General features: G+C 44.0%; 1 protein-coding gene across 1 annotated transcript; it reads left to right on the top strand.

Annotated features, from left to right (window-relative positions):
* Positions 1–27,661: 27,661 nt before the first annotated feature.
* LOC120944428 lies at positions 27,662–60,136 on the top strand. The gene is made up of 5 exons (XM_040358487.1): positions 27,662–27,704; positions 29,133–29,675; positions 48,869–49,016; positions 51,887–52,009; positions 59,979–60,136. The coding sequence occupies exons 2-5, from the start codon at positions 29,214–29,216 to the stop codon at positions 60,134–60,136; spliced, it is 891 nt and encodes a 296-aa protein (XP_040214421.1). The 5' UTR covers positions 27,662–27,704; positions 29,133–29,213.
* The last annotated feature ends 11,953 nt before the right edge of the window (positions 60,137–72,089 follow it).

Genomic DNA, 72,089 nt, shown 5'->3' with positions numbered 1-72,089 from the left:
ATACCTTTTACACCACCATTTTATCAGATATCTGTTACAGCACACCTTAGAAGACCTATTAGTGCTGGAAGTGACTGTGTTTTTTGTATTTCTTAAAGCGGAGTTCCGGCCACAAATTGAAAAAAAAAACGTTTTAAATATAAATACCCCTGTAATACACAAGCTGAATGTATTCTACTACAGTTAGTCTGTAAACTAAGGTCCGTTTTGTTAGGTTGTTACAGCATTTAGACACTTTATAAAATTGACTGGGGCCATCTTAAGTGTGGGCATCATGAAGCCAGACTGTATGACTTCCTGGATTTCAGCCTCGCACATGCTCAGTGCTGTACAAGCAGTGTAATGGTTTCAGATCAGTTTTCAATAGCAACGGGAGTGTCAGAGGAAGTTACCGCCCCTTATCTATGCAAACCTCCCCTCCTCCTTCCAGGAACCAGTAAATATAATAAATAATTTGTTCCTGTGCAGATATATCTACATAACAAGATTATATACATCTCTTGTTATATATGTGGTGTGTATACATATACCAGACATGTGCACTGTCAATAAATTCATTTTGTCAGTGCGGTGATGTTAGTGCAGTGATGTTAGTGCTGCGATGTTAGTGCGGTGATGTTAGTGCGGTGATGTTAGTGCTGCGATGTTAGTGCTGCGATGTTAGTGCGGTGATGTTAGTGTGGTGATGTTAGTGCGGTGATGTTAGTGCTGTGATGTTAGTGCTGTGATGTTAGTGCGGTGACATTAGTGCGGTGATGTTAGTGCGGTGGTGATGTTAGTGCGGTGACATTAGTGCTGTGATGTTAGTGTGGTGATGTTAGTGCTGTGATGTTAGTGCGGTGATGTTAGTGCTGTGATGTTAGTGCGGTGATGTTAGTGCGGTGACAGTGCGGTGATGTTAGTGCGGTGAAAGTGCGGTGATGTTAGTGCGGTGATGTTAGTGCGGTGATGTTAGTGCGGTGATGTTAGTGCGGTGATGTTAGTGCGGTGGCAGTGCGGTGATGTTAGTGCGGTGACAGTGCGGTGATGTTAGTGCGGTGACAGTGCGGTGACAGTGCGGTGATGTTAGTGCGGTGATGTTAGTGCGGTGACAGTGCGGTGACAGTGCGGTGATGTTAGTGCGGTGACAGTGCGGTGACAGTGCGGTGATGTTAGTGCGGTGATGTTAGTGCGGTGACAGTGCGGTGACAGTGCGGTGATGTTAGTGCGGTGACAGTGCGGTGATGTTAGTGCGGTGACAGTGCGGTGATGTTAGTGCGGTGACAGTGCGGTGACAGTGCGGTGATGTTAGTGCGGTGACAGTGCGGTGATGTTAGTGCGGTGACAGTGCGGTGACAGTGCGGTGACAGTGCGGTGACAGTGCGGTGATGTTAGTGCGGTGACAGTGCGGTGATGTTAGTGCGGTGACAGTGTGGTGATGTTAGTGCGGTGACAGTGCGGTGATGTTAGTGCGGTGACAGTGCGGTGATGTTAGTGCGGTGATGTTAGTGCGGTGACAGTGCGGTGACAGTGCGGTGATGTTAGTGCGGTGACAGTGCGGTGACAGTGCGGTGATGTTAGTGCGGTGACAGTGCGGTGACAGTGCGGTGATGTTAGTGCGGTGACAGTGCGGTGACAGTGCGGTGATGTTAGTGCGGTGATGTTAGTGCGGTGACAGTGCGGTGACAGTGCGGTGATGTTAGTGCGGTGACAGTGCGGTGACAGTGCGGTGATGTTAGTGCGGTGATGTTAGTGCGGTGACAGTGCGGTGATGTTAGTGCGGTGACAGTGCGGTGATGTTAGTGCGGTGACAGTGCGGTGATGTTAGTGCGGTGACAGTGCGGTGACAGTGCGGTGATGTTAGTGCGGTGACAGTGCGGTGATGTTAGTGCGGTGACAGTGCGGTGACAGTGCGGTGACAGTGCGGTGATGTTAGTGCGGTGACAGTGCGGTGATGTTAGTGCGGTGACAGTGTGGTGATGTTAGTGCGGTGACAGTGCGGTGATGTTAGTGCGGTGACAGTGCGGTGACAGTGCGGTGATGTTAGTGCGGTGACAGTGCGGTGATGTTAGTGCGGTGACAGTGCGGTGATGTTAGTGCGGTGACAGTGCGGTGACAGTGCAGTGATGTTAGTGCGGTGACAGTGCGGTGACAGTGCGGTGATGTTAGTGCGGTGACAGTGCGGTGACAGTGCGGTGACAGTGCGGTGATGTTAGTGCGGTGACAGTGCGGTGACAGTGCGGTGACAGTGCGGTGACAGTGCGGTGATGTTAGTGCGGTGACAGTGCGGTGACAGTGCGGTGACAGTGCGGTGACAGTGCGATGATGTTAGTGCGGTGACAGTGCGGTGACAGTGCGGTGATGTTAGTGCGGTGACAGTGCGGTGATGTTAGTGCGGTGACAGTGCGGTGACAGTGCGGTGATGTTAGTGCGGTGACAGTGCGGTGACAGTGCGGTGATGTTAGTGCGGTGATGTTAGTGCGGTGACAGTGCGGTGACAGTGCGGTGACAGTGCGGTGACAGTGCGGTGACAGTGCGGTGATGTTAGTGCGGTGATGTTAGTGCGGTGACAGTGCGGTGACAGTGCGGTGATGTTAGTGCGGTGACAGTGCGGTGATGTTAGTGCGGTGACAGTGCGGTGATGTTAGTGCAGTGACAGTGTGGTGATGTTAGTGCGGTGACAGTGCGGTGACAGTGCGGTGATGTTAGTGCGGTGACAGTGCGGTGACAGTGCGGTGATGTTAGTGCGGTGACAGTGCGGTGATATTAGTGCGGTGACAGTGCGGTGATGTTAGTGCAGTGACAGTGTGGTGATGTTAGTGCGGTGACAGTGCGGTGATGTTAGTGCGGTGACAGTGCGGTGACAGTGCGGTGATGTTAGTGCGGTGACGGTGCGGTGACGGTGCGGTGACAGTGCGGTGACAGTGCGGTGATGTTAGTGCAGTGACAGTGCGGTGACAGAGCGGTGACAGTGCGGTGATGTTAGTGCGGTGACAGTGCGGTGACATTATGTGCAGAGTGGGGGGAGGTACAGATGATCAGGCATACAGAGTGGATCTCTGTCTGATAGATCTGTATGTGAGAACAGTGATCATAGTACAGCCCCGCCTCCCTGTACTAGAATTGTAACACACAGTGCAGAGCGATGTTTCTATGTACAGGGAGGCGGGGCTGTACAGGGAGGCGGGGCTGTACAGGGAGGCGGGGCTGTACTATGCTCGGTGCTCTCACATACAGATCTATCAGACAGAGACTCGCTCTCTCTGCCTGATGATCTGTATCTCCGTGCACCGGAGACAGACTGCAGGTGGGCGGGTGGTGGAGGGAGGAGGACGGGGGCGGCGGTGACGGACGGGTGGAGAAGCTAGGACGGGGGCGGAGCTAGGACGGGGGCGGAGCTAGGACGGGTGGAGGAGCTAGGACGGGGGAGGAGTTGGAGAGGGAGAAGAGGAAGGACACCACCTCTATGGGCGGCACTGCCCTCCCTCCCGCCCCCCGAGATGTTCATCCACGGCTGCGATGTTCAGCCCAGCCTCCTGGGATTGAAGAGACACATATCCCAGGAGGCATAGCAGCGCTGGATGCGGCGGGGGGGGGCCATTCCGCCGCGGCGGGGGAATGAGAGACTCACAGATAAAAACGTGAGTTTTTAAAAGACAAAAATAAAACATCCCAAATGTATTTAAGGGGGCAGTGTAAAAACGAATGCAAAGAAGTTGTAAAATAGGGTGGAACTCCGCTTTAAGTTCCAGCCTAAGTGGCAAGGTGACAGGGTGTGCAGGGTGACAACATAAAACATCAATTAGGAGGCAAGGACACAAAGCTGTTATTCTAGAACAGGATTCAAACTTTAAGGCCCTGTACACACGACCGGTTCATCCGATGAGAATGGTCCGACGGACCGTTTTCATCGGTCCACCGCTGAAGTGGCCTGATGGTCTGATGTGCGTACACACCATCAGTTCAAAAACCGATCGGGTCAGAACGCGATGACGTAAAACACACGACGTGCTGAAAAAAATAAGTTCAATGCTTCCAAGCATGCGTTGACTTGATTCTGAGCATGCACAGGTTTTGAACCGATGCTTTTGTGTACTAACCATCGGTTTGGCCCGATTGGTCAGCGGTCCATCGGTTCGATTTTAAAGCAAGTTTTAAAATTTTGGTCCGGAGGACAAAAGACTGATGGGCCGTACACACGGTCGGTTTGGACCGAAGAAACTGAACCTTGGTCCATTCTCATCGGTTTTAACCGGTCGTGTGTACGCGGCCTTAGAAGACACAGTTAGTGATGATATACATAAATTTTTTTCTTAAAATCAGTAAAAGCCACCAATGCATCAAAAATAATAACACACATTTAGAATTTATTCATTCTCAGTCACCTTTTTAAAATATTGAACAACGTGGGCGACATGTTTTTAGACCATTGCAGGATGTTAAGTATTTGGCTGTCCAAGTATGATATTGTTGACATAAAATACTTGTCCTCCTTGAGAGGTTAACAGTTCAAGCATTACTCTCAGAAGTATTTAGAAATAATAAAAAATGTTTGTTCAGTGCTTGAACCCTAAGAGACTGGGGATGTTTCAGTTCTGTTTCGTGCTAATCCTCTGCTATTAATTCTGGGTGTGTTCACACCGCCTACCACCATGACTGTTTCCTAAATTTGTATTAATTTTTTAAATATGAGCAATATTGTCCATTTTAAACATGATTATACAATGTCTATTTTATTACATTTTGAATGAAAAGTACTTTAACCACTTCAATACAGGGCACTTTTAACCCTTCCTGCCCAGGCCAATTCTCAGCAATGATGGGCACTGATAGGCACTGATAGGTAGCACTGATGGGCACTGATAGGTGGCACTGATGGGCACTGATAGGCAGCACTGGGGGGCACTGATATGTGGCGCTGATGGTCACTGATAGGTTGCACTGATGGCCACTGATAGGCGGCACTGATATGCAGCAATGATGGGCACTGATAGGTGGCACTGATGGGTACTGATAGGCAGCACTGAGGGGCACTGATATGTGGCACTGATGGGCACTGATATGTTGCACTGATGGCCACTGATAAGTGGCACTTATGGGCACTGATGGGTGGCACTGATGGGCAATGATGGACACCCCCTCGGAGACTCCAGATTGCCCCAAATGTGGTTAGACCCCCATTTTTTGGGGGGATTTTAAGGGCTACTACCAATGCAGAAAGTGCAAGGTTTGTCTAAATAATTGTCTTGGGGAGAGAAAGTACCTCTCTTTTAGCTCTAATGTTACTGGTCAAACATTTGATGTGGGATCTTTTATCACTTTTTCGACCAAAAATGTGGCTTATATGATCACGTGCCCTTGCGGCCTATATTATGTGGGTCTCACTATTCGCAAGCTAGAAACTAGACTCAAGGAGCACCTGGCGAATATCCGTAAAGGCTTTTTGAATCATAGTTTATCAAAACACTATGCTTTGTGTCATAATAAGCGCATAAAAGGTACTGTACCTCTTTTATGGCTATATATAGGTTTGATCCTCATTGGAGAAGCAGCCATATTAGGATGGAGATCTCAAAGATGGAGACCTGGGGGATTTTCTGTTTATAATCTTATAGATCATTTGGCTTAATCATAGAATGGGATGTGAATGCCTTTATCAATAACAGTTGAATCCCCAGTTGAATATTCAGTATTACCTGTTTTCAACCACTAGATGGAGGCATTACATAGTCCGTTTTTGATTAAGCTGTACATTTTATTAGTATCCTAATGTTACTTTTATTTCTATTTTTGGACTTCTTAAGTACTCTCATTTTTATACATTTACTGTTTTTTGTTTCCAATTTGGCCTGTTTTTCTCTCCTTCCCTCTCTCAGAGACCAGATGGGCATACTGTATAATGTTTTCCTATCTGGTCCCCCTAAACATGGCCGCTGTGGGTGTGTTTAGCAATGTACATCTAAGCCTTGATGTAAACATCCGGTTTGGACGTGGTTCCGCTTCCGGCGGATGGGAGAGAGGCTTGGAGTGCAGGGGGAATGGGTGTTTCTATTCTGTCCTCCCTCCTATATAAAGAAGATACAACGAGCTCTGACCACACTCCTGACAATGTTATATTGGATGAAATGCAGCATAGGGTTGAGCTCTGACGTCACAACACTGTAACGTGTCGTCCGCGACCATTTTTGTGGTTGGAAACAAATGCTATCCAAGTGAAGTGGTTTTGTGGCGCTGTGGATATATCATGCTTGTTTGACCACCTGTAATTCAGTGGTCCATTTTCTTTGGTAAGGCCCCTTTCACACTGGGGCAGGAGGTGCGCTGACGGTATAGTGGCGCTATACCGTCGGAATTGCCGCGGTTTTCGGCCGCTAGCGGTACGGTTTTTACCCCCGCTAACGGCCGAAAAAGGGTTAATACCGCCGGCAATGTGTCTCTGCAGAGGCGAATTGCCGGCAGTATTACCGCGGTTTCCCATTGCTTTCAATGGGAAGGAGTGGTGGAGGAGCGGTAAACACACCGCTCCAAAGATGCTGCTAGCAGGACTCTTGGAGCGGTCCTGCTAGCACACCGCAGGGCAGAAGTTTTGCAGGCGGTATTTAGGCGCTATTTTTAGCGCTAAAACGCCTGAAAAACTCCCCAGTGTGAAAGGGGCCCAAGAGGCCTGGTGTGTTGATGTTCGGTGGAGGATAAGTTCGTGCTCACCTAATTGTGTCTCTGTCTACATCGTGGGTGGTTCCAATTTTTCCCTGAACAAGGACTTTATCCTAAACACTAAAAATGTTTAATTTTAATGTTATGTTACTAGCATCTTGTTACACCCACCGGAGTTTTGCATTTCACAGTTATTTTTAACAGAAAACTGAGCTTATAAGGTGAAATACAGTATTTAAAAATCCAACGGATTGTTTAGATGTTGAAAATTTAAAAGCAGCGGCAAACCTGCTGATCTCCCAAGTTTTCTAATGTGACAGAACAGCACTGCTTTTATATTTCAACATGTAAACAGTCTTTTCGATGGATTTCCAAATACTGTATTTCACCATATATGCTCAGTTTCCTGTTAAAAATAACTGTGAAATGCAAAACTCAGGTGGGTTTAACAAGACGTCCGCTTGCCCCCTTCTTGTGTATCGTTACTTTGGAGGAGTGCAGGGTGTAACAAGATTGCGGCAATGGAACGTCACTTTCCAGAGCTGCAGAGCCAGAACTGAGAAAATAACAAGAGCTGCACAGCCATTGGAAGATCACAGGATATACTTACTAGTTAGCTAGTTGTTAGTTGTTCCACAGTGTTTGTATGACCCTGCTTCCAGGGAGGTTCATAGCTCCCAGTCCTCAAAATTTAAATCCAGTAAACATCAGTAAAGTTAGCTTGGGATGCCTCTTGGTAATATCTCAATTAACCTATTTGGTTGTATTAATATGCTAAAGATGATAATCCTTCAAAACCTCCAGCCACACCAGAGAGGCAGAAGGAGTTTAGCGAACTGAAGAAGTGGCCAAGGAACTGGTATAGGAAGGAGGGGTTCCGTTCCTGGAGAACTGGTCTGACTTCTCAGTCCACAAAGTTGGAGGGGCTTTTAAACTAGGTGTTGGGGAAGGGTTCAAAGAAAGCGATAGCCGGCAGTGAGCAAAGGACAAAGGGTAATAGTAAAGTCAGTAGTGATAAGATATCCGTAACATCTTATCCCAGGGTGAATGAGTAGACAACTCAAAAACGAAGCCTGAGAAAACATAAGGAGAAAATAATATGCACCCATACAATACTGAGAGACATAATGCAGGGAGCCTAGCTAACAAAATGAAGGAACTGGAGATGCTATTACACGAGGAGGACTTAGACTTTTTGGGAATAACAGAAACTTAGTTTGACAGCTCACACGACTTGTTGGCAAACATTTAGTGATATTCCTTGTATCTGAATTACAGGGAAGGTAGAAGAGGGGGAGGGGTGTGTCTATATATCAAAAATTATGTAAGGGTGGTAGAGTGGAATCCACGTGGGTAGAACTTCAAAGTGAAAGAGTAAGTGGGAAATGAATAGTGGGGGTATGTTACAGGCCCCCCAACCTGAAGGAGGAGGAGCTGGAAATGGCAGGGGGGCAGGGAAATGTCATCATAATCGGGGACTTCAACTATCCCGATATTGACTGGGCAGAGGGGACAGCTCACTCATTAAAGGCCCTTCATTTCTTAAATGTCTTACAGGACAACTTCATGTCTCAATTGGTGGATTCCCCAACTAGAAAGAATGCATTGCTAGATCTATTAATTACGAATGATCTAAGTCTGATCTCAGATGTAGAAATATGGGACCACTTGGGATCTAGCAATCATAGGATGATCACATTTAGCGTAAATCATAAGAAAAGGAGGCACGAGGGTAGCACAAAAACACTAAATTTCAAACGAGACAACTTTTCTGACATCAATTGAGACCAAATCCTAGAAACATTGAACACGAAAAAAAAATGGGAATGCTTTAGGAACATATTAACCACTTGCTGACTGAGCACTTAAACCCCCTTCCTTACCAAGCCAATTTTCAACTTTCAGTGCTCTCATATATTTATTTATTTTATAATAAAAGAAAGACCGAAAATGTTGTAAAAAAAATGAATTTTTCTTAATTTCTGTTATAAAATTTGGCAAATTAGTAATATCCCAAATAAGTATATATTATTTGGTCTGTGTGAAGGTTATAGAGTCTACAAGCTATGGTCCTAATCATTAAAAATTGATTACACCTGATGTACGGCCTATCTAATTTCATGAGACAATAACAAGCCAGGAAAGTACTGTACAAATACCCCTGAACACTTTTTAGAAAGTAGACATTCCAAGGTATCTAGTAAGAGGCATGGTGAGTTTTTTAAAGTTGTTATTTTTTTCCCACATTTCTTTGCAAAATAGAGATTTATTTTTTGCACAAAATTGTAATATTTACAGGATATTTCTCTCACATGGCATGTGTATACCACAAAGTACACCCAAAAATACATTCTGCTTCTGCTCCTAAGTATAGCGATACCACATGTGAGACATGTGAGACATGTCAGACTTTTACATAACCTGGCCACATAGAGTGGGCCAACATGCAAGTAGCACCTCCAGGTGTTCTAGGGGCAAAAATTACGCATATAATTTCCTGACAACCTTTCACACTTTTGAAGGCCCTGGAGCATCAGGACAATGGAAATGCCAACAAAATTACCTTATTTTGAAAAGTAAACACCCCAATGTATATCCTATGAGGCATATAGAGTCTTTTGAACATGGTCCCTTTTTTTCACAGGTTTTTGAAAATGTGGAAAGCACATTTTTTTTTTTTACACAAAGTTGTCCATTTATAAGATATTTCTAACACATAACATGTTCATACCACAAATTATAATTATGCTATTCCTCCTGAGTATGGCAATACCCAATATGTGAGACTTTTACACAGCCTGGCCACATAGGGATGCCCAACATGCAAGTAGCACCTCCAGGAATCTCCTCAGTTTTTACACAGGAAAAGGAGGGCTAAACCGACCACGACAGTTGTGTTAGTAACATGTCACAGGATGTACCCTTGTGGCTAACAGAGGCCAGAGTCAAGAAAAGACTAGATATGCTGAACACAAATAATTTTCCAGGACCAGATGGCTTACACCCGAGAGTCCTCAAAGAGCTCAGTCAGGTTATAGCTATACCATTATTCCTAATCTTTGTGGACAACATACTGACAGAAATTGAACCAGCTGATTGTAGAAAAACGATTGTGGTACTAATATTCAAAAAAGAGCAGAGACATATTCCTGGAAACTACAGGCCTAATATTAAAAGTAGGTAAATTATTTGAGGGGATGATAAGGGACTATATCCAAGAATCAGCTAAAGAAAACAGTATTATTAGTAGTAATCAACATGGGTTTACGAAGGGTCGTTACTGCCAGATCAATCTGTTAACTTCCTACGAGTAAGTGAGCTGCCATCTTGATAGCAAAAGGTCTGTGGATGTGGTATATCTGAATTTTTCAAAAGCATTTGTTACAGTTCCCCATAAATGCTTAATCTACAAGCTGAGGTCTGCAGGCATGGACCATAGGGTTTGTTCATGGATAGAAAACTGCTTACAGGGGTGTGTCCAAAGGGTGGTAATAAATAATGGTAATAAATGACTAAGTAAGATATGTACCACACTACAATGGTGGTTTTGCCTTAGCTGTTGAGCTCTATTCATTAATCCATTAATTTGAATTTCTATATGTATGCTTTTCATTGTGTTAGGGTAGGTTATCTATGGCCACTAATGCCATTTAGTCAAGATAGAGTTAATTGAATACCTATCCAATCATGTTTGACTTTATTCTAATTACATTCACCTATATGTATTGTTGTTTGATGGAAATGCGGCGACATTCATTATAGGTGATCTTTTCTTATATATATATGAATTAATAGTGCGTATATTTGTGTACTGTAGTAGCCCTAGTAATCTGTGCACCTTGAATGCGTTGTATTTTTACAAATTTATTTGGTGTTTTGATCCTATGATATGTAAACCGGCACCGCGGCTGCATATCCAATGCTGTTTCTCCCTAAAATAAATCAATCCCTTTACACTATAAATAATGTGACCATCAGTGACCATCAGTGACCGGGTACGCCCCCTGAAGACGTAATCTACGAAACGTACATCGGCGGCGGTACCTGGTCACGCTAATCCACTGCACTTTCGGTCCCTCTGGTTGCTGCCTACAGCCGGTGGAACGCACGCTATCCACGGAGGTGGACGCAAGGTTTTTCAGATGAGTCAGCAGCCCCAGTGATGGGATAGGCACTTTTTAATGTAAGGAGCTATTGTTTTATATGCTTTTTATTATTAAATCAGTATTACGCCCCGCTGAGGAAGTTGATACAACGCAACTCCGCGTCCGGGGGTTCAGGAGCCTGCACACCACGTCGCTCATCTGCCGTCCACATCTTGAACTGTTCTTCTGAAAAGCCGTTTTTAGTCTGGCCAAATGTGAGTAGCCTGACTTTTGTATACACTTATGATTAAATCTACCTAATATAACAGAGAGCACTTAGTCTGTGATTATCTTTTCCATGCATCGGTTTCATGTGATATGGTTGCCTAATGAGGATCTGATACACCTGCCTGGTTCCTGTTTATTGTGATACCTGCCTTACTGACCATTTGTTAACTCAGTGGTCCACACATGAAGGTGAGAGTAGCCATCTCTAACAGTGGAGGGATCACTTTATGTCTGGTGGTTAATCACGTGGTGGAGATTGATTATATCTACTTCATTCAATTTTTGACACCTGTGGATTTGGGACTATGACTTTGAGTTTTATTTAATTTATTTTTCTTGGACTTTTTTAACAATATATATACACATACAGTATATAAGTTTACTGGTACTCATTATACCAGTATTACTACCATATCAGTATTTCACTTGCCTTAGTTTTGCGCTGCACTAAATTTTCTATAATTTTACACTATGGATGTCTTCCATTCCTTTTACATATCCTGTCTTTATCTGCGAGGAAAAGGTTTACCACACTACTCCTGTCATATTGTATGCGAGCAGGCATTATCCTGCTAAAGCGATATCTAATGCCGCATACACACGATCGGTTCGTCTGATGAAAACGGTCTGATGGACCGTTTTCATCAGACGAACCGATCGCGTGTGGGCCCCATCGGTTTTTTATCCATCGGTGAAAAAACTTAGAATTTTTTAAAATTATCTGATGGTTAAAAAAACGATAGAAAAAAACGATCGTCTGTGGGCACGTCCATCGGTTAAAAATCCACGCATGCTCAAAATCAAGTCAACGCATGCTTGGAAGCATTGAACTTAATTTTTCTCAGCACGTCGTTGTGTTTTACGTCACCGCGTTCTGACATGATCGGTTTTTTAACTGATGGTGTGTAGGTAAGACTGATGAAAGTCAGCTTCATCAGATATCTGATGAAAAAATACATCAGTCTGTTTTCATCGGATGAACCGATTGTGTGTACAGGACATGACTTTCTTTTTAATTAAAGAAGTCAGATACATTTGTTTCACAGGGGTGGATCATTTGTTGTTTTTTTATATTTATATTTTATTGTGCTATTTCAGTTTTCACAATATTATTATAGCGCCCTCTACCACTTATCACATCTGGTAAGCAGATTATTTATCCTCAGCACTTTGGGGGTTGTTTCTCCAGTTGTTTGGTGAAGGAATATTTATCTGTTTGGTGGAGCAATCATTATCACACAGCAAGATTTCTTCTGTTACTAGATCTTTATGAACTACTGTATCATTATCTGTTGGGACGGTCATGCCACTTGATTTCTGTCATTGGATTTTCACTAACTTTTTGATATTCTGTTGGGACTTTATTGGTATCAACTGAGGATATTTTCACATTTGTTTTTCATTAGATTAAAGTCATGATATACTATATATGTTAATTAATTGAGTCATCACAGGTTTACATTACTCACCAATGTGATATAATCAAGTAGCGCCCCCTATCCCACTCTACAAATAAATAACGTGTACTCAGACTGGTCTGGAGTGGTAAGTGGAGTACCCAAAGGCTCTGTCTTGGGACCAATTCTGTTTAATTCATTCATAAATTATATAGCGGATGGGATAAATAGCTCAATCTCAGTTTTTGCAGACAACCTAAAAATAAGCAGAGCAATTACTTCACATCAGGATATAGACATTTTTACAGAAAGACCTGAATAAAATAATGGGGTGGGCAACTACATGGCAAATGAGGTTTAATGTGGAGAAATGTAAGGTAATGCACTTGGGCGCTAAAAACAAACGCAAACCACTCACTAGGGGGAGAACCTCTGGGGGGATCAAGGATTGAGAAAGATCTGAGGGTCCTAGTAGAAGACAGACTGAGCAATATCATGCAATGTCAAGCTGCAGGTACCAAAGCCAGCTGAATTTTAGCATGCATAAAAAAGGGGATATACTCCAGAGATAAAAACTATGGGCCAGATCCTCAAAAGAGATACGCAGGCGGATCTGCTGTTCCGCCTGCGTATCCCTGTTTCTATCTTTGGAACTGATCCACAGAATCAGTTTCCAAAAGATAGGCAGAAGATCCGGCATGTGTAAGAGACTTACACTGCCGGATCTTAGGATGCAGTACCGCACCCGCCGCTGGGGGCATTTCGCGTCAAAATGCTGCTTCGGGTATGCAAATTAGCACTTACGGAGATCCACGAAGCTTTTCAGCTTCGTTTTTTCTCCGTAAGTATTAAGTTGCATGTGTAAAATTAGGGCTGCTTTTACAACGTGTAAACTGTTTACACCTTGTAAAAGTAGACCTTTCTGTCCAGCGACGCGTTTTTTTTTTTGTTTTAAACTTTTTTTTTTCCGCCGTATCTTTTTTTTTTTTTGACGCAACTTTATTGACCCGACGCGATCCACAAAGCTCGGCGTAACGTAATTTCGCGCTATGCACGTCGGGAAAATGACGTAACGAGCATGCGCAGTACGGCCGGCGCGGGAGCGCGCCTAATTTAAATGGGAATCGCCCCCATTTGAAGAGGAATGCCTTGCGCCGGCGGAATTTAAGTTACACAGCCGAAAATTTCTAGGTAAGTGCTTTGTGGATCGGACACTTAGGTAGAAATTTTAAGGCAGTGTAACTTAAATGGAAAATGTTACGTTACGCCGGGTCTTTGTGGATCTGGCCCTATAATCCTGCCACTTTATGAAACTCTGGTTAGGCCACATCTGGAGTATTCTGTCCAGTTCTGGTCACCAGTCCTCACAAGGGATGTGCTGGAGCTGGAGGAATGATTACAAGCACTACATTTATTCTCGCTGGAGAAGAGACGCTTGAGAGGGGACATGATGGCAATTTACAAATACCTCAATGATGATCACAGCATCAGAAAAAACTATTTAGTCTCAGGAAATGTAAGAGGTCCCGGGCCACACAATGAGATTGAAGGAAAAGTGGTTTAACCTTTGCATGGGATTTTTCACAGTCAGGGCGATAAGGATGTGGAACTCCCTTCCACAATTGGTGGTGTCAGCTGGGAGTATTGATATTATTAAAGGACTCTTGGACGTGCATCTTACAGCACACAGGCATATGGGCATTGGAAAATTATTATCGACACTGACACATGAACACCTACACAGGCTGAAGTGGATGGACTAGTGGGTTTATTCAACCTTACCTACTCATATGAAATGGAATACTTCCCTGACTGGCGAGGTACTCCATCCTCTTATAAAGTTTGTTGCCCTTTGCTGAACTTAAATTTAACACCGTCTTTCCTGAGGATTGCTGACCAAACCTGAACTACATATTCAAGATGTGGCCGAAACAATGTTTTGTAAAGGGGTAGAACTATTGATTTATCTCTAAAGTATGCCCAGTTTAATGCATTAGAGTATTTAGCGTTTTGTTAGCCGTAACTTGGTATTACATTCTATTACTAAGTCTGTGATTTACAAGCACCCCCAGATCCTTTTCCATCACTGATTCTCCCAGGGGAGCCCCTCCCAACATGTGTTGCGTGTGCATTTTTGGCACCTAAGTGCCTATCTTTACATTTCTCAAAATTTACCTCATCTGCCATCTATTGCCTAACCCCTATTGCATAAAGGTCCTCCTATAATGATGCCACATCCTGTGCTGAAATTTTTTTCCTGCATTATTTGGTATCATTGGCAAACCCTGAAATTGATCTCATAATTCAACCTCTATATCATTAATAAACAAATTAAACAGCATTGGCCTAAAGATAGAACCCTGTACATATTTCGATACTGTTCTTGTGGTTCAGCAGTCCATCATTTTCACATTTACAAAGTGTTGAATCACAAAATAACCTTATACTGTACATAAAGACTAAAGGAAAATATTTGTATTCCCAATAGCAACTGGTTAGCTGCTGATCTTTTTTTTCTGTGTGTACTTTAATTACATTTAACTTACTGTTTAAGTTACTTTACAAAAAGGAGGGTATGTGTCCAAATGTTTACAATGGATGGGACCCCCATTTTTTATTCCTGTGGTTTTTTTTTCAGGCCAGACAGGATAATTTTATAAATGAAACAGCTAGTATCCCCATAGCTGATTTATAATTCTTTTGAGACGTCGTCGTCATTCAGTTGTAGATTTGACTGTAAAACACTCAGGGAATTCTGTGTGCGCTCTGCAAATAGGAAAATGACAAAATACAGGAAATGACTGTGCTCTCTGAGCAGAATGATCCCAGATGGTTACTTGTTTCTTCGGGCTTTATAAGTATTAAATATCTGTATATGACTAAAATGTATTCATAATGAAAATCTTTGGACTTTATAGAATTTACTAATCATATGTACATAACTCTTAATAAAATAATATAAGTATCTAAGCCAGGGGTATTGAATTAAAACTCACGGAGGTCCGAACAGTAACATTTTCTTCCTACCAAAGGTCCGATGTTTGTCCAATGACTAAGGTCCTTCACAGCACTCATCTTCTCATATCACAATCCTGTTCTCACATCACTGTCCTTTGTAGTGTTCTGTACCCTCCTTCACATCACCCCCTCACAGCAGTGTCCACTGACCCTCTCACATCACCCCCCTACCCCCACAGTAATATCCTCTGTCCCTCTCACATCATACCCCACAGTAGTGTCCTCTGCCCTCCCCAGTAGTGTCCTCTTCCCCCTTGACATCACTCCCCCCTTTACATTACCCACTTAACAGCACTGATACAGCATTGCTCTCTGCCCCATTACATCACTACCCTCCACAGTAGGGTTCTTTGCCCCTTAACATCACACCCACAGTAGGGCTCTCTGTCCCTTTGCATCACCTTCCCCTCACAGTAGAGATCTCTGCCCTTCTACATCACCCCCCCACCGCCACCCCACAGTAGGGCTCTCAACCCCTTTATATCACCTTCCCCCTCCACAGTAGAGATCTCTGCCCATTTACTTAACCCCCTCATGGTCCTTTATGCCCCCCTGGGTCCGGATTCGACAGTGATTCGGTCCGGATTTGGACTGGGGTCAACACTTTAGTGATGCCTGTTCTAAAACAAAAATGTAATGTATTACAGCTTACTAGGGGTGCAACTGATCAAAAAACTCGCGGTTCGGATCGTTCCTCGGATCAGAGTCACAGATCAAATAATTTTTTGCATCAGCAAAAAAAAAACATCTCCCCCACTGTAATATCCACATCTCCCCACTGTAATGTCCACATCTCCCCCACTGTAATGTCCACATCTCCCCACTGTAATGTCCACATCTCCCCACTGTAATGTCCACATCTCCCCATTGTAATGTCCACATCTCCCCACTGTAATGTCCACATCTCCCCACTGTAATGTCCACATCTCCCCACTGTAATGTCCACATCTCCCCACTGTAATGTCCACATCTCTCCACTGTAATATCCACATCTCCCCACTGTAATGTGACGTCTACATCTCCCCCACTGTAATGTCCACATCTCCCCACTGTAATATCCACATCACCCCCACTGTAATATCCACATCTCCCCACATCTCTCCCACTGTATATAGCCCCACTATGGCCAAGATGGCCACCGCTCCGGGGGTAAAGCTGAAGCCGTGGCCTTTCCTATGACCGAGGCAGCGTAGCTCAATCTGTGGATTGCGTGGTGTGCCAATCCGAAAATGTTGACCCGTTCGGATCATGGATCAATGACGATCTGTTGCACCACTACAGCTTACCATTTCAACACTAGTTGTGGTGGCTGCATTTGTTTCCTTTTTTTACTTTTTTTAGGCTTTTGTCCTTTTTTAAACCTAGTAATCCAGTGAGCAAATCTGTTCATTTTGTATTTCCTTCAGCAGACCGAGCTGTCCAGCAAAAGTGGACATTAGAGGGTTGAGACAAACTATTGACAGAGAAGCTTTTATTAATTTATGTAAAAAGTTTATCCCAAAAGAAAAAGAAATGCCCCTATTACTGCTTCAAAAGGATTAGCTTTAATTTGTCAAATCCATCTAAATTTGTTCTTTCGCTACCCTGTCCACAGGTTAACAATGCTGCCGTTCAAGAGTGGTTCCTTTGCTCCTCAACTGAGTGGAGCCACTCTAAAACAGGAAATATGCTACTGACTGATTCAGCAGTTGAAAATAAAGGAAAGAAAAAAACCACTGGAAGAAAACAAATGCAGCCACCACATTTAGGGAATGGTAAGCTATAATATAATATAGTTTTGTATTTAGGGTTAGATACACTTTAATCTACTTTTATAGACACCCAAATTTTAAAGGTAAATTTCAGTAAACATTAGCCTTTAGAAAAAATATTTGCAGCCTACACAGCTTATCCACTCAGTGCTTTTATTTATTATCTTGGGGTATCTGTTTAAAATTCTCTAATTACAAGTAACCTGTGAACTACTAAACACTGGGCCTGTGATTCTGCAGCACAAATATTCACATCTCCACCAGCGCTGTATCCAGGCCTAGGCCAGCAAGGCCCAGGCCTAGGGCAGCACTTTGCAGGGGGGCAGCACGGAAAGAGTCCCCGCCTGCTTGCGCTACACTGTTAGTGTAGCGCCAGTCTGATGGGGCAGACTGGGCTGAGAGGCAAATTAGTCTAGCGCACCCATAAAGCGGCTTCACTGCTTCCAGGATGCGGGAGTCCGGCATTCCGCAACTTTCATTTTGGATAGAGTAAGGAAGGGTTATAGCCCCTGTCAGTTTATTTTTTTACCATCCCTGTACCATTGCAAAGATTTCCCTTCACTTCCTGCCCCATAGCCAAACAGGAAGTGAGAGGAAATCTATGCAAATTAAGGGAATCCATTGGCTCTCAGAACTAGTGTCCCCACTCGAACATTTCAGGGCAGGGCAGGTCTTAAACAGAATGGGGTGTGGCCTTGACCGGAAGGGGTGGGTCATATTTAAATTAGGCCTAGTCAGGCCTAGGGCAGCACAAATCCTAAATATGAAAAAAGTGAATAATGAGCTGCTACACAACAATGTGACAAAAATTGGATAAGTGATGAGAAAGAAATATGTAGCACTAGTGATGATAAAAAACACTCAATGTCACATGGAGTGACTGAAGGAACAAATAAATTGTATACAAATAAATGTGAAGTGAGAAAAAAACAAGAAACACATGTAGCCACATCGATCATCATGGACAGGACATTCCTCCCAACTATGTAAAGTAGATGGAGTACTCTTACCGGATCCAGAGGATCTGCCTGTCAGCGACAGCAGATCGTAAAAGCATGGACTATCCCAGGGAGGATCAACTCGACTTGTCTGGAGACTGGATGATTAGAACCACACGCTTGACCTGGATGTAACCCGATAGTCCTTGACTGGAACCTTTCAGTGAGTATGAATCAATCTGGATCAAAAGGGTGAACCCAAAGGAAGAGGGAGGAAAAACCCCTACTTCAAGCCGATGTTGTGTGGTGGAAGGAAGCAACCCCACGAAGGGATAAAGAAAGCACATTGGTGAAACTTAAAACTTTGTAAAGCAGATCATGCAAGGAGAAAGAAAAACAATGATCCAGATGGTGCAGATCAAAATGATAAGAGTTTTATTGTAATAAAACCAACAAAATACTGACATAAAAGTGATCACGAAAATATGTACAAAAGAATAAAAGCAATATGGGGAGTAGGCGTACCAAGCCCTATGCGTTTCGTCCTAAGGGACTTCAACTGGGGCAATCCTAAATACACTACTGCTTGGCACCCTCCTCTGTATCATCCTCAGTGGGGCCAGGGCGGGAGATATAAGAGAGGCCGAGGCCGACCTCATCAACTCGGTCTCCTATGAGGTACATGACAATAGGATTCCCACCTACAGAGAGTCTAGGCAGTTTCATATTGCATTAGCAAAGCCAGGTTAACAGTAAATAAAAAAAAAGCAAAATAGGCCTGAAATAATAAGGTTAATTGGGCTACACCATTGGATGGAGGGTCATAAAGCCTCTAAAGAACACAATTAAAACTTGGACCCTGCTAGTTTAAGAAAAACAGTTTATAGATTTTTCTAGAGATTTTTGGATGCTACTGGAGGATTGTGTCTAACTTTGCTACTATAGAAGCTCCACTAGCTGATTTAACCAAAAGGAGAAAGTCCACCATGGTAAAATGGAATGAGGAGGAAGAGAGAACGTTTCAAGAGATGAAGATAGTATTTCGTAAGAGACCAGTGTTATCCAGCCCAAGAATTACTTGTATAAGCAGGTGCCTCTGATGTTGGTCTGGGAAAAGCCTTATCTCAGGAAATTCATGGGGAAGAACACCCAGTAGCATACATCAGCCAAAAACGAAAGCCTAGTACACACTAGTAGTTAAAAAAAACTGAGAGATCAGGAGGAGCCACTGTACTAACTATCCAAAGTTATTACCGCTATCTCCCCTGCTATGCAAGGGTCACAAGATGGTTTCTGGCTCTGTAAGACCCAGTAGGAGTATCTTGATGTCAAGCACCCACTGTGTGTTGTCAAATGTCTGAGCAGAGGGGATATGTAACTATTTACCATGTATTCTATTAAAATACTATTAGTCAATGCATACTTAGAAACCAGATTTTAAAATATTCTCTAAATTCCCTTTGATTTGCCTAATCTCTCTCCTACTACATCCAAAGACAACCATTTACAATTTAGAAGCTTTGTCTGACAACCAAAGCCTTGTACATCATGATATTAGGAGTGAGCTAAAACTGGAATATAGCCTACTGTCTATCTTCCTACCCCATACTTAAAGTCTAAACCCACTGTGAAAGCTGCTGAGGCCAGGAAAGTCACAGAGACATCTGGGAGCTACTCTGCAAATGATTATCATATTTACTAAACCACAGTCATCAGTATCAGCATAATGTACTAGAACAAAGCCATTCATCAACTTCACACAAACAATTAAGTAAATTCAGATTTTTCAGTATTTTCTTTCAATGTAGTACATTATTTATTAATTCTGTAATATGTTGCATGCTAAGCAATTAGTGGAAATGTATATTTTTGTAATTCATTGTATTGCCCAGCGTACAACCTGCATTTTTTTTGTATGTCCTCTATTACTATTATAACATTTTGACTTTCTTGTGTCAAAATTTAACATCTGGAAATAAGGTGTTTATGTTCATCCTCTCTACTAGCTGACCGACTATGTCAAAAAATATACCTATGGAGTATCTACCCTAGAGAGGTCATAGTTGCATTTACACAGTATTTTGCATTATGTTACGTAGTTATGAAAACAAATAAAATAATAATAATAAAACATTAGGTGATATAAAAGAAAAAGAAAAAGGCAGTGCTATATATACTGAAAACCTACATTTAAAGAATCAATCAAAATGACAACACAAAATATAGACTTGTAAAAATAAACATATACACAAAAGTCCAAAGTTTCTAGTGGTATATAAATGAGAAAATCGTTACATGTGTAGTGTGCGACAATTTTGGGAAAGTTTTAAAGAAATTAAATATTTATTTTTTTCATTCATATACTGTACTTCATACTGTGTCATGAACTTTTATGTACTGTATTTGTGTTTCATGTGTGTATTTTTTTATATTGTAATTGATCATTCACATTTGTATAAGGTTTTTCAGTGTATATATAGTGCTGCCTTTTTTGTTTTTTAGATAAGATTTAGGTAGCCCATTTTATATTTAAAATTGTGTGTATGCAGTTTTAATTGATCACAATAATAAAGGATAGATATACCAAAGAAACACAAATATAACAAAAACTTAAAACATAATGCAGTTCAGCAGTCAAAATATGTGAAACTCAAACAGTCTATATTAGCTAGACTGCAACAAGAGTTCACCATTAACAAATAAAGGCTTGACAAATCTTAAAATTATTTTTCTTACTTTCTTTATTCTTTTAAAAGTTTCTGTCTAGGACAACTTGTTTTCCAAAGTTGTAATTCTGGTGGCATTCCACATTTTAAAGATTAATCTCCTGGCATTCATTAATAATTCTGAAACGATATGCCTTGTATTATCCTGTGTGTGGAAGATTCTAATCCTTGAGCCCCCAAAACCTGAGACTCTATGTCAGTCTCAACTCCAGTCCTCAAGGCGCCCCAACAGGTCATGTTTTCAGGCTTTCCATTATTTTGCACAGGTGATTTGATCAGTTTCACTGCCTTGGTAATTACCACAGCCATTTCATCTGAGGGAAATCCTGAAAACATGACCTGTTGGGGCGCCTCGAGGACTGGAGTTGAGAAACGCTGCTCTATGTGATGCAAGTGCCAGTCAAGTTTTCTAGTGACTGGTGGTGGCCTACCCCTTTCAACTACGCTCACTGGTCCACTTTACTAGGTACACCTGTTCAATTTCTCAGTTACACAAATTGCTAATCAGCCAATCACATGGCAGCAACTCAATGCATTTAGGCATCAAGATGTGGTAAAGACGACTTGCTAAATTTCAAACTGAGCATCAGAATGGGGAAGAAAGGGGATTAAAGTGACTTTGAATGTGGCATGGTTGTTGATGCCAGACGGCTGGTCTGAGTATTTTAAAAAATGCTGATCTACTGGGATTTTCACACACAACCATCTTTAGGGTTTACAGAGAATGGTCCGAAGGAGAGAAAATATCCAGTGAGCAGCGGTTGTGTGGCCAAAAATGCCTTGTTGATTTCAGAGGTCAGAGGAGAATGGGCAGACTGGTTTGAGATGATAGATGGCTGGGTGCCAATCCTATCAGCTAAGAACAGGGGCTACAATTCGCACAGGCTCACCAAAATTGGACAATAGAAGATTGGAAAAATGTTGCCTAGTCTGATGAGTCTCGATTTCAGCTGTGATATTGTCATTAATCTGCAGTAATGTTCATGTATGTCTGTCTGCTTCCCTCTCTGTTGTGTTCAGCTTAGAGACCAATCGCTGTTCACCTGAGTGCTTAATCAATCTTCCCTCAAGCATGGCTCCACCCCAGCCTCTAACAGGAAACACAATATTAACCTGTGCACTGCAAGCCAAGCCTTGCCGATCAACATTTGTGTTAGGCGTTCCTGTGTCATTCGTGCCGTGTGTGCTTTGTTTGTTCCATGTACCAACTTGGCTTTCTCCCGAAGATCCCTGTCTACCTTTTATACCAATTTTCAGCTTGTCTTGACCATCCTTGTCTGCTTGCCGTCCCGACCTTGGCCTGCCTACCGACCATTCATTGTTGCCCTGTGCTGCTGCTTCCTCTCCATCCTCCAGAGCCAGCTGTGAGTGTGAGCTGGGAGACCCTAGGGGCCATGACCTGGAGTCAGCTGTAGTGTAGTCCACCCTCACCATCAGAGGCTCTGGTGAAAACCTGCTGGCTCTTAGACCCCGCGCCCTGGGGAATATTACGCTCTAACTCCCTGTCCAGGACCGTGGCTGTGACCATGTGTGGCTGCGTCCCAGAACCCTCAGCAGTCAGCCGTTGGGTCCATAACCTCCACGGGGTGTTCCTAGTCCCTTGGACCACAAGGGACCTGACAGATATTCTGATGGTAGGGTCAGAATTTTGCGTAAACAACATTAAAGAATTGATCCATCCTGCCTTGTATCAACAGTTCAGGCTGGTGGTGTAATGGAGTTGAGGCTATTTTCTTGGCACATTTTGGGCCCCTTAGTACCAATTGAGCATCATTTAAATGCCACGCCCTACCTGAGTATTGTTGCTGACCATTTCCATCCCTGTATGTCTACAGTATACCCATCTTCTGATATTTCCAGCAGGATAATGCACCATGTCACAAAGCTCAAATCATCTCAAACTGGTTTCTTGAACATAACAATGAGTTCACTGTATTCCAATGGCCTCCATAGTCACCAGATCTAAATCCAAAAGAGCACCTTTGGGATGTGGTGGAACAGGAGGTTTGCATCATGGATGTGCAGCCGACAAAACTGCGTGATGATAGAATGTCTATATGGACCAAAATCTCTGAGGAATGTTTCCAACACCTTGTTGAATCTACTCCAAAAAACAAAAATAATTAAATCAGTTCTAAAGGCAAAAGGGGGTCCCCAACTTGATACTTGCAAGGTGTACCTATTAAAGTGGCCAGTGGGTGTATATGCCTAAATATTGCTTAATATAGCTGCTCATCAAAGAAATGGAATAACAGGAAAATGTGAGATTGATAGCTAGTTCTGGCCATACCTATGCTGACAGCTTAATTAATAATTACATTACAAAGTTTTGAGGGTCCTGAAATGCTCTACGAGTCTACATGATAGCAAAAGTGGCATCCAGACACTTTGAGGTGCCTATTAATTATAGGAAGTACCGCCTTAGACTTTTTTCCCTACACAGGTTTGATTTAAGAAAGACTGTTATGTCCATCATTATTTACTTGACCTAACTTCAGCAACTGTTGGAGTGGCTATATTTATTTTGCATCCATGTGCCATGGTACGGAATAGTTAATAGTTCTGTTTTTCACAGTAGAATAATCTTCAGATGTTTTTCCATCTCAGATACAGTTGTGCAAGGGATCTCTGACCCCTCACATCTGCTTTCTATTTTACTGGTGTCTATTTTCACCATGGCAACCAGACAAATCACCTGACGTTGGAACAGGCCCAAGCTTACCTTGGGCTACCACCTCACAAAGTCTCAAGGGAAATATGAGGCCCCACTAACTGTTACATCATTTAATATTTTAAATAACAGAAAACAGAACTACAGAAATCATACAGGGAAATTTATGAAACTTCTCATTTCTGATTTACTAATTAAGAATAAATTGTTCATCACTGATGTATTGTTGGCTGGTTGCCACAGTCTAAAGATATTAATGTACATGATGATTATTAGATTAATAAACACAAGCTGTATTGCCAAACCTTGAACATTTTTCTGCTGAAAATCTCTGTAGAGATGACAAGGCCTTGGTATTTTCAGATAATTTTATAATTCTAAAATCATAAATAAGAAATGTTCTTTATCAACACACGACGAAGCAACCACTATCCACAGTTTTGTGCTTAGTACCAGAACCCAATCTATTTTTTTTCTTGATTATCAGGGACTAGTGGTTATGATATATAATTGTCTAGCGCCCTGCTACTGTTCATAGCTGGTGCTGCTGTAAATTTAGAGGGTGGTCAGAGAGTTAGTTGCCTCTGACCATGTTTAATTGTCTAAATTCAGAGCCTCTGTTCCAGCTTTGGCTGTACTGTATGTGTCCACTGCCGTTGTCTGGGGAGCTGGTCCCACCCCGGACCGACAGGCGGCAGCATTAGGGTGTCAGGAACGTTACTTACCGAGGCCGAGATGCCAAGGGCGGATCACCTTTGCGACTCGATGCGATCCACCCGCTGGGGTTTGAGACAGAAGGAAGGACGCACCAAGAGGCACCGGGTCCAGTGGCAGGAGGGAATCCAAGGTGGACCGGGAACTGGATAGCCAAAGCTCACTGGAGGCTGTTCAGAACCACACAGGAAATAGTCCAAACAGAAGGTGCTCAAACAGGAACAAGGCTGAAGAATAATCCAGTGAACAACCCGAGGTCAGGGGTTGGAGCAGGTAGGGTATCCGAAGTTCAAAGCCAAGGTCAGGGGTAGAGAAGTCAGACAGTCCAAAGTTCAAGCCGGGGTCACAGGGTCAAGGAGAGCAGCAATCCAGAGAGCAAGCCAAAGGTCAGGTAAACAGGATATCCACAGATAAGGTTTCCAGTAGCAAACACTGCAAACGAACCAGCAATTTGCAAGGAGGAAGGGGCTGGCTTAAATAGGCCGCTCAGGCCACTGATTGGTCCGAAGTAGCACGAGTTCAGAACCAGGCTCCGAAGGACAGCAAGAAGAATATCCCTGAGCAGTGGCTCAGAGGCAAAGACCTGGACCAGCAACGGAGAGGCCCTGGGTTCAATTCCACCCAGAGCCAACTGGGGGACGACCACGCCTCGCTGTCTGTTTGGCACGGTAGCGATCGTGACATAGGGTCAAGGTATTATGATATTCTTCCCGGCAGCCAATCAGTGGGAGTTTATCGCCTTGCTGTGCATGCTGGGGAGGGCCATTTAGGGGGCAGACGCCATTGGTTCGGGGTTGTCGTTGCCACCATCCACCTAGGCAGTTGTCCCACCACCCCCGTGTGTGACCCTCCTGGCCAGGGTGTGTGTTTCAGTGTTCCTGGCTCTGGGACCACATTGGTCCGGAGCAAATAATCTGCCTTGTGGGCTCAGTGGTAGACTAAGTCTGCGGTTGCAGAGTTGTCCTGTGCTGTCCGTCCCGAAGGAGAAAGCCGACCGATGAAGAACCTGTCTGGGGGAATACCGAGCACGAGGCTGGTATCTCAGGAGAGGCCTACTGCTTCATCGAAGGACAAATCGTTTCTGAGAGGCTGGAGGATGGTCGCCTATCAGAAATAAAACAAGCTGTTCAAAGGAGATCCGGGTGCTTAATACAGTGTTGAGAAGGATTTTGGACCGAGAATATCTCCACCTTTGGGAAGGTCTGTGGCAGAGACTTAACTAAATTTCCGATGCACTATACCCACTCTGGCTAGAGTGGTGACGAAAGTTGCCGTTGGAAGCAGGACTCTTTCCGAAACCCAGTTATACGCCTGAATCCATTACCTACCACTTCTTTTATCTTCTCGCCTACTACTACTTTTACTATTTTTACCCCGTTGGGTAATAAAGCACAGAAAAAATACCTACAGTGTGGACATTGACTTTCTTACAGCTCTCATCCAGTACCCTAGACGGCGGAGAATTAGAGGTAACATGCCACCCAAATCAAACCAGCAGCTCCTTCGGGGGTAGTGCTACAATTGTATGGAGGTATGTTTTTATGTTTTAAGGGTCTATAGGTTAGTCCTAGGGGAGAGCTGTTTTATGATGCATTATTATCCTGTGCACCCGTAGCACACAGCCAGGCACACTTCATTTTCACAGCACACTTGAGGCAAGGAACCAGCCAGTGCGTTGTTTTGTATTTTTATTAGGGGATTCACTTGGATAGGGAAAAGGGTAATATGGGATGTCAAATTGACTTTAGTAGAACTTTCAGGGACAACTTCTTCTGTACAGCTATTTACACTCCTCAGCTTCCTCCAGCACAACACTTGCTTGAAGCACTAGTACACACAGGACCATCTGGCACTGTTAGATTGGTAGCAAATGCTCTTTACAGGCAGGGACCGCAGCCCCCCTGTTTGTGTAGCAAAGTCCTAGTGCCTAGCTGTCCTTCTGTGGCTACTAATCCCAGCACCACCTATTCAGGCACTGCCAGCCCACATGGCTGCAGTTGCCCCTTTCTCCAGCCCTCTTTGCTAAACTTCCACAATCCTCCCAGACTGACTCTGCATCCATCTCAGACTAATCTCACCCAGTCCTCCCAGACTGCCTCTCAGTCCTCCCAACTAACACTCACCAGCCCACCTGGCTGTCATCCTCTCTGAGATTTGCCCAGCAGTGTTCTCCTGCTGTCCTTCTCATGCTTCTCTGGCTCCGGTCAGGACACACCTGTGTGTCATGAAAAGGGTCCCTTCCACACCCGAGCTCCCAGACCCAAGGTCACCCCCCAGACTAAGGGGTTAGCCTCAAGGGTCTCCGATGGCCTCCTAACACTCCATCTCCTGCTTCCACCCAAACTCCACTGCCCCAGCTGGGCTCACCCATAGTATTTGAGGGGGTCTGCCCCCTGCCAACCCATCTGTTGGGGATTGGTCAGGGCCCTCATGAATATTAAAGGCAGCTCCTCCTCACCTCCACTCCCATTCCTCCGGAAGTTTCCAGCAAGTCCCAGAAGTAGGGGGAGGTCTCAGAAGTGCTGCCTGCGAGTCATCCAGCTCTCACTGAGCCCCTCACCCTGACCCAGAAAAAAACAAATAGGCTTGGCTGCCTGCCAAGCTGTCAGGGCACAGACCTTTTGCGGTCACTTTCCCCAGTTGGTTCTGGATGGAGTTGAACCTGGGATCTCGCCGTTTCAGGTCCAGCTCTTTGTCTTTGAGCCACTGCTCAGTGCTATCCTGTGTGCTATCCATTTGAGCCTGGTGCTGAACCTGTACTTTCTGTGGACCAATCAGTGGCCAGTGCCGCCTATTTAAGCCAGCCCCTTCCCCTCTGCTAATTGCTGGTTCGTCGTCAGCTTCTGACCCGTATCCTGTTGCCTGGAAACCTTACCTTGTGGATTGCTTCCCGACTCAGCTCTCTCCTGGAACTTTTGAACTTGGCTTGTCTCACCTACTTTGCTTGAACTCTCCTGGCTTGTGACTTGGACCTGCTACCTTCTCTGCCCCCTGAACCTCGGCTTGTGTTTTGGAACATCCCTAGTCTTCATCTGGACCTGATCCGTACCTGCATCCCTGACGTATCTTCGGTTATCTCCTGTCTCCGGCTGCAGTCCCGCTGAAGCTACTACATCTGCTGCTACTACCTGCAAGCACCGCTTCTTCGCTGGCACCGGTACCGCCTTGTGCTTCTGCCTCCTGTCTCAACCTCAGGGGACGGGCGCACTTGGTCGTAAAGGTGAGCCACCCTCTGCATATCGGTCTCGGTAAGTACTTGATTCCTGATAGTACGAACCAGCCAAAATGTCCGAGACCGACAGGGTGCGCTCACCTTTTGAAACCCTGTGCCAACAGGTGTCTGTTTTGACGCTGGCAGTTCAAAACTTGCAAGAAGGTAAACCCTTGCATAATGGACTAACTAATGATATGGAGTCCGCAGACTTGTACAAGATGCTCTCCTCCCTGGCTCTGCAAGTCTCCAGCCTGAACCATACTATTCAGGAATTGGAGAGAACAGAAAACAATAAGTGCAGCGCTAAAGTTGATATTGAGTGGAAAAATGTTGCCAAAATCACATATCATTGGAAGTGAGAACAACAGAGGACTGTGAGGAATGTGAATGGGAATTCACTCAGCATGGGGGCAATGCTTGTAATGAGTCCATGTGTGTATAACCTAACAGGTGAATGGAAACACCGACCAGGTGCAATGAACAATGAAAAGTTCAATGAACAAATGGAAACAGTTCATAGGTATGCTTCCCAGTGGAAGGATAAAACACTTCAAACGTAATGCTGGTTCAGATAAAGAAAGTAGCAGTCATGGCTTGTCTGTAACAATCTTCAGAAAATCATAAAGAGGGTGGATACTCTTACCAGCTACGGTGGACTTGCATGTTAGTACTAACATCAAGTCGGATACAGCATGGTGGTCACAGCGGACCCTGGGCTCTGTACGGATGGATCTGTGGGATGGTCTCTCCAACTGGAACGATGGAACCGATCTTGTCAGATACCTCTCTCAGGAACAGAAACCCAAATGGACAGGGCTGATGACTCATGGATCAACACAGCATGTGTGGAAAGGAAAAAAAATGCTCCAATGGTGCAGGTCAAAAAAAAACCGTGAAGGCTTTATTTGTAAAAAAATTAAACAATAAAATCACGTGAATAGTTATAAAAGGCAGTAACATGCTTAGTACCCCATACTGCCTTTTATAACTATGGGTTTTGACCTGCACCATTGGAGCATTTTTTTTCCTTTCCACACATGCTGTGTTGATCCATGAGTCATCAGCCCTGTCCATTTGGGTTTCTGTTCCTGAGAGAGGTATCTGACAAGATCGGTTCCATCGTTCCAGTTGGAGAGACCATCCCACAGATCCATCCGTACAGAGCCCAGGGTCCGCTGTGACCACCATGCTGTATCCGACTTGATGTTAGTACTAACATGCAAGTCCACCGTAGCTGGTAAGAGTATCCACCCTCTTTATGATTTTCTGAAGATTGTTACAGACAAGCCATGACTGCTACTTTCTTTATCTGAACCAGCATTACGTTTGAAGTGTTTTATCCTTCCACTGGGAAGCATACCTATGAACTGTTTCCATTTGTTCATTGAACTTTTCATTGTTCATTGCACCTGGTCGGTGTTTCCATTCACCTGTTAGGTTATACACACATGGACTCATTACAAGCATTGCCCCCATGCTGAGTGAATTCCCATTCACATTCCTCACAGTCCTCTGTTGTTCTCACTTCCAATGATATGTGATTTTGGCAACATTTTTCCACTCAATATCAACTTTAGCGCTGCACTTATTGTTTTCTGTTTATACTTGACTTTGTTTGTTTGTGTGCTGGCTGCTACATGGTCTAAATTTCTCTAACTAGCGCAATTTTTTTCCCCACATTTTTTTACACTATTCAGGAATTACAACAGGAGGTCCAAAAATTTAAAGAGACAACACGCCCAGCCCCGGAACCTGTATATTATGAGCCATTTGTTCTTATGCCAGAAATATTCGATGGGAACCGTGCATCCTTCCTGTGCTTTCAAACCGATTGTGAGCTGTTGTTCACCCTCAGACCTAGGACCTATGCCACGGATTATATTAAGGTTCGAGCCTCCATCAATTTGCTAACAGGGCAGATCAAATCGTGGGCTCATCTGCTGTTGCAGGAAAAGAGTCCAGTCTTGGACAGCTGGGAGACGTTCATGTCTGCGCTGGACTCATATATTTCTGTTTCCAAGAAGACCAGCGCTCCCAGGTCTGCTCTTAGTTCACGGGGCCTACGGGTACCCAGGGTTAGGAAGCCCCAGTGCGGTTATGACACCCAGCCAGCCCAGTGTGTGCCAGATTATGAAACCCTGTATGTGCCCAGCCAGGAAGCTTCCCCATCACAAGGTCTTGATATCTCTGTGGATGCTCACACGCCTACCTTGGAGGAGGAAGAACCTATGCAGATCAGGGTCATCCGGTCCAGCCTATCTACGGCAGAAAGAGAGCGGAGAAGAGCCCATGGACTTTGCTTTTATTGTGGTGCTAGCGGGCACCTTATATCGCTTTGCCCAACTCGCCCACCTCGGCCAAAGCTTCTTCAGGTGGGTACTATTGGGAGTTTTTTCTATGCCTCAGAATCTGTACCTACCTTTCCAGTGTCCCCAGTTCCAGTGTCCCCAGTTCCAGTGTCCCCAGTTCCAGTGTCCCCAGTTCCAGTGTCTTCAGTCCCAGTGTCTTCAGTCCCAGTGTCTTCAGTCCCAGTGTCTTCAGTCCCAGTGTCTTCAGTCCCAGTGTCTTCAGTCCCAGTGTCTTCAGTCCCAGTGTCTTCAGTCCCAGTGTCTTCAGTCCCAGTGTCTCCAGTTCCAGTTCTTATGTCCTCAGTTCCAGTTCCTGTGTCTTCAGTTCCTATGTCCCCAGTTGAAGTTCTCCCTCCAGACTGCACGTATGCCTCGGATGGTACTATGGTCCGTAAACAGGATCTGGTAATATTTGAACAGGCCTTACAAGCAAGGAGGGCGCCCCCTACCAGAACTTCAGGATCAAAAAAGCCAAAAAAGAAAAAGTAAAGATCTACATGCTCCCTGTTTGATCCATCAGGAGCATCCAGAACTAGTGGACAGTTTGGGCGTCCGGAGTCCGCCCCTAGGGGGGGGGCACTGTCAGGGCACAGACCTTTTGCGGTCACTTTCCCCAGTTGGTTCTGGATGGAGTTGAACCTGGGATCTCGCCGTTTCAGGTCCAGCTCTTTGTCTTTGAGCCACTGCTCAGTGCTATCCTGTGTGCTATCCATTTGAGCCTGGTGCTGAACCTGTACTTTCTGTGGACCAATCAGTGGCCAGTGCCGCCTATTTAAGCCAGCCCCTTCCCCTCTGCTAATTGCTGGTTCGTCGTCAGCTTCTGACCCGTATCCTGTTTCCTGGAAACCTTACCTTGTGGATTGCTTCCCGACTCAGCTCTCTCCTGGAACTTTTGAACTTGGCTTGTCTCACCTACTTTGCTTGAACTCTCCTGGCTTGTGACTTGGACCTGCTACCTTCTCTGCCCCCTGAACCTCGGCTTGTGTTTTGGAACATCCCTAGTCTTCATCTGGACCTGATCCGTACCTGCATCCCTGACGTATCTTCGGTTATCTCCTGTCTCCGGCTGCAGTTCCGCTGAAGCTACTACATCTGCTGCTACTACCTGCAAGCACCGCTTCTTCGCTGGCACCGGTACCGCCTTGTGCTTCTGCCTCCTGTCTCAACCTCAGGGGACGGGCGCACTTGGTCGTAAAGGTGAGCCACCCTCTGCATATCGGTCTCGGTAAGTACTTGATTCCTGATACAAGCCTAAACAAGTTTCCTACACCTTAACGAATACCTTTTGAACTATGTTGTATATTCTGTTGGTACTTCAATCAATAGTTTCTATGTTTATGTTATCTTGAATTTAGTACTAAATGTTTTGTAGTTGTGTCTTGAAAGACATTAATGTTTGGATGGCAATTTTTTTATTTACCATCTGTACATTTGACGGGTTAAATACCTTTAATTCTTATTTTTTCTGCATAGGCACCAAAAAATGAAATAGCTGTCATATTCACTGTATATGCAAATTAGAAATCTGTAATTTTCTATGCATATGCACATGCCTGTTTCTCAAACTTCTCAGCAGGGAGAACCTATCTGTTTATGTTCACCATTGTCAATAACAATTCTGCTTATGCACACAATTGTCTATAAAGATGTGTCAGTTTGCCTTGGTTCAAATAAACTAGCTGCATTTTCAAACCAATGGAGTATCCTTTTCACCCTGTGGCGCTGAAACCTGTACATTAATATAACCTAATGCACCAAATTAAAGGGGTTGTAAAGGTAAAAAATGTTTTTCCTAAATAGCTTCCTTTACCTTAGTGCAGTCCTCCTTCAGTTACCTCATCCTTCAATTTTGCTTTTAAATGTCCTTTTTTCTTCTGAGAAATCCTCACTTACTGTTCTTCTGTCTGTAACTCCACACAGTAATGCAAGGCTTTCTCCCTGGTGTGGAGTGTCGTGCTCGCCCCCTCCCTTGGACTACAGGAGAGTCTGGGTGCTCTCTACGTTAAGATCTCCAGATTTTTTAAATGAAATCCAGGGACATATTTTTTTTTTTTTTTACTAGTAATAGCGGCAATCAGCGACTCTCTGCCCCCCGCCTCACAGCCTGTCAAGTCTTACTCTCCGGGCCCCAGCTACTACTGGGTGGGGAGTGGAGGAAGATCACTCCGCCAGGGAAGCCAAGGAGATAAGCAGGCAGACAGCTGGCCGGGACTTGAGCCAAGGCAGAAGAACATGCGAGCGGAGCTGAATGGGCATGCACCCGAAACTGAAGAAATATTCCCTCCACTCTGACCAGTACATGATCATCAGAAAGGGGCACAGATAATGGAAAAAAATACACCTCCCTAAGCTAGTAGGTGCAGTGGAGCGGGGGGGAGTAATTCAGTTTTTTTTTTATTTTTTTATTCTGCACTGAATGTCTTTGAAATTGCCCCAGCCCCTGTTCAAATCCAATCCGGGGACAAAACCAGGGACAGACCTGGTCTGGGCACAGTGGGCCTGATTCCCAAAAAAGCTGCCTAACTTAACTTTCAGCAGTTAAGTTACACTGACTTAAAATTTCTACCTAAGTGCCTGATCCACAAAGCACTTACCTAGAAATTTCAGGCCGTGTAACTTAAGTGCCGCCGTCGCAAGGCGGTCCTCCTCTCCGAGGGGCGTTTAAAATTTAAATGAGGCACGCTCCCGCGCCGGCCGTACTGCGCATGCGTGTGACGTAATTTTCCCGACGTGCAGCGCGCGAACGTAATTGACGCCGGGCGGCTTTGTGGATTGCGACGGGACACTAAAGTTGCGACGGGTGAAAAAAAATATACGCGCCGGGAAAACAAATAATTATAAAAAAAAATGACAGCGTCGCTCAGCATGCATTCCTGAGAGGGAGAACTCCATGCCAATTTTCAAAGAAAAAACCGGCATGGGTTCCCCCCCCAGGAGCATACCAGGCCCTTAGGTCTGGTATGGGTTGTAAGGAGACCCCCCCACGCCGAAAATTCGACGTAGGGGGTCCCCCTACAATCCATACCAGACCCGTAGCCAAAGCACGCTACCCGGCCGGTCAGGAAAGGGAGTGGGGACGAGCGAGCGCCCCCCCCTCCTGAGCCGTGCCAGGCCGCATGCCCTCAACATGGGGGGGTTGGGTGCTCTGGGGCAGGGGGGCGCACTGCGGGATCCCCCACCCCAGAGCACCCTGTCCCCATGTTGATGAGGACAGGACCTCTTCCCGACAACCCTTGCCGTTGGTTGTCGGGGTCTGCAGGCGGGGGCTTATCGGAATCTGGGAGTCCCCTCAAATAAGGGGGCCCCCAGATACCGGCCCCCCACCCTAAGTGAATGGATATGGGGTACATCGTACTCCTACCCATTCACCTGTAGGCAAAAAGTAAAAGTTATTAAACACACAACACAAGGGTTTTTAAAATAATTTATTATTCTGTTCCGGAGGCCCCCCCTGTCTTCTTTATTAGCTCTATATACCAGGGGGGGCTTCTTCTTCCGCTCTTCTTCCGCTCTCCGGGGGTCTTCTTCCACTCTTCGGGGGGGGTTTCTTCTTCTGCTCTCCGGGGGGGGCTTCTCCGCTCTCCGGGGGTCTTCTTCTATCTCCGCCGCTCTCCGCTGTTGACTCGGCGAACCCCGGTTCTTCTGCAGCTGTCCGGTGCCTTCTTCTTCAGCGCTGGCTGCCTGCTATCTTTGTGTGTTAGCTCAATTACTAGCAGGCAGCCATCGCGGTCTTCTGTGACGTCAGGTTCTTCTTCTCCCTTCTTCCGATGTTGACTCGTCGCCTCTTGTCACTGTAATGATGGAAGCGCGCCTTGCATCCCATTTATATAGGCATCACCGTCCCATCATGCTCCGGTAGGTACCCACGTGGCGGAGAGCGGCGAAGATAGAAGAAGACCCCCGGAGAGCGGAGAAGCCCCCCCCCCGGAGAGCGGAGAAGCCCCCCCCGGAGAGCGGAAGAAGAAACCCCCCCCCCCGGAGAGTGGAAGAAGACCCCCGGAGAGCGGAAGAAGAAGCCCCCCCTGGTATTAGAGCTAATAAAGAAGACAGGGGGGGCCTCCGGAGCAGAATAATAAATTATTTTAAAAAGCCTTGTGTTGTGTGTTTAATAACTTTTACTTTTTGCCTACAGGTGAATGGGTAGGGGTACGATGTACCCCATATCTATTCACTTAGGGTGGGGGGCCGGTATCTGGGGGCCCCCTTATTTGAGGGGACTCCCAGATTCCGATAAGCCCCCGCCCGCAGACCCCGACAACCAACGGCAAGGGTTGTCGGGAAGAGGTCCTGTCCTCATCAACATGGGGACAGGGTGCTCTGGGGTGGGGGGGGCCCGCAGTGCGCCCCCCTGCCCCAGAGCACCCAACCCCCCCCATGTTGAGGGCATGCGGCCTGGCACGGCTCAGGAGGGGGGGGGGCGCTCGCTCGTCCCCACTCCCTTTCCTGACCGGCCGGGTAGCGTGCTTTGGATACGGATCTGGTATGGATTGTAGGGGGACCCCCTACGTCGAATTTTCGGCGTGGGGGGGTCTCCTTACAACCCATACCAGACCTAAGGGCCTGGTATGCTCCTGGGGGGGGAACCCATGCCGGTTTTGAATTTAAAAATTGCCGTGGAGTTCTCCCTCGGGAATGCATACCAAATGCCGTCGCTTGAATGGGCCTTTACAAGGTGTGACTAACTTTCCACATTGTAAAACCAGCCCTAGTTTTGCGCAGGCAAAATCGGAACTTACGCAGAAATCACAGTGCTGGAAAGCGTTGTGGATCTGCTTAAGTCCTCATTTGCATACTCAAAGCTGCATTTCAATGAGAAATGCCCCCAGCGGCGGATGCGGTACTGCATCCTAAGATCTGACCGTGTAAGTGTCTTACACATGTCAGATTTTCTGCCTAACTTTGGAAAAAGCCTTTTGAGGATCGTTTCCAAAGTTAGGCACAGACTGAACAGCAGTTAAGTCTGCGTATCTCTTTTGGGAATCAGGCCCAGTGTCTTCAATCCGTAGGTCACCCTACTCTATGTTGCAGATAGAGAAAGGAGCTGCGTGTTAGTGGGCGTCCTGACTCTCCGGTAGTCCAAGGGAGGGGGCGAGCATGACACTCCACACCAGGGAGAAAGCCTTGCATTACTGTGTGGAGTTACAGACAGTAGAACAGGAAGTGAGGATTTCTCAGAAGAAATAAGGAAATTTAAAAGCAAAATCGAAGGATGCGGTAAGTGAAGGAGGACTTTTCAACCCCTTTAACAATTAAACATTAAAAGTAAATATATAATAATTCCTAAGAAAAGGCAGCTTTTTACTGGTGAATAAATGGCCCTCAGCAGAAATAATATCGCTTGAACTGATTTTAATATCTTCAATTTAACCTTCGCCTTCATTAGAGATTTATACATACTACAGCATATGGTTTGAACTGCCTGAACGTTTAGGTTAAAATGAAGTCTAGTAAAGAGTCAAACGTGAGCCATCACTTTCTGGCTGCAATAACAAACCTCCCCATGAGAATTTGCGGCAAAAGCTTAAACAGACCTCCCTCTCTAATTAGACGTCTCCTTTTTGGTGGGTTATTGAGAATGCATTTGTAATAAGAAAATATCTTTATAGCTGTTTTGAACTGAACTCATGCATTTCCTAACCTCCTGGTATTGGATTTCAGAGTGGGACATGTTCAAATAAGGTGATTTCAGGAAAATTTTCTGCGAGAACCTCTAGACTGCACTCCTTGGCTCCGACAAGTTGAGACTTTGCCAAGTGTGCTCTGTCCTGACATTTCTTTACATTGCTTTATGATATTATCAAGCAGAACAAACACAGAGAGATGGAGCAGCAATATATATTTAACCCACAGCTCTCTCTTATTTACAGACCACTGTCAGATGGAAAAAGTTTACAGAAAACTAAAGAGCTTTCTGGCTTGTTATGTTATATGCAAACAAAATAACTTGCATGCATGTCTATAAATGTATATATTTATATGGCCTCAGCTCACCCCTGACTCACTTACCACACCAGGACCTTATATGAACAGTCACAAGATGGTTGCTGATATCATCACTTTTTACCATGCTCAGACAAAAGATGAGCAAAGTTGTGGTAATAAACGCACATACAATTGAGGTGAACTTGTCTCACACGTGTGCTTTTCAAAATATTGCTTGTAATTGGAGGGAATATAATTACATTTTCTACAAATACAGAATGGGTATTTCAAACCCTTCATTGTTCCGTACAAACAGGGGCGTTGCTAGGTGGCAAAAAGACCAGGGGCTTCAGCCCGAAGTCCAAGGCCAAAAAACGGAGGGGGGGGGGGTGTTATGTGATGCGTGCAGGCTTTTTTGGGCTGGCCCGTGACCTATATACACTGACGGTCGTGACCTACATACACTGACCTACCTAACCTACCTACACTGACCTACCAACCTTGACGGTAGTGACCTACATACACTGACCTACCTACACTGATGGTAGTAGTGACCTATATACACTAACGGTAGTAGTGACCTATATACACTGACGGTAGTGACCTATATACACTGACCTACCTACACTGACGGTAGTGACCTGACCTATATACACTGACCTACCTGACATACCTACACTGACGGTAGTGACCTGACCTATATACACTGATCTACCTACACTGATGGTAGTGACCTGACCTATATACACTGACCTACCTGACCTATATACAATGACCTACCTGACATACACGGACCTACCTACACAGACGGTAGTGACCTGACCTACCTACACTGATGGTAGTGACCTGACCTATATGCACTGACCTACCTGACATACACTGACCTACCTACACTGACAGTAGTGACCTGACCTATATACACTGACCTACCTGACATACAATGACCTACCTACACTGACGGTAGTGACCTGACGTACACTGACCTATATACATACACATTACACTGTCTCTGACATACCTCAGCGGTGTCACAGCAGGCACTACAGTCATTCTGGCATTAGTGGAGGAGCCGAGGCGGGCAGAAGAGCCAAGGACTGGAGCCTGGAGGGTAGGGGGTAGGAGAGCCGGGGAGCCTGAGGAGAGGAGAGATACAGGAAGCATCGGCTCTGCTTCTTCTAGTGCTGGCTCCATTCCTCACACTGATGCTCTTGGATGGTGGGTCGGGAACCCGCAATCTGGGCTTGCCGACCTGCCATCCCAGAGCAGTAGGTGGTGGGCCACATCAGGGGGCCAGTGGTTGGGCACCCCTGGTATAAACAATGTAAACATTTTAGGCAGTGAATCTCAATCTGTTTAAAAGGATGCAATATGCGTAGACAAGGGATGGGCATTTATCAGGCAGAAATATGAAATTAAAATTTGGTTCCCAAATATTGTATACTTTTTAACAGATTTGATGCATGGAATCACAACCTTTTTTCTTTTCAATGCTTTTTATTCATTTTCAAGTTAATTAACAAACGGTGTGCCCACACAGGGGCTAGAATAGACAGGTCATAATAAACAGATGATGAAACAAAGATATGGATAAAGCAATCCAAAGTTGGCTACACAATCATTTATAAAGTCATGAACATAGCAATGAGGATTGACAGGCAACGTGAATTGTCTCAAAGACCTGCACAATCAGAGAGAACCGACCAAAAGTGGAGATTGAAGAGGAAGGACATAGACGGTTGGGAACAAAGAGAAGAGGACATGTGGGGAACCATCCAACACAGACTTGGATGGAAGGTGCTCCATGCTGGAAAAGGCATTGTCACCAAACTGTTCTTGGATGCTGAAAAGCAGGGAGAAAAAAGCAGCAGACATTACCCACGTGAAGCACACAGTTTGATTTCCCCTAGATGTTAATCCCCTCCTAGCCAATGTTATTAGTACAGTGTCAGTGTACAGTATTATCACTGATCACTGTATTAGTGTCACAAGCGACATCAGTGTCAGTTAGTGACCCTCAAAGCAGTGTTTGTTAGCGGCAGAATGCCTGCCACTGTATCACAGTCCCACTATAAGTCGCTGAGGAGGATAGCGATTTATTTTTAATTTTTTACCAAAGATATGTAATGCATGTTGGTCTAAATTTATGAAGAAATTTGATTTTTTTTACTTTTTTTTTATTGTATATTATTTATAAAAAATATTTTTTAAAGTAGAAGATATTGGTTTTTTTTTATATTCAGTCTTTTTTTGTTTTTCTTGTAATAAAAAATAAAAATCACAATGATGATCAAATATTACCCAACTAAAGCTTTATTTGTAAAAAAACAGTGGCCCAGATTCAAAGAGCAATTGCGCCTGCGTAACCATAGTTGTTACGCCGACTGCAGCCTAAGATATGCGTGGCATAAGGCTCTTATGCCCTCATATCTTAGGCTGCATTCTTACGCAGGCCGCTAGGTGGCGTTCCCGTTGTGGTCAGTGTATAGTATGCAAATTGCATACTAACGCCGATTCACAACGTTACGCGAGCCCTGCGTACGCAGTTTACGTAGCTTGCATACGTCGGGTTTCGCGTAAGGCTGCACATGCTAAAAGCAGGGGCAGCCAATGCTAAGGATACCTGTCGTTCCCGCGTCGCAAGGTTTAAATTTTACGTTGTTTGCGTAAGTGAATCGTGAATGGCGCTGGACGCCATTCACGTTCACTTTGAAGCAAATGACGTCCTTGCGACGTCATTTACCGCAATGCACGTCGGGAAAGTTTCCCGACGGAGCATGCGCTCTACGCTCGGCGCGGGAACGCGCCTAATTTAAATGATTCCCGCCCCCTACGGGATCATTTACATTAGGCGCCCTTACGCAGGGCATTTTGCCGGAGCGCCCACGCAATTTACGGAGCTACTTCTCCGTGAATCGAGGGTAGCGCAGATAATTTGCGGGGGCGCAGGGCAAAAACGGTGCCCTGCGCCTACGTAAAAACTGCGCAAATCTTATTGAATCTACCCCAATATATACATTTCATTAGCTTACAGTGTTGCATAACAATTGCCAGTTCAAGTAGCACAGTTCTGAATATCAAAAATACCCTGGTCATGAAGGGGGTAAAACCTTCTGGAGTTCAAGTGGTTAAAAAAGAACTAAAAATATTCTAACAAAATTCAACACAAATCAAATAGAGCTAAAAAACAAAAAATAAATAAATGCAGGAAAAAAGTAAATGCTAAAGTCAAATAAAGAAAAAAATGCCCCCACCCCCAAAAAACAAAAAAAACAAAACAGCAGAAGTTGTCACTGAGCCAAGCACAGAAAAGAGTAGACATAAAAGGACTATTAGGTGGGCTTATACTTCACCCCCCCTTCCCCCTCCTTCCCCAGCCACACAAACTGTAAGGCCCCGTACACACGAGAGGATATCCGCTGGAAACGGCGACGTGCGCGACACTGGAAGGTAAATACTTCCATGCATGCGTCGAATCATTACGACGCATGTGAGGGAGGGGAGCGGACGGACTGATCCGGTAAATCTGTACAGACGACCGGATCAGTCCGCTGGACTGGATTCCAGCGGATAGATTTTGTAGCAAAATTTTTATCCGCTGGGAATCCTTCGGCTGGATTTTTATCCGCCGGGAAATGTCCGCTCGGACGTACAGACGACCGGATCTATCTGCTGGAACTGATGCGCGGATCAATCCCAGCGGATAGATCCGGTCATCTGTACGAGGCCTAAAGTATCACTAATAGTATACAACATTGAATATAGTGCTGTATAAAACACAATGGGCCAGATTCACGTAGGGGTGCGGCGGCGTAACGTATCGTAGATACGTTACACCGCCGCAAGTTTTCATCGCAAGTGCCTGATTCACAAAGCACTTGCGATGAAAACTACGCTGGCGGCCTCCGGCGCAAGGCGGGCCAATTCAAATGGGCGTGTGCCATTTAAATTAGGAGCGCTCCCGCGCCGGACCTACTACGCATGCTCCGTTTCGCAATTCCCTTCGTGCTTTGCGCGCCGTGACGTATTTTTTCCAAACGGCGATGCACGTAGCGTACTTCCGTATTCCCGGACGTGTTACGCAAACGACATTATTTTTTAAATTTCGACGCGGGAAACCGCACCTAAAACGACGACTAATTTTGCGACGGGAAACTAGACTAGCGGCGACGTATCGAACGCGAAAATCCGTCGTGGATCGCCGTAACTCCTAATTTGCATACCCGACGCTGGTTTACGACGCAAACTCCCCCCAGCGGCGGCCGCGGTACTGCATCCTAAGATCCGACAGTGTAAAACAATTACACCTGTCGGATCTTATGGATATCTATGCGTAACTGATTCTATGAATCAGTCGCATAGATAGAAACAGAGATACGACGGCGTATCAGGAGATACGCCGTCGTATCCCCTTTGTGAATCTGGCCCAATATACTTGTAGTAGCACAGTACCCTGCAAACCTTCTCTCCCCACAATACTGTCATCTTTCACCACACACTGATAATGAGCTGCTGGGATGTTCAGATGAGCATTTCAAAATGTTATCGGAATGTCTGAATAGCCGACGCTTGGTCCTAGTTTAGGTTTGGAGCAATCTCTCAGCTCATCCTTAACTGCCCCCATATCTAAGGACTGGTACACTGCACTATTTTTTTTTCTTTTTCATTTGTTAAGTTTTGATACCTATTAAACCAGTCATTTTTTGCAGATTTTTGCATGTTAACTACTCTATTCATTCTCTACCTAACTGAAGGTGTACCAGGGGTGTGTCTTTTGATTACATGCTATTCTAAAAGCTGTCTCTCTATCTGACCTCAAAAAGTTGAGATATATGCTTTAACCCCCCTGGCGGTATTCCCGAGTCTGACTCGGGGTTACATTCCTGTGCTGCGATTGGTAACCCCGAGTCAGACTCGGGCTCGCCTCGCTGAATCCACAACTAGAAAACAGTGATAATAAATTATAATCACTTGCAGAATTGTGCGATAGCGATTTGTGGGGAAATTCGTCATAAAAAAATAAGTAAGTAATGACAGCGACAATTCTACAACTGAGCAAATTTCAGTGATTTTGAGTTGATTACATTATTGAATAATTTTTATTATAATTATATTATTATTATTTGTTATAATTATTTATTATATTATAATTTATAATTTTGTTTTTAAAAAAATATCATACCCGGTATGCCTACTAGACTCTTGTTTGGACAGATTTAAGTGAGTTATTCCTAAGAATTACAGGCCTACAGTATAAAACGCCAAATTTCCTTGCAAATAATGGTACCGCTTTCAGCACCTTTTTTTCTGAAATAATCATACCGCCAGGGAGGTTAAGTGAACATGTGCCCAGGTTATGCAAATGTATATACTGTACTTCTATATTCTGAACAAGCAGTAAAAGCAATTAAAACAAGCCCTGATTCATCTACTGTATGTAGCTATATGCATTTTGGAGAGATTAATCTTCAAAATTCACAACACAGGCCTAAAAACCACATCACTTTTTCCTATTACTTTTCATGGAGAGTGGAAATTTGCCAACTTACCAGCATTGTAATGTAAAAAAACACCAGGTAGCTCCTATATAACGGAAAGCAAATCTGCTCCCCCCCCCCCACTGCAGCTGTGAAAACACTGTGTAAAAATGTACTTTGCCTTCAAAAATCTTTTTTGCAGCCTGTGTTCAGTCTGAATACAATGGGCCAGATTCACGTACCTGGGCGCATCTTTGTGCGGGCGTAGCGTATCTTATTTATGCTACGCGGCCGCAACTAAGAGAGGCAAGTGCAGTATTCACAAAGCACTTGCTCCATAAGTTGCGGCGGCGTAGCGTAAATTGGCCGGCGTAAGCCCGCCTAATTCAAAGTAGGAAGCAGGTGGGCGTCATCTATTTAAATTAAGCCTGACCCCATGTAAATTAATGGCCGGTCGAACTGGGCATGCGCGCGCATGCTCAGAATCACATCGCATTTACTCCCTAAGATACGTCGGCGCAATGCCTACAACGTAAACGTAACTTATGCACAGCCCTATTCACGTACGACTTACGTAAACAACGTAAATTTCGACGGTCGTTCCGACGTCCATACCTTAACATGACTTACCCCTGCTTTATGAGGGGTAGAGTTACGCCGGTCGTACGCCTTACGTAAACAGCGTACATTGATACGCCGGGCGCAAGTACGTTCATGAATCGGCGTATCTAGGTAATTTGCATATTTATAATGGGAACGCCAAATGCGTCCAGCGTAACTATATGCCCACGATACGCCGGCGTAGGCAAGTTACGTCGGATGGCTGAAGCCATGTTTTTGGACGTATCTTGCTTTGTGAATCGACGTAAAGATGCGACGGCGCACATTTGAAATTACGGCGGCATATCTGGAGATACGCCGGCGTAGAAGCTTTCTGAATCTGGCCCAGTGACACCATTCCTTCTTTCCCAATCGGTATATTTTTTGTCTGTTTCCTTGGTTTTGTTTAACAAAACAAATTAATCTACAAGCTTTTTTATCTCTAATAATGAACGCTTACGCTGCTTCTATATAAAAGATACCAAATATTGGATCAATTAGTACCTGGAACTCACCAAACACACAAGAACAGTTTGATTCAAATTATTTACTGTTCTGTTCCACAATGATTTTTATAGGGCTCAGTTTATACTGGAATAGTAAACACACAATGTTGTATTTAACACAGCAGCTATAATTATACAATGCAATCATTTGCAGATCAAAACTTAGACAGTGGGTGTATTTCAGGATAAAAAGTTGAGCCAAAGTTTGTTTTAAATGTGTTTTCTGCAGATGAGCATCTTCTTAACCACTTCAATACCAGACACTTTCACTCCTTCCTGCCCAGGCCAATTTTCAGATTTCAGCACTGTCACACTTTGAATTACTCAGTCATGCATCACTGTACCCAAATTAAATTTTTATCATTTTTTGAGACAGAAAGAGTTTTCTTTTGGTGGTATTTAATCACCACTGGGTGTTCATTTTTTTACATATAAAAAGAGAAACAATACCAAAAATTTGAAAAAAACACACATTTTTGTTTATAATAATCTTTCTTCATAAATTTAGGCTGAAATTATTCTTTGGTAAAAAATAAAATAACCTAAATCAGTGTTTATTATTTTGTTTGTGTGAAAGCTTTAGAGTCTACAATCTATGGTATATATTTAAAAAAAAGTGATCTATCCTGATGTACTGATGACCTATCTCAGTTTTTGAGTCTATAAAATGTCAGGACGGTACAAATACCCTAAAAAGCTCTAAAATGTAGTTTGGAAGGCAGAGTTAAGTGGTCCGTATGCTGTAAATGTCCCTCAATCATAGAATGCATGAAGGTCAAAAAACTTGAGCCTTTATAACCATTTTAAAGATATCATTTTGAATCAATGTTAAAGTTAGACAACTTTCAATTTTTGATAAACTAAACCTGTTTTGAGAGAAACATGGGGCTACCGTTAACCAAGTTGTTTTACTCTTCACATCCCTTGGGAAAGCTTAATTTTATTTTTATTCATACCTTGCTTCTGAAGCTCAAAAATCTTCAGTGTCATCAAATTCTTTCTTCTCTAGTGGCACTTAGAGGGGAAGTCTATAGGGCTACATCACATATAAGTACCCTAAAGAGATAACAAGGGAAGGGGTCATTGAGCAGATGGGTCATCCAGCACATAGCTAACTTTGGTAATGGGAAATGCTGCTACTACAACAGTTAGGCCGGCCATACATGGTTCAATTAGAACGGGCAGACTGAAAGGTCGATTAAACAACATTGGTACAACCAGCCTGCCGGGTTCTCCAGCGATTATCACCAACAACTGCGATAGCTGCTAGAAATAATCACTGTCTTTTCCCAGCGGGTATGGCCTGCCTTAGCACGCAGAATTTCCTAATAAAGCTGGAGACTACTTTAACATTTTCAAACAAAAAAGAAAAATCCAGACAATAGCTTGAAATCTAAAAATAGTCAACATTATTTCAGCCATGTAATAGGTCATTTTCGCTAGAAGTAATGAGATATTCAGTGGTGAAGATGTACTCAGCTACCAGCAGATTTAAAAGCACAAAGCCAAACTTGTGATGAAACAGACATATTGGTTGTCAGCAAACCACAGTTCTATTTTCAATAGCTGAAAGCTATGACATACTGAAAAACAAGCCAAGAGTAAAGTAACACACTTCCTACGGGACTGCCATATAATAAAATAAGTCACTTAATATCATATTATTTTTGTTCAGAGTAAAGTATTATATTTTGAAAAATGTTCCTTTGAAAAATACTGTCATTGAGAATTATGCTGTTTGCCTTAAGTAATAAAGCAGCTGTTGCGCATAGTTATAATTGTGGCAGAGCTAAGAATGTATGTTTCTGACACAATAGCCTTCCACCATACATTTTACTGCCTATTTAAGCAAAGCACAGTGATTCATATTAAAGTATATTATTCCAGTTTTTGAATTTCTCCAACTAAAAGGCAAATGGAAAGCAGATTTGGCCAGAAAAAAATCTCTGATGTATTTCTAATTGGTGTACAAATCATGTGGTACTACATTGTACAATATAATCTTGCAAATAAATCATTTCGACAAAATACAATATTATTCCATCTAAAATTGCTGATATTGAATATATTATGTTAAAGTAGCTTACTAATTCATGCTGTAAGGAATTTGTCGCAAATTACCGTTTAATTTTGCTGTTTTAGGGACCCCCAGAAACTGGATGCATGAAAGGTTTAACACTTGAAAAATGTCTTGTTGTCCATGTCACTATTTATAGCCTGCTTTCAACTGCAAGCTGTGTGGCCAACCATCTGTAAATTAATGGCTGGTTTGTAAAAAAGGGTACTTTTCTGCTGTCCAAAAATGTCTGTGAACAGCAGAACAGTTCCTGTAAATAATGTGCTTGTTTTCAAGACTCTGAAGTGTGCATGTACAGTTCCTGAGACAGCCGAGCAGAGCCCTTCTGGGTTCAGCCTTAGAATGGGCAGCAGGGTGTGGCACACTACCCGCCGCATGAGTAGAGGCTGAGCTTGAAACTGCGCAGTTTAAAGTTGCCGACAAGGATTCTTTATTTTACGTTTTTTACTGCTGAGAGACGGTCGCAAGTCACAGCCAGGCCAGGAAATTCAGGAACTTGGTATGTGAAAGAGGGAACTCTGTGACATACAAACATGGTTCTAAACGACTATTTGACCATCATTGGCAATTATGGACTCTCTGGGTCAAGAATCGGTAATTACTTAAACTGCTGTTCTGTCATAAATCCCCTCTCTTTTGTTTAGTTTACCAGATCATATAGCCTCACGGATCAAAAGTTTAATGACCCAAGTTTATTGTGTTAAACCCTTTTATTTATATTTTGAAATTATTGTCATTTTGTTCTTTTGCTCTTCTTTATTTTTCTGTCTTTCCTTTGCTCATAGTCCTAATATTTTACCTGGTTGTCGCTGACTATTAGCTAGATTCACATAGAGATAGGTCGGCGTATCAGTAGATACGCCGACCTAACTCGGAATCTGCGCTGACCTAAGTTTAAGTGTATTCTCAAACAGAGATACACTTAAACCTATCTAAGATACGACGGCTTGTGCCGTCCTATCTTAGGGTGCAATATTTAGGCTGGCCGCTAGGTGGCGCTTCCATTGCGGTCGGCGTAGAATATGTAAATCACTAGATACGCCTATTCACGAACGTACGCCCGGCCGACACAGTACAGATACGGCGTTTACGTAACGCATTATCAGGCCTAAAGTTATTCCATCAAATAGTTGGAATAGTAATGTTAAAGTATGGCCGCCGTTCCCGCATCGAATTTCGAAAATTACGTCATTTACGTTCACGTCGAAATCAATAGGACCGTGCGGCATACTTAGCCGCAATGCACACTGGGAAATGTAGGCGGACGGCGCATGCGCCGTTCCAAAAAAACGTCAATCACGTCAGGTCAAACCAAATTATCATAAAACACGCCCCCTCAGCCTATTTTGAATTAGGCACGATTGCGCCCGCCGCATTTACGCTACGCCGCCGTAAGTTAGGAGGCAAGTACTTTGTGAATACAGTACTTGCCTCTCTGACTTAAGGCGGCGTAGCGTAAATACGATACGCTACGCCGCCTTAAAGTTGCGGGCCCCTACCTGAATCTAGCTATATGTTCTTTGTAACATGTATCATGCACACAGTATTGTTGAGATGTCTGATGTCTGTTGTTCTGCTTATTTACTGAGACATTCTATATTAATTTTTTTATGATGTAATACATGTTACTATTCTTTTATTTAATAAAAATAATGAAACAAAAAAGGGGGAACTCTGAGAGAGGGGGAGAACATAAACGGCACTCTGAAAGAGGAGGATGTCTGGAGGCACTTTAAAAGAGAAGGACATAAGGAAGCACTCTGGAAAATTATGTAAGGGGGAACTCTGGAAAAAGATGTAAGGGGGCTCTAACTTAGGGGGTTACTAGTCTGGAGAAGGATGTAAGGTGGCACTCTGGAGGATGTAACTTGGTACCTCCAGTGTGCTCCCTTATATCCTCTTCCAGTTTGTCCCTCGCCCCTCCTCCAGAGTGCCCCCTTAGTGCCTCCAGAGTTCCCCCTTTCATCCTCCAGAGTGCTCCCTTAGCATAGTAAAACTAAGGGGGCACCTTGGAGGATATAAGGGGGCACTCTGGAGGAGAATATAAGGGGCACTCTGTAGGATGTAAGGGGGAACTCTGGTGGCACTAAAGAGGCACTCTGGAAGATATAAAGGGGTACTCTGGAGGCATTGATGTAAAAGGAGCACTTTGGAGGATTTAAGGGGACACTGATGTAAGGGGACATTCGGGAGCATGTTATAGGGATTGTAAAGGCTCATTGTAAAAAATAACATGTTACACTTACCTCCTTTGTGCAGTTGGATTTGCCGGAGAAGCCTGGAGCCTTTCCCTTCTCCGGTCCCTTTTTGCTGCTCCTGGCCCTATTGAGTGCCCCTACAGTCAGCAGCTTCCTATGGGGGCACTGGAGCTGAGTCACAGCTCCATGTGTCCATTCAGATACAGAGCCCCGACCTGGCCCTACCCCCTCCTTTCCCTGATTGGCTGACTAACCTTGATTGACAGCCGCAGGAGCCAATGGCACTGCTGCTGTGTTTTAGCCAAGCAAGAAGAGTGTCCAGGATAGCTTAGACTTTCGTGGACATCTCTGGAGAGAGATGGGGCTCAGGTAAGTAGTTAGGGGGGTGCTGGGGAGGCTGATACACACAGAAGGTTTTTTATCTTAATGCATAGAATTTAATGAAAAAAAAAAACTCTTTATGACCTACAGTAGGTGTTTGTGATATTGTGTTTTTAGCACGACAGCATCGCGCTGATTCTCGGCGACATGGTGCCGAGATCTCGCCGACATCTCGCACTCACTGGAATAGTGACAGCACATCCCAGCAAGCGCGTCATAGAAGCGACGGGAGATCCGACTTGGATTCCCGCCAATTCTACACGTGTGCGGCGTTTGTTATGAATCCTGAGGGGGAAGTCCCCGCCGGATTTTAAATAAAAATCCGGCATGGGTTCCCCCCTCAGGAGCATACCGGGCCCTTAGGTCTGTTATGGGTTGTAAGGAGAGCCCCCCTACGCCGAAAAAAACGGCGTAGGGGGTCCCCCTACAATCCATACCAGACCCGTATCCAAAGCACGCTACCCGGCCAGCCAGGAAGGGAGTGGGGACGAGCGAGCGCCCCCCCCCTCCTGAGCCGTACCAGGCTGCATGCCCTCAACATGGGGGGGTTGGGTGCTCTGGGGCAGGGGGGCGCACTGCGGCCCCCCCCACCTCAGAGCACCCTGTCCCCATGTTGATGAGGACAGGGCCCCTTCCCGACAACCCTGGCCGTTGGTTGTCGGGGTATGCGGGCGGGAGGCTTATCGGAATCTGGGAGCCCCCTTTAATAAGGGGGCCCCCAGATACCGGCCCCCCACCCTAAGTGAATGAGTATGGGGTACATCGTACCCCTACCCATTCACCTGCAAGAAAAGTGGTAAAAACACAAATAAACCACACAGGGTATTAAAATATTTTATTAGTCTGCTCCGGAGGCCTCCCCTGTCTTCTTTATTAGCTCTTTTACCAGGGGAAGCTTCTTCTCTGACGTCTTCGGGTGGGTGGGGGCCGCCGTCTGGTTCTCTTCCACCGCCGTGGGGGTCGCTTTTAAAAAAGCCCCCACCCCCCGGCGGGTTTCCTCCGGCGTCTTCGGCGGGGGGCTTCTTCTTCCGCTATCCCGACGGGTCTTCTCCGCTATCCGGGGGGTCTCCTTCTATGTTCGCCGCTCTCCGCTTTTGACTCGGCGCACCCCGGTTCTTCGTCTCGCTGTCCGGTGCCTTCTTCCGTGCTGTACGTCTTCTTCTCCTTCCGTGCTGTGAGTTCTTCTTCCGTGCTGTGACGTCATGTTCTTCACTTCTCTTCTTCTCCCGATGTTGACACGCCGGTTCTTCTTGCTGAAATGACGGATGCGCGCCTTGCATCGGACCTATATAGGCCTCACAGTCCCATCATGCTCTGTACCTACCCATGTGATACCTACCACGTGGGTAGGTATCACATGGGTAGGTACAGAGCATGATGCGCCCCCCTGCCCCAGAGCACCCAACCCCCCCCCATGTTGAGGGCATGCAGCCTGGTACGGCTCAGGAGGGGGGGGGGCGCTCGCTCGTCCCCACTCCCTTCCTGGCTGGCCGGGTAGCGTGCTTTGGATACGGGTCTGGTATGGATTGTAGGGGGACCCCCTACGCCGTTTTTTTTGGCGTAGGGGGGCTCTCCTTACAACCCATAACAGACCTAAGGGCCCGGTATGCTCCTGAGGGGGGAACCCATGCCGGATTTTTATTTAAAATCCGGCGGGGACTTCCCCCTCAGGATTCATAACAAACGCCGCACACGTGTAGAATTGGCGGGAATCCAAGTCGGATCTCCCGTCGCTTCTATGACGGCTCTGTCTCCATCGCGGCAAGCCAGCTCGGCGCTGGCTCCCGCGATGGGGCTCGTAGGTGCTCAATCTCGCAGAGAAAGAGAGCGAGATTGACACAAAATCGGGTTCACCTACTGGAGCCCGCATTTTTTTCTTCTCTTTACATGAATTTGTGAAAGATAAGGTTTTTTGAGCCCTCTCCAGTTGGTTTCCAGTACCCATGCCAGGGTTCTCACTTACCTGAACCAGATCGTGTTTGGATGCTTGGAGGATCGTATTGGAGTAATCGTGGCCGATGAACATCTGGTCTTCCTGCCCTTTCCTGGGTTGACGAAATCTGACTACCTAGGAGGTACGACATTTGGGTCCAACGGTTGCGGTAAGCGCATATGTATTCCACCTCATATTTGAAGATTTCTGTTGGGAAGTTCCTCACCATCTCATGACATCTTCATCGTTTTATTGTTTATGGACACTACATTACATTTTTGTTTATATTGTTCACTTTATTGATTTGAATTTCACATTTTGTTGTGGTGCAATTTTTGCCATTACATCCTTTGTGTCACAATATATGGTCACACCCCATTAGGTGTATACAGCCATTGCTTTTTTGCTCACACGTAGCGCTACATTACCATCCACATTTGTCTGACTTTTGTCACATTCCTGTGTAGCTGCTTCACTCCCGTTCAGGGTTCATTCTTTGTTACACTTATTTATTTATTTTTGGGTAGCGCACATATTTTTTCCCTTTACAGTAATTTCAGAGGTCAAAGTCTGCATCTCCAAAGTGATGCTTAGATAGGTAATATTCCAATCAGAAAATATACTACCAAATTAATATGGGTACAAACAAAAAAAATCTAAAGATTAACAACATGCATCTAAAGATATAAAAAGTCTAGGGAAATCATTCAATTAGATGTTTACAGTGGGGATCGAAAGTTTGGGCACCCCAGGTAAAAATTTGAATTAATGTGCATAACGAAGCCAAGGAAAGATGGAAAAATCTCTAAAAGGCATCAAATTACAGATTAGACATTCTTATAATATGTCAAAAAAAGTTAGATTTTATTTCCATCATTTACACTTTCAAGATTACAGAAAACAAAAAAATGGCGTCTGCAAAAGTTTGGGCACCCTGCAGAGTTAATATCTTGTACTGCCCCCTTTGGCAAGTATCACCGCTTGTAAATGCTTTTTGTAGCCAGCCAAGAGTCTTTCAATTCTTGTTTGAGGTATCTTTGCCCATTCTTCCTTACAAAAGTCTTCCAGTTCTTTGAGATTTCTGGGCTGTCTGTCACGCACTGCTCTTTTAAGGTCTATCCATAGATTTTCAATTATGTTGAGGTCAGGGGATTGTGAAGGCCATGGCAAAACCTTCAGTTTACGCCTCTTGATGTAATCCCCTGTGGATTTTGAGGTGTGTTTAGGATCATTATCCATTTGTAGAAGCCATCCTCTCTTTAACTTCAGCTTTTTCACAGATGGCATTAAGTTACCATCCAAAATTTGCTGAAATTTTATTGAATCCATTTTTCCTTCTACTCATGAAATATTCCCTGTGCCACTGGCTGCAATACAACCCCAAAGCATGATTGATCCACCCCCATGCTCAACAGTTGGACAGAGGTTCATTTCATTAAATTCTGTGCCCTTTCTTCTCCAAACGTACCTTTGCTCATTCCGGCCAAAAAGTTCTATTTTAACCTCATCGGTCCACAGAACTTGTTTCCAAAATCCATCAGGCTTATCTATATGTTCATTTGCAAAGTTCAAACGCTGATTTTTGTGGTGAGGACGTAGAAGAGGTTTTCTTCTGATGACTCTTCCATGAAGACCATATTTGTACAAGTATCTCTTTATAGTGGAACAGTGTACCACAACTCCAGTGTCTGCCGGATCTTTCTGGAGTGATCGTGCAGTCAAACGTGGGTTTTGAATTGTTTTTCTCACAATCCTGCGAGCTGTTCTGTCTAATATTTTTCTTGGTCTTCCAGATCTTGCTTTAACTTCCACTGTTCCTGATGACTGCCATTTCTTAATTACATTCCGAACAGAGGATATTGACATCTGAAAACGCTTTGCTATCTTCTTATAGCCTTCTCCAGCTTTGTGAGCGTCAACTATTTTCAGTTTCAGTTTTCTAGACAACTGCTTAGAAAAACCAATGGTGCTGATTGTTAGGGCAAGGTCAGATGAGTCTGGGCATTTAAAAACTTTGAGATTGACATCACCTGGTATTCCCAGACGATGATTGAGAACAATCCATGACACTGGCAGGTCACAGCTTTCTAAAGGGGGCAGTGCATGCTATACAAACTTTTGATCCCCACTGTATATATCAATACAACATTAAACTGCATAAATGATCAAACCTGCTAAAAAGACACACTGTAAAGGGATACCTACCAGAGTGAGTGATGAAATGGGGCATAAAAGCCCAGTGAAAAACCTTTCACGAAAAGGGCCTCTTCTCCACAAACTTGACCTGGAGGTTGTGGTGCTATGCAGGCAGGGGGCTTGTCAAAATCATTTAACAAACACTATGAATATTATTAATATTATGCGTTACGTTTGCATGAATGATGAGACATTTGCAAAGCAAATTATTTATAAATAGGTCCCTATACTTTCCCTTTAATTTACTCTGTAGAGCTAGCCTATGATATATCTATTGCAACAACAGAATGACAGACAGGGTCTGAGTTACATTAATGCATCATCTAAAAACAAAAATATATTTTAACTATGGAAAATTTGAAACAATAAAAAAAGAACCCTACAGCTTCATAATTGGCAGAAATTCTTGTGAACACTGTTATATTCTGATCTCAGGAAACAGACGGCAAACATATTTTGACTCTAAGCATTGTGGTTATATGTTTACAAAGGAGTCTTATTTACCAAACTAAGCATATGCTGTCTGCAGCCGGACTCCATGGCTGAATTGAAGATGGAATTAGGAGTGTCAATACATAATAATTTAGTTCATGCTTACCAGCTGTTTTTGATTTCCATTTTTCAGGGACATTTACAGTTTTTGTCCCTGATTTCAACACATTTTTTGAATACCTGCAACTCACTTTTCCAACTGCTAAGTGTTAAGTGTAACATATATTAATTTAGAAAACGTAATTTATTGCAGCCTAAAAAGTTTTTTTATGTCATCCTTGTGTTAAATATATACATTTTATTAATTTCCAATTTTTGTTAAAGAATTGGACTTTTTGACTGTAGACGAGGGTGAAATGGAGATATCTCAATGGCTGCGCAGCTCCAAATCACAGGGACTTCTGGACACAATAGTCACATACATTCTCTCGTTGCCCTGCCTGTGCTGTAAGTAAGGTGTAATATGGAGAGACAGCGATTACCAGCCTGTAAAAGCAGAGTCTTTTTATTTTTTTCAAAACAGAGCAAACAAAAATAGTTGTCTTAAGCAAACAAATTAAAGCACTCCATTACCACTTGCCCGTTGGGCACTTATACCCCCTTCCTAACCAGACCAAGTTTCAGCTTTCAGTGCTGTCAAACAATGACAATTACTCAGTCATGCAACACTGTACCCATATGAAATGTTTGTCCTTTTTTTCACACAAATAGAGCTCTCTTTTGGTAGTATTTAATATTGTTTGCACTATAATGAAAAAAAGACCAAACATTTTGTAAAAAAAATGGTGCCAATCACTGAAAATTGATCACACCCCAGATAGCAAGGATTTCTTGCCACACATTTGTGGCAGTATTGAATTGTAAGTCTTGTGAACTTGCTGCACATCTTCCCTGGCAAGTTGTACACTTGCAGAGAACTTAAAGCACAAGTTATAGTTGACACTTTTCCAATTTGTAGCAAATATGCATGGCAAAACTCTAGCAAGAGCAAATTTGCAGTGGTGAGTCTACAGCTATAGCCCCGCAAGTCTCAGGAAGAGCCTCACAAGTCTACAGCAAGAGCCCCGTAAGTCTACAGCAAGAGCCCCGTAAGTCTACAGCAAGAGCCCCGTAAGTCTACAGCAAGAGCCCCGTAAGTCTACAGCAAGAGACCCGTAAGTCTACAGCAAGAACCCGCAAGTCTACAGCAAGAGACTTGCAAGTCTACAGCAAGAACCCGCAAGTCTCAGCAAGAGCCTCACAAGTCTACAGCAAGAGACCCGCAAGTCTACAGCAAGAACCCACAAGTCTACAGCAAGAGCCCCGCAAGTCTTCAGAAAGAGCCCCGTAAGTCTACAGCAAGAACCTGCAAGTCTACAGCAAGAACCCTGCAAATCTATAGCCAGAGTTATGCAAGTCTCCATTTTTGGCAAGGAGAAAGAACCAAGCAGCACAAATCTATAATCCTACAATCTGGTGATAGTGAACCCACTGCTATTAACCTAATCCCTTACTGTACATGAAAATACATTCAATCCATTGTATAAAATAATTAATCTATCATACAAAAATTATTTGTTTCTATGAAAACAATTAAAGTGCAAATGCTGTTAAACACGTTGTCCCTTAACAGGGTTATGTCCTCGCCTGCCTCAGGTGTCCCCAAAGATATGGTTACAAGTTGCTTAGCCGTGTCTCAGAAACCAGCATTCCACCCCTCCTTTTCCTAAACCAAGGGTTACAGGAATGAAAATCACTCAATTCCTCCATTAACACAGTCAGTTTCGAGTGGCAGGGGGAGCCATCCTGAATGGGAGAACACACAGTAATTATTGCTAGTGGCTTTAACTGCTGGAAATAGTCGTATGAAAAAATCAGACTGGCTGGTTGTACCTAAGTGAATTGATCGATCGATTAACTTGGATACAATCAGCCTGCCCATGCATGGTTCGAATCTCTAATAGTCCCTGCTGAACCGGCTGAAATTCAAACTGTCTATGGCTGACTTAAGTTGCACTGCAGGCGGGTTAACTAGGGTTGCCACCTGTCCAGGATTCACCTGGACAGTTCAGGTTTGGAATCATGCATCCTGGTTTCAGACTGCCATAAACCAGGACACATTATTCAGGTTGCTGGATGCAGTTGTCCAAGCTGAGAGTGTCTGTTACACTCTTTCACACTGCACAAAGCCAGCACTAACAGTTCCTCTTCCCCCCACACACACAGACGGGAGAGGAGAGAGGGCTCAATCTGCACCTCTTCCCTCCCACTCCTACCTCTCTGTGTCTGCCCACACTCCAATCCCTGATGCTGTGCCTCAGAAAAGGAAAGTTCGAAAATTTTAAGTCCAGCAGCCTCAGATACATCTGGATGGGAGGTGCTGACTGCCAAGGGGTGATTGAGCTCACCACCCATCCCTGTCTGTGACTGAAGTCTCCCCCCTTCTCTCTCCTGCCTCTGAGTGCACTAAGGCAAATCAGGGTTCTCGGAGCACCCCTTACATCAGTGTTCTCCTTTACACCAGAGGCCACAGTGTTCCCCCTTACATCAGAGTCTTCTCTGTACATCAGTTCTCACTGTTCCCTCTTAAATCAGGGTTCCCAGAGCATCCCTTATGTTAGAGGGCCCAGAGTTCTCCCTTACATCAGAATCTGCAGAGTCCCCCCTTACAGTGAAAGGGAGCTCTGCGAGTTCAGATGTAAAAGGGGAACTCTGTGGATTCTGATGTAAAGGGGGACTTTTGTTATCAACTTCGTATGATTAGAAATTGTATTTAATAACAAAATATATGTATAGTTTATACAATAAAAAATTAATTGTCGGGACCACTAAAGTGTTCAGGTTTGACTTGAAGAAAAGGTGGCAACCCTAGGACTAACCCTTTCATGACCAAAGTCCCTGTAATCATGGTTGGAGGCTCTTTCCTACCCAAAGTCTCTCTGAGCCTCCAAATTTCGGGTCCAAAATGAGGACTTACCACTCCTGTGAAGAACTGTAAATCAGTTTTCTCTTCTTCAGCAGGGTCACCCTGGAACCCCTCACCCTACATGGGTGGAAACCCCTAAGTACTCCAGAAAGTGTATTTTATTCCCCCCCTAAAGGGACAAAACATTTAGATTTTGCCAAAGTGTTTGACACCATTGCCCACACATGGCTCATGTGTAAGGTAGAGTCTACAGATTGGGAAAGATTGGTTTATAAATGGATAGAAAACTGGATAAAAAACAGAATTTAGAGTATAGTGGTTATTTATTCTTACTCTGAATGGTTTAAGGTTATCAGTGGTGTACCCCAAGGTTCAGTGTTGGAACCCTTACTTTAAATTTATAAATGATATAGGGTCTGGGATTAAGATTACTATTTCAGTGTTTGCGGATGACACTAACCCAGATAGCAAGCAATTGAGCTGCAAGTTTGAAAATTGCTTGCTAATCTATTGCTAGACTTGTCAGCCAGTTTGTTTCAAAATTGCAGCGAGTCTGCATCTCATGACTGCAGATCAATTTTCTTTGCAAACATTCTGGAAGTCTGCTGCAAATTCTTGTTCAGTTATGTTGTGCAATAGTCATCCCACCACAAGGGTCACTGTGACTTGCAGAGCTCTTGCTGTAGACTCACCATTGCTCTTGCTAGAGACTTGCCATGCAAATTTGCTACAAATTGGAAAAGTGTCAACTAGAACAAGTGCTCTGCAAGTGTACAACTTGCCAGTGAAAATGTGCTGCCAGTTAATAAGACTTACAATTCAAAACTGCCACAAACTTGTGGCAAGTTATCCTTGCTATCTTGGAAGCTATTCAATAACGACTTCAACTTAAAAGCCATCCTTAATGCACTGTTTAATTGGGCAACTATATGGCAATTGAGGTTTATTGTTGATAAATGTAAAGGTATGCACCTGGTGGCTAAGAATATGCATACATCACACATGCTAGGAGGAGAACTTCTGCGGGAGTCAATGGTGGAGAAGGATCTGGGTGTCCTGGTAGATCATAAGCTTAAAAATGGCATGCAATGCCAAGCTGCAGTTTCCAAATCAAGCAAAGTCCTTTCTTGTATTAGGAGAGGTATGGACTACAGAGAGAGAGATATCATTTTGCCCCTGTACAAATCATTAGCAAAACCTCATTTGGAATATGTAGTTCAGTTTTGGTCTCCAATTCACAAAAAGGATATTGGGGAACTGGAGAAAGTGCAGCGAAGGGCAACCAACGTGATAAGAGGCATGGAGGAGCTCAGCTATGAAGAATGATTAGCTGAACTGAATTTATTCTCTTTTGAGAAGAGGAGATTAAGGGAGGATATGATCAACATGTATAAAGACTGTACTTGGGTGGTCTATATAGTGAACATGGTGTTCAGTTATTCACTTTAAGGTCATCACAGAGGACAAGGTGGCACTGTTTACGTCTGGAGCAAAATAAATGTAATCACTAAATACGTAAATGCTTTTTCACAGTAAGAGCTGTGAAAATGTGGAATAGACTCCCGCAAGAGATTCTGGCCAGCTCAGTAGATTGATTTAAGAAAGACCTGGATTCTTTCCTTGATACACATAATATAACTGGGTACTAACATTTATAGGTAAAGTTTATCCAGGGAGAATCCAATTGCCTCTCGGGGGATCGGGAAGGAATTTTCCCCCAACTGGAGCAAATTGGATCATGCTTTATTGCTTTTTTTTGCCTTCCTCTGGATCAACTATGGGTATAGGATTGTATATATAGGATTATATCATTTTTGTCCCTACTCTTAGTTGAACTGGGTGGACTTGTGTATTTTTTCAACCAGACTAACTGACCATACCCCCAAAAAATAGGGACACATATCTCCCTTCCAAGACCCATCCCTGGCACCCTGTTCAAGGGGGACTTGCAAGTTTATTTCATATGCAAAGACTTAAAATGTACAGATAATATAGTTTAAGAATACCTAAATGGGCATGGGTGTTATACCTTTAGTATGGCTACAGATAAGCATTATTGGTGGGTTTTGTGATATTTGGTTGCAAAGCAGCATTTAAAAACATACCTGCAGTCAAATATCATAAATTTGCCATGATAATGTAAATAATGCTCCATGCATCCTCAAAATAATATTGCATATGATTGGCTTAGGTACAACAGCTCGACTAGTAAATGTCCACTGATAACATTATAAAATAACGATACCAAGTAAAATAATTCAGTGAACTGCTAATATAATCCAGAAATGGTGCAATTGTGCAAAATTAGAAAAGCACAGAGGCTTCTATAATATTCCATAAATTTAATCTGAGGCTTCTCTAAATTTCCAATAGTTTCTTGTTTGAGAGACTGAAGCATCTTGATAATTAGCATGCTGTGCTGTAAATAGTATATTTTATATTATAAGGATACACATAAGCATAATTGGACTATGGAAACTATTGGTGGGTGGAGATCAGTAGTGTATTTAAGATTTGTGCTGCCCTAGACCTGACTAAACTTGTGCACTCCCCTAATTTAAATATGACCCACCCCTTCCTGTCAATGCCACATCCCATTCTGTTTAAGACCTGCCCTGAAATGTTCGAGCAGGGACAATAGTTCTCAGAGCCTGAAGCAATGGATTCCCTCAATTTGCATAGATTTGCCTCTCACTTGCTGTTTGGCTATGGGGCAAGAAGTGAAGGGAAATCGTTGCAATGGTACAGTGATGGTAAAAAATAAACTGACAGGGGCTATAACCCTCCCTTACTCTATCCAAAATGAAAGTTGCAGAATGCTGGCCTCCCGCATACCGGAAGCAGTGAAACCACTTTATGAGGGCGCTATACTACTTTGCCTCTCAGCCCAGTCCGCCCCTTCAGACTGGTGCTACACTAACAGTGTAGCGCAAGCAGGAGGGGACGCTTTTCATGCTGCCCCCCTGCAAAGTGCTGCCCTAGGCCTGGGCCTTGTTGGCCTAGGCCAGGATACAGCGCTGGTGCCAAGGGACAGGAATGACATGAGTGCCTGTGGGTGTTGATTGCAGAACCTGCAGCAGGGAATGCGACTCCAAGAAGACTGTGGCACCAGAGGAGCAGGAACAGCAGTAATGTTCGGAGGACTGTTCCAGGCTAAATGGGCACTCTGCTTACGCTGGTGGTTCTGGATAGGCAGCTTGTCAGGCTAGAGCATACAGTGTTCTACAGAGTTGGTGCAGCAGACAGCCAGGCAAGCACTCCAGTAGTGACATGAGCTAGGATCAGAGGCAGAAGCAGAGTCTCAGGAATAGCTGGAGTCATCAACAGGTGGGCAGCGAGGTACCACTACCAAATCATGTGCAGAACCAAAGTCAGGTACGGAGTCGGGTCAAGGGTAAACAACAACAACGCAGAAGCAGAATCCAGGATCAGGTCAAGAACACGTTAGGTCAGTAACAGGGAGAACATGCAGGATCAATCAGGACACAGGGCACAGCTGAAGATCAGTCAGCAAAGGATATGGGAATGAGCTCACTTTAAATAGCCCGTCTGGCTACAACAGGGATTGTGCCTGCGCACGTGGACTAGGATGACAGGCAGATTCCAGGCTATGCGCTCGGAGCTCTCTGCTCCTTCAAAGGCCTTCTCCACAAGTCCAGCCTTCTCTCTTCCTCTCTGGTGACGTCACCTCCGCCTGGAGTGTCCAGCGCAGGTCAGCGCGCACTCCCTGTCTGCCAAAGAGGATCCATTCCCCCTGCATTGACCCACTGTGGACCAGATTCCGGCAGCGTCTGCAGGACAGAGGATCCATGGCTGACATCCACATTGATGTGAAAGGCGATCTATTCTTTTTTATCCTGTAAGTGTTTTTAACCTTTGGCATTAAAATCCCCCTTGTGATACTGCACTTAGTGGCCCTTCCCCTTCTTCTTTCTTCTTGTATCTAACATAGCTGGCTATACTCTGAGGAAAGCAGCCTGAAGTGCTTCACATACAGCTCTCAATTTTATCTCATCCCAAAGACGATTACAGCTCCTAGTGCTGTATTCCTACTAGAACTTGCTACATTTGCTGGCATGCACCCCTTGTGCCTGAACCTCTTGACTTTGATTACTCCTATGCCGCGTACACACGATCAGTTAAACCGATGAGAATGGTCTGATGGACCGTTTTCATCGGTTAAAACCGATTGTGTGTGGGCGCCATTGGTTATTTAACCATCGGTTAAAAAAAGCAAACTTGCTTTAAATTTAACCGATGGATTCCTAACCGATAGGTCAAAACCAATCGTTAGTAGGCACAACCATCGGTTAAAAAGCCACGCATGCTCAGAATCAAGTCGACGCATGCTTGGAAGCATTGAACTTCGTTTTTTTCAGCACGTCGTTGTGTTTTACATCACCGCGTTCTGACACAATCGTTTTTTTAACCGATGGTGTGTAGGCGCGACGGACCATCAGTCAGCTTCATCGGTTAACCGATGAAAACGGTCCATCGGTCCGTTCTCATCGGATGGACTGATCATGTGTACGCGGCATTACATGCTCTCTATCTTTCTTCTCTTTCCTTTTCTTTTTTTAGATGTTCCATGAATATTGTTCTCTTTCAATGTTTGGACTTAATTTTAAATTGCTTAATTTCATTTGAGTCCATCTGATCATCCCCCACAGCTATTTACCCTTTGTTCCACTTGACCCTCCCTTCTATATTGTAAGCTCCAACAAGCAGGGTCCTCTGATCCCTCCTGTATTGATTTGTATTGTGCCTGTGCTATCTTTCCTGATGTAAAGCGCTGCGCAAACTGTTAGCGCTAAATAAATCCTGTATAATAATAATAATAATTTAAAATAATAGATTTCGACAAGAAGAATCATCTTACAAATGCAAAATAGTTTGTTTGCCTTTAAATAATATTGTTCCTTCCTCAATCCGCAGCTAGAAGATGCTCTGTATATCTAGCCCCACCCTCTTTTTGGTGTGATCCTGTTCTGAGCACATGTAGTTGCTGGAGCTAGACATACTATGATTTTTTTGACCTAGCTAATGTTCAGAGTTACTGTCTGCCAGCGCTGCTGAGATTGTAATTTATAGCAATCTCACCACAACTGGATCAGTTTTAAAGATCACACTTGCAATGCTTATATTGGAGAAGCAGAACAGCCTGTATCTGCGGCTGTAGAGATAGGTTAGCTTGCTGTTGTCCCTCTAAGGAGGCCTGGTGGGCTTCAGTCAGCTGTTGGGCATTTATTTGGTTTGCATTTTGCAGTGGCTGATCAGTCTGTTGTTCGATAGTGTGTTTACCATGTTATTCAACAATAGGTCTGTCTCCTTAAGGTGCTGCCCATGCACACACAAGCATCATGGTAAACCATGCATGAGCCAGAGACACCCAGGAAGCAACACTCCAAATATTTTTGGGGGTTTTGTTTGTTTTTTTACTTTTAGGTGAAATTTACAAAAATAATTCACTGATTAGCAAACATATGCATTTTTTTTCTCTTTTTCTAATAGGGTCATTACTGGTTTGCTCTTACTACCTGCACTTTTCTCACACATTGGACTCTACTGTACAGAAAACTTCCTATTATGGCCTTTGGCTCAAAGTAGTAAGAATGACTGCTCTGAATTATTCACCACTGTCTGTAAGACATTCCAATGTGGCCAAATGATGTCATGTCACACATCCACATTTGTTTGCCAAAGGTGTTTAGACCATGTCTCCAGACACATACAGTATGATATCACCACAAACTAGGTTTATCACACCAGGGAAACACCCTTCAGAAAGTTCACATATAATGTTCTATGATGTAAATGTGGTACTATTTCAGATAGTAAATATTGTACTATGAAAAATAAAGTGGTTGCCAATGCTTCTTTTTCTCAAAAAGCTAGTTGCTTGGCTGCTTCTTATCTTATTACTTTTGGAGTCAATGGAACAATCAGAAAACAAATAGGACAAAATAAAAATCAAAACATTGGATTTTCATACTTGCAATGGATTTGCGACTCAAATGGTATGAATGCCTTTTCATCATCATGGCAACCAGGAAAGTAACAACTAACTAACTTTTAAAACAAGAGTTTGGCAATGACAATCAACTCACTCTCTGAGCACATGCAGCCAGTGAAGTCAGAAATGGAAATATGCATAGCTAGACTAGGTCACTGACTAACAATTGAAGCCAGAGGAACAGGATGATATCCAGACAGCTAGCATTTTCAAAAGGAGAGGTCCACATATGCTCCTCATGGCAGCCCACATATTTCTCCTTTTTGCATTAAGGTGTATCCAAACCCAATTAACCAGTCCCTGGATTTGGTAGCCTAATTTTCTATTTTTTTACTTTTTTCCTTCAGTTTAATATGGTAATACACTTCCTGTCCTAGGATGCCAGCATTCATTTACTATATTGTATTTATGAAGAAGCAGTGTTGTTAAAGCGGGGGTTCACCCTAAAAAAAAAAAAAAAAAAAATTTTGTCTAGCATGCCATCCAGCATACTAGCGTGAGCTACAGTATGCCTTTAATTTTTTTTTTTGTGCTGTACTCACAGTTTAATCCGTTAGTTAAGTTTCAGACTCCCCGCGGGGAGTAGGCGTTCCTATGAAGAGGGGAACATGATTGACGGCCGGCTATGGCGCGTCACGCTTCCCGAAAATAGCCGAAATAGGACTTGGCTCTTCACGGCACCTGCGCAGTCAGCTCCTAGTCTGTGCGCAGGCGCCGTATAGCGCCGTGAAGAGCCGAGTCCTACTCCAGCTATTTTCGGGAAGCGTGACGCGCCATAGCCGGCCGTCAATCATGTTCCCCTCTTCATAGGAACGCCTACTCCCCGCGGGGAAACTGAAACGAAACTAATCGATTAAACTGTGAGTACAGCATAAAAAAATAAAAAATAAAGGCATACTGTAGCTCACGCTAGTATGCTGAATGGCATGGTACAAAGTTGTATTTTAGGATGAACCCCTGCTTTAACCTAGGACAGGACTACAAACACTTCCTCTTCTTCTCTTTTCCATAACATGGGTTGACGGATTCTGTAGTCAAGGGAGTATTGTAACCATAGGCGTGCACAGGGGGTGTGCCAGGTGTGCCTGGGCACACCCTAATCACTCTGTGCATTGCCAACTCCTCCTACTGCCCAGGTGTCCCTCCTCTCCTTTCCCCTTGGCTGTTGCGGGATGTTTCAGAATTGAGAGTGGGGGATAGGCTCACTGGCCCGGATTCACAGAGACTTACTGATACGTCGTCGTAAGTCCAAATGAGCGCCGTTGTATCTTTGCGCTGATTCTTTAAATGAGATACGCCTGAATTTTGCCAAGATACGACCGACGTAAGTCTCCTACGCCGTCGCATCTTGGATGCATATTTACGCTGGCCGCTAGGGGCATTTCCGTTGATTTACGCGTCAAATATGTAAATGAGCAAGATACGCTGATTCCCGAATGTACTTGCGCCTTTCGCTGTAATCAACGCCGTTTACGTAAGGCGTTTTTCCGGCGTAAAGTTAAACCACCAAAAAGCTGGTCTAAGTCGTTTAGGGTATGGACGTCGGAACTGCCGTCGGAATTTACGTCGTTTATGTAAGTCATACGTGAATCGGGCTGGGCGTAAGTTACGTTCACGTTGTACGCATTGAGTCGTCGTACCTTAGGGAGTATTTGCGACGTGATTCTGAGCATGTGCGCGCATGTGCCGTTCGTTCGGCCATGCATTTACATGGGGCCACGCTTCAATATAATGCTACTTTGAATTAGGCGGGCTTACGCCGGCCATTTTACGTTGCGCCGGCGCAAGAAAGGGAGCAAGTGCTTTCTGAATACAGTACGAGCCTCTCTATGTTACATCGGCGTAGCGCATATCAGATGCGCTACACCACTCTAAAGATATGCCGATCTCTCTGAATCTGACCCACTGTGTTCATTGACAAATTGAAGCATATTAAACACAGTTTACTATGCTTCAGTGTGTTTGAGATTTGGGGTGTACACCCTAATGCAATAGGCTGTGCATCTCTACGATTGTAACTTGTAACATAAGATTGCAGCACAGGCAGAGTGCACAGGAAGTTATTTTCTGACAAAGGTTCTGTACATTTCTGTAAAGATCAAGAGGTATTTGTTTTGCATTTATGGAACAGATATAACAAAACTCTTTCCATTGTATATAACAGACCAAGGCAGCAAAATAATATAAGTTCATTGTTTGAGTTAACTTATGCTTAAAGTTGAAATTTATGCAGGATAACTCCTAACTTTTAACACTGCAAGCAATTATGCACAAATCACAATGCAATCGGGTCCCTTGTGAGGCGGCGGGCACGCGCCCCCTAGTGGCTTGGGAAGGCAAGGATGTCATATGACGTCTGCCCAGAACGAGAGCCTCATCGTCACGCCATCATATGATCTACTGATACGTCGTCGTAAGTCCAAATGAGCGCCGTTGTATCTTTGCGCTGATTCTTTAAATGAGATACGCCCAGAATATGATTTCATTTACAGGCAGTCCCAGAGGTAGATACATGCACAATTGTGGGAATGGGAAATGGCATTGACCTACATTACTAGCCTTTATGTAGTACAGTAGGGGTGATTTGTACACTATATTGCCAAAAGCATTGGCAGTGCCACATGAATTTTAATGGCATCCCAGTCTTAGTCTGTAGGGTTTAGTATTGAGTTGGCCCAACCTTTGCAGCTATAACAGCTTCAATTCTTCTGGGAATGCTGTCCACAAGGTTTAGGAGTGTGTCTATGGGAATGTTTAACCATTCTTCCAGAAGCACATTTGTGAGGTCAGGTAATGATGTTTGTCAAGAAGTCCTGGCTCACAATCTTTGCTCTAATTCATTCCAAAGGTGTTCTATTGGGTTAAGTATTAGGCCACCCCTCCAAATCATTTGGTGGGGGGGGGTGATTATGGTGTGGGGTTGTTTTTCAGGGGTTGGGCTTGGCCCCTTAGTTCCAGTGAAGAGAACTCTTAAATCATCAGCATACCAATACATTGTGGACAGTTTCATGCTCCCAACTTTGTGGGAACAGTTTGGGGATGGTCCCTAACTTTTCCAACATGACTGTGCACCATTGCACAAAGCAAGATCCATAAAGACATAGATGAGTGGGCTGGCTGAGTGGCCAGCACAGCAGTCATGTAACCTCTCCGGCTGACGTCAGAAGGGATCTTGTCCCCTCATTTATAATGTTTGTATAGAGCAAATTCATTAGTCCATTAAAGTGGGGGCCCCCAACCACTGGGCTGCGATCTGGTACCAAATCCGGTGGGCTGGCGAGCGAGCAAGCGGAGAGTTTACATCATCTCTCACTGCCTGCCCTGCATCACCACACTTCCACCCTCACTGTGCAGCTGCTGGCAGCAGAGAGATTACATCAGCTCTCACTGCCCGCCCTCTTTCTGGGACCCAGCCAAAGCGTATGTGCTGAAAAGCTGGGGAGAGACTGCCAGAACCCTCTTTCTCTGCTAACACTGTTGCCTGCCACTAAATTGACTTTACATTTTAAAAGTGACAAGCTGCATCTGCATTTTTTGGTGGCAGTCAACAGTGGGAAGCTTCAGCCGTTGGCAAAATAGTGACAATCTGCATCTGGTGGTAGGCGACATGGCAAGTGACAATCTGCATCTGGTTGCAGGCAACGTGGCAAGTGACAATCCACATCTAGTAGCAGGCGACATGGCAAGTGACAATACACATTTGGTGGCAGTCAACGTGGCAAGTGACAATCCGCATCTGGTGGTAGGTGATGTGACAAGTGAAAATCCCCATCTGGTTGCAAGTGACAATCCGCATCTGGTGGCAAGTGACATGGCAAGTGAAATTCCGCATCTGCTGGCAGGCGACGTGGCAAGTGACAAGCAGCATCTCGTAGCAGGTGACGAGGCAAGTGACACACTCAGGGCATTATGGTGAGTTGAACTATTTAATTTGATATGACAATGTATTAATAGAAATAATGCGCTTCAATCATCCTGACACCATATCAACAATGGTGCCGTGATGATTGAAGCGCCAATACCAGCCATTGAAGCCAACAAATTGCCTGTGATGCCGATGCCAAAATAGGTCAGGGACCGCTGCATTAACGTATTGGATAGTTCTTTCAGCAAACATTTCAGAATATTATATTTTTTTATATGTAAATATTGATAATTTAACAGTGAATCTGATCTTTTAACTGGGATTTGCAGTTTGTTTACTTGAATCTTTTGCCACAACTTTGGGCTTTTTTCCCACACAAGTTAAACAGTCAGTATTCAAACATTCAGTATGTGAAGACATATTAGGTGATCCGTTGGGTGTCTGTAATCAAAAAAAGTTAAGAACCTCTCGTACAGAAGACATTTTATAAACATTTTAAATCAATTCAAACATTTTACACATACAATGAGAACCAATGAACATCTTAAGAAGAGAAAAGAGGAGAAGTTTTAAAACACAGGAACTTTCTCTGGAAACTGAGGGCTATTGGCAAGTATTCTGAACTCACTGGGATGGAGAAAACGCAAAGTAAAGCGATGACAACACAAGATTAGTGTTTAAAACAGATTCTTTTGGGAATGTCCGGTTACAAAATGTTTTTGGAAAGAGGTTTTTCTAATCCTCTCCACCTTATTCAAAAAACAATCAAACCTGACCCTTCAATTGCACTACTAAATCTAAAACCGACTTCTATTTCCCACACTCAATTCAAACTCCTTGTACAAATCACTACGGCAGCAAAGCAGACAATCGCCAAAGCGTGGAAAACCCCAACATTAATGATCTCAGAAACCAAAACCAGAATAAACCAAGCCATGACCCACTCAAAAACGGAAGCCATTACCAATGATAATATTGCAAAATTTGAAAAAATCTGGAATCCTTGGGTGACTAATTTTTTCCCTCCCAACTTTGACATCACATTATTAAGACCTTGGTAATATAACTACTAATAGCTATTTAATATGCTAATAACATAAGACAAACATAATAAGATACCCCGGGGACCCTTTTGACCTTTTCTATCTTATCTACGTACTATCTTTATTTTTTTTCTCTTCTTCTTCTTACCCTTCCCTCTATTCTATCCTGCCTCTTTATTTTTTTTTGTTGTTTTTTCTTTCTTAGCATATATTGTTATATGCAAAAATGGTAGCAGCATTACTTTTTTTTATATTTTTATTTATCAGTATATTTTAGCTTTAGAGCTCCATTGAAACAGTACACACCTAATGTCTATACAATAAATCCCTGTTTATCTTCATTATATATTACCCCAACATTATACAAGGTCTAGAAATGATGACCCTTAATTTTTTTCTTTATGTATTCTCATATTACCTTACACTGTTAATATATTAGTCTCCAGATAATGGTCAACATATGTTAAACTCAAATTACTGTTTTTTTTTTCTTTTGTTGTTGCCTTCTAAAAAACACTGGAGCTTGATATAAATATCTAACTTGTGTTCTGCTTAACTGCTACTATTTATAATGTCTATGTTTATTGACAAAATATGCTTGCAATTTTGAAAATTTAATAAAAAAAAAAAACAGATTCTGTCCATAAATTGCAACCAAAGTGTGCTTAAAGCTTTCAAGAAAGCTGCTTAGAAGCCTCCTTGCAACTTTGCAGACATAGAAGAGTGACAACAAAAATAGCCCATGTGATCCATTAAATCTGCCTCATTTAAATATATAGTACTGTGCAAAGGTTTTAGGCAGGTTCCTATGTTTTTTTCCATAGGATGTGGAAACAAGGCTTAGCGACTCAACTATGTAGGAAAACATCGGAACTGGGGTGCAGAGAAATGGCAGCAGGTGTTCTGGACTAATAATTTTAAATATTTGTCTGTAGCTGGAGGCAGTTTGTTCATAAAGGTCTGGAGAATGGTACAATAATTAGTGTCTGTGGGCAACAGTGAAGCATGGTGGAGGATCCTTGCAAGACTGGTGCTGCATTTCTGCAAATGGAGTTGGAGATTTGGTCAACACCAATGGTGCCCTCAATGCTAAGAAGATCTGTGGTTAGTTCTTCAAGATGTTTTGCATAACCTATCTGCCGTGTTCCTACGAAAACTGTGTGCAAGTGTACCTAAAAGAATTGAAGAGTTGATGCCGTTTTAAAAAACTTTAAGACCGGGCCTATTTTTCAAACTTGTTGATAGAAAATTACTTAGAACCCCCAAACATTATATATATATTTTTTTCTAACACCCTAGAGAATAAAATGGCAGTCATTACAATACTTTATGTCACACCGTATTTTCGCAGTGGTCTTACAAGCGCACTTTTTTTGGAAAAAATACACGTTTTTTTAATAAAAAAATAAGACAACAGTAAAGTTAGCCCAATTTCTTTCTATATTGTGAAAGATGATGTTACTCCGAGTAAATTGATACCCAGCATGTTAAGCTTTAAATTGCACCCACTCGTGGAATGGCGACAAACTTTTACCCTTAAAAATCTCCATATGCGACGTTTAGAAAATTCTACAAGTTGCATACTTTGGGTTACAGAGAAGATCAAAGGATAGAAATATTTCTCTCGCTCTAATGATCGTAGTGATACCTCACATGTGGGGTTTGAACACCGTTTTCATATGCGGGCTCTGCTCACGTATGCATACGTGGGCGTGGTAAACATTTATTTTTTTTCTTATTTATTTTACTCTTTTTTTTTTTAATTTTTACATTGTTCTTGTTTTTTTTTTTTAAAAGGGCGTCAGTTTTATTCCTATTACAAGGAATGTAAACATTCCTTGTAATAGAAAAAAAAGCATGACATGACGTACAGATGGACGGACTGTCCGCTGAAAACGGTCCGCCGCGCGTACACAATACTCGGTGACGTGGCCGCGCCGTCGCCGCGACGATGACGCGGCGACGTGCGCGCCCCTGGAAGTTCAATGCTTCCACGCATGCGTCGAATCACTTCGACGCATGCAAGGGATGGCGGCCGATCGGACATGTATGGTGAGTCTGTACAGACGACCGAACATGTCCGACGGACAGGCTTCCAGCGGACATGTTTCTTAGCATGCTAAGAAACATTTGTCCGCCGAAAAACGGTCGGCTGGACAAATGTCCACTAGAAACCTTTCCGGTCGGCCGTACACACGACCAAACATGTCTGCTGAAACTGGTCCGCGGACCAGTTTCAGCAGACATGTTCGGTCGTGTGTACGGGGCCTTAAATATAAGATCTGGGGGTCAAAAAGACCTCAGATCTCATATTTATATATTTTTTTTTTTTTTTTTTTAACATTTTTTATTGTTGTTTGCATATATAAATTACAAAAAGTAGTGCACCAACGTGCGTAAATTTAACATAATACATACACAAGCAAGCCTTTTACCCCTCACCCTCCCCCTACCCCTGAGTCGTTATATTTGAGTAAGAAAGCCACTTAGATTCCAAATTTTCTTCCCTTGTGTCCACCCTCACCACCCCTCCGCCCCTCGCCCACCCTTCCACCCTCCCATCGCACCGTGGACCAGTTTTTTAAATTAATTTGATTTGCTTCATTGGATTAATCCTCCCCATAGAGGGGTGTCTAGATCTCATATTTACATTAAAATGCAGTAATAAAAAAAAAAATGGGCGGAAGTGAAGTTTTGACATCGCTTCCGCCCTGCAATGGTATAAAGCCAGGTGGGGGCCATCTTCCCCTCACTCAGCTCCATACCACAGAGGGGACAGGATCCGATCGCCTCCGCCACTGTCCATGACTCCAGTAAGCGTCAGAAGGCAGCGGAGCGCGGCGGGAGGGCCCCTCTCCCGCCACAGATAAAAGTGATCTTGCCATGAATCCGCCAATGAGACTACTTTTATCTGAATGCGGACCGCCCCCTAGAAGTGGATACCAGCGTTATGGACAGCTAGCTGCTGTCATAACAATGATATTCCACTTCAACTTACTGCCATATAATGACGGTTAAAGGCAAAGGGTGGTCACACCAAATATTGATTTGAATTGTATTTCTCTTCCATTCTTTCCATTTAGTTAATTGATAAAAAAAAAAAAAATCTGAAAGTGTTCTTAATTTACAGCATATTTTATGTATATATATTTATATTATTTTTACATTTTTTGTCTGAGAATAGGTCCTTGTTTATCCTAAGCACAAACCTGCTGTATACACTGCTGTTATACAATCTGAACATCATGTACTAGGCCGTGAAAAAAGTCAGAAGGGATCACATGAAACAGATTTGTGCCCTGGTAAATGGAGCAGGTTAGAATGAAAGGAGAACAGGTTTCTAATCTATAGTTGCTCAAATTTAAAGTGCATTCTATGCATTAAGATAAAAAAACTTTCTGTGTGTAGCAGCCCCCCTCAGCCCCCTAATACTTACCTGAGCCCCATCTCTATGCAGAGATGTGCACGAGTGCCTTGGCCATCCGGGACTCTCCCTCCTGATTGGCTGAGACTCATTGGATCCTGCTGCTGTCATCAAAGTTAGTTAGCCAATCAGGAGAGAGAGGGGCACGGGATAACCACAGCTTTGTGTCTGAATGGACACACAGAGCTGTGGCTCGGCTCGGGTGCCTCCATAGCAAGCTGCTTGTTGTGGGGGCACTCGACAGGAGGGAGGTGCCAGGTTCACCGAAGAGGGACCCAAGAAGAGGAGGATCAGGGCCGCTCTGTGCAAAACCATTTTACAGAGCAGGTAAGTATAATATGTTTGTTACTTTTAAAGTAAAAAAATATAAAACTTTCGTGTCACTTTAAGGTGTATTTCTGCATCATCAGGGACCTGCTATATGAAGCTCTATGCGTGCTGCCAAATGTTAGAGAAGGAATTACCTTGAACATGTTGACTTGCTTTAAGAGTTTTCAAGCTACAGCTAAGCTGCCAATTAAAGCACTCAGCAGGCATGGTTAAATGTTTGTCCTATATGTCTTAGATTCGTGTGTTTCTGTAGCTTGGGGGCAGTTTTTGGTACTATCTCAGCTGCATGAGGACTTTCCCTAAGTTATTATTTTTTCTTCTTGTAGTGCACTTAGAAATAGTTATTCTGGATGCTGGGCATTGTAATAGTTAACACATAAAGAATTGTTCGACCTCACTGCTGATTCCTGCCCTGTGGGGTGATTATATCAGGACCAGATGTGTCAGTTCTTGTACAGTTATCGTCCTGTAATCTGCTTTTAAACTGTTAACATGTGGCGTTAAACAAACAAACAAGTTGAATAAACGTATTTCTATTCGGACAGATTTGTATATAGAGAGCACAATTTTGCTTTATTCCATGTCACAAATACTTAATTTTTGCTGTGACACACTATTAGAATTTCAAAACTTTGTATACACAAGAGCCAGCAAGGCAAAGCAAGCACTTAACTCAGCATATGTCTGAACAAGCCCTAAAGGTATCCCATAGCAGTTTTAAACATTAAAAACTATGGGCCAGATTCACAAAAAACTCAGGTTACACCGCCGCAAGTTTTCAGCGTAAGTGCCTGATTCTCAAAGCATTTACCTGTAAACTTACGGCGGTGTAACGTAAAGGCGTCTGGCGCAAGCCCGCCTAATTCAAATGGGGCGTGTACCATTTAAATTAGGCGCGCTCTCGCGCCGGACGTACTGCGCATGCTCCATTTTGAAATTCCCGCCGTGCTTTGCGCAAAGTGACGTCATTTTTTAGAACGGCGACGTGTGTAACGTACATTCGTATTCCCGGATGTCTTACACCAAAAAAATAATAATTTGAAATTCGACCCGGGAACAACGGCCATACTTTAACATGGCTTGTCTAAAGTTAAGCCATGTTAAAGCAGGCTTAACTTTGCGACGGGAAAAAATTACTAGCGACGACGTAACGAACGCGAAAACCTTTGTGGATCGCCGTAAAACCTCATTTGCATACCCGACGCTGGAATACGACGCAAACTCCCCCCAGCGGCGGCCGAAGTATTGCATCCTAAGATCCGACGGTGTAAGTCAATTACAACTGTCGGGTCTTAGGGCTATCTATGCGTAACTGATTCTATGAATCAGTCGCATAGATACTCTCAGAGATACGACGGCGTATAAGGAGATACGCCGTCGTATCTCCTCTGTGAATCTGGCCCTATAAGTCCTGTCTAAAAACCTGAACCACACATTTTCTGTTGTGATCTTCCTAAAGCCCAAACAAACCTCCTTAATGTGCATAACTGATTTTGTTTTATTTTGTTACTAGGGACGGTGAGACCTAATGTCCCCAGCTGCTGTCCTGTTGTCCAATGAAGGTACTTCAGTTTCCATCAAAGGCATCCATATTGCATAGTACAGGCAAGATCCATTGTACTTAGCCCAGATGGCAGGGTGGTCAAGTGTGAAGGAATGTAATGATAATCATAAAAATGACTTTTTTCTTCTACAATAATCTCTACCCGAGTACGGTAGAATAAGCATTTGAAAAGTCTAGGTATTCAATCAGTAGACAGAATACATCCAAATTATGTAAGGCCAGGGCTTTTTTTCAGGGGGAATTTGGTGGAACTCAGTTCCACCACCTCTGGCTCCGATCCTTTGTTTCCTGCTTACCACAATCACTTGTAAACACAGAAGTCTGGTTTCTGTGTTTACAAGTGACAGCTCTGCACTCTGTGTGTAAACTGCAATACCCCCAAAATCCATACCAGACCCTTATCCAAGCACCAGCCCGGCCGGTCAGGAAAGGGGGTGGGGATGAGCGAGCAGCCCCCCTCCTAAGCCATACCAGGCCGCATTCCCTCAACATGGGGGGGTGGGTGCTTTGGGGCAGGGGGGCCCTGCGCCCCCCCCACCTCAAAGCACCTTGCCCCCATGTTGATGAGGACAAGGGTTCCTTCCTGGAAAAAACCTGTGTAGTGTGTTTTTTTCTTGACACTTCCCCCCCCCAGGTGAATGGGTAGGGGTACGATGTACCCCATACTTATTCACATAGGGTGGGGGGCCGGGATCTGGGGGCCCCCTTATTAAAGGGAGCTCCCATATTACAATAACCCACCCGCCCGCAACCCCCGACAACCAACGGCCAGGGTTGTCAGGAAGGGGCCCTTGTCCTCATCAACATGGGCGCAAGGTGCTTTGGGGTGGGGGGGCGCAGGGCCCCCTTGCCCCAAAGCACCCATCCCCCCATGTTGAGGGCATGCGGCCTGGTACGGCTCAGGGGGGACGTTCGCTCATCCCCACCCCCTTTCCTGACCGGCCAGGCTGGTCCTCGGATAAGGGTCTGGTATGGATTTTGGGGGGACCCTACGCCGTTTTTTGGTGTGGGGGTTCCCCTTAAAATTCATACCAGACCTATGGGCCCGGTATGCTCATAAAGGGGAACCCATGCCGTTTTTTTTTTCAAAAAAATTGGCGTGGAGTTCCCCTTCATGCACAAGTCGTGGTACAAGTCGCATGCCAAAGTCATATCTGTTAATACAGAATCCGACTTTGATCGGACTTCAGAAAAAAAGTAGTGCAGGAACTACTTTGAAGTCGGCACGACTTAGGCCGAGTACTCACGAGCAGACATGTCCGATGAAACCGGTCCGCGGACCGTTTTCTTCGGACATGTCTGCCCGGGGACTTCTGTTCGATGGCTGTACTAACCATCGAACAGAACTCCGCGCATAAACAATACGCGGGGCGTGTCCGCTGT

This window comes from Rana temporaria, chromosome 6 (assembly GCF_905171775.1).
Source record: "Rana temporaria chromosome 6, aRanTem1.1, whole genome shotgun sequence".
NCBI classification, from domain to species: domain Eukaryota; kingdom Metazoa; phylum Chordata; class Amphibia; order Anura; family Ranidae; genus Rana; species Rana temporaria.
This window is presented reverse-complemented; position numbering and strand designations above follow the sequence as displayed.

What these genes read in the sequence shown, in the direction of transcription:
- LOC120944428 (XM_040358487.1), top strand. Translation starts at nt 29,214, where the DNA reads ATGCCAGAAATATTCGATGGGAACCGTGCATCCTTCCTGTGCTTTCAA. An exon ending in AAGAACCTATGCAGATCAGG is followed by an intron (nt 29,676 to 48,868) that starts GTCATCCGGTCC and finishes AGCCCTCTCCAG; the next exon opens with TTGGTTTCCAGTACCCATGC. An exon ending in CTCGTTGCCCTGCCTGTGCT is followed by an intron (nt 52,010 to 59,978) that starts GTAAGTAAGGTG and finishes TTTTTCTAATAG; the next exon opens with GGTCATTACTGGTTTGCTCT.